Source organism: Lonchura striata, chromosome 7, assembly GCF_046129695.1.
Source record: "Lonchura striata isolate bLonStr1 chromosome 7, bLonStr1.mat, whole genome shotgun sequence".
In the NCBI taxonomy this organism is placed as follows: domain Eukaryota; kingdom Metazoa; phylum Chordata; class Aves; order Passeriformes; family Estrildidae; genus Lonchura; species Lonchura striata.
In genome coordinates this window covers 6,482,918-6,544,688 of record NC_134609.1, presented here as the reverse complement: position 1 = coordinate 6,544,688, position 61,771 = coordinate 6,482,918, and the positions used below count along the sequence as shown (strand labels likewise).

At 39.9% G+C, this 61,771-nt stretch overlaps 1 protein-coding gene across 3 annotated transcripts; it reads right to left on the bottom strand.

The window, feature by feature from the left end:
* Window positions 1-12,583: 12,583 nt before the first annotated feature.
* Window positions 12,584-59,770, bottom strand: OGDHL (oxoglutarate dehydrogenase L). Of its 3 annotated transcripts, XM_077784555.1 has the most exons (24): window positions 59,659-59,737; window positions 56,041-56,217; window positions 55,257-55,491; window positions 48,564-48,737; window positions 45,348-45,450; window positions 42,004-42,119; window positions 40,094-40,248; window positions 38,408-38,554; window positions 37,737-37,827; window positions 37,061-37,240; window positions 36,550-36,678; window positions 35,999-36,178; window positions 35,578-35,730; window positions 34,154-34,256; window positions 33,419-33,547; window positions 31,272-31,422; window positions 29,139-29,266; window positions 22,610-22,788; window positions 18,997-19,068; window positions 18,050-18,175; window positions 17,359-17,431; window positions 15,152-15,315; window positions 14,478-14,632; window positions 12,584-13,781 (listed from the first exon to the last, which is right to left on the bottom strand). In XM_077784555.1, the coding sequence occupies exons 3-24, from the start codon at window positions 55,461-55,463 to the stop codon at window positions 13,658-13,660; spliced, it is 3,039 nt and encodes a 1,012-aa protein (XP_077640681.1). In that variant the 5' UTR covers window positions 55,464-55,491; window positions 56,041-56,217; window positions 59,659-59,737; the 3' UTR covers window positions 12,584-13,657. The 3 variants fall into 3 exon arrangements, with proteins under 3 accessions (XP_077640681.1, XP_021391825.1, XP_021391827.1); XM_021536150.2 differs by lacking the exon at window positions 56,041-56,217 and having other exon boundaries at window positions 59,659-59,770; XM_021536152.3 differs by lacking the exons at window positions 56,041-56,217; window positions 59,659-59,737 and adding an exon at window positions 59,314-59,430.
* Between the last annotated feature and the right edge of the window lie 2,001 nt (window positions 59,771-61,771).

The window sequence follows — 61,771 nt, the reverse complement described above, 5'->3', positions numbered from 1 at the left end:
CCGGGGCACACAACCCCCTGCAAGAGAACTGTCAGAAGGTAATTGTTTCGCTCTCCCCGTGGGTCTACTCCAATGTACACGCTGTGCTGGGGTGCAGAAATTAAAAAGCAAATTTTTAAATGAAACTCCGTGTTCACAGTGATCAAAAGTAAAACACGTTCGATTTCCAAACAAGGGTGTTTCAAAGGTGTAAGAGCCCGACCTCGCTCCTTTGACAGAAGCGCCGCCAGAGCCCCTGTGCCACGGGTAATTTGGCAGGACACGGCTGTGAAAACACAGCTGTGAATTCCAGAAGACAGAGAAATATTTTAGTGATACTTTTATTTTTATAAAAAGGTATATATTTATGACAAATGTAAATGTGTATTTATAGCAATGTTGTTCCTGTTATGTTTTGTCTCTACTGAAATACATGTATCTGTCTATATCGATATGTACGCCCTGAAGTGTAGGCTAATAACGCGCATTCAGCTCATTCGCGGACGGAGCTCCGCTCCGCAAATAAAAGCTATCAGAGGAAAGATCTTGTCGCCTTTTTGTGCCTTCAGCCCCGGCGCCCGGAGCCCCCGTGTCCCCGCCGCTCGGAGCCGCAGGGGCTGCCCCGCGGGGAGGCAGCGGAGCCGGGGCCGCCCGCGGCCGCGGCCCGGGGGTGTGCGGGGGACTCCGCCCGGCCCTGCCGGGGAGGAGGCGCGGGCGGGGCTCGGCCCGGGCTCCGGACGTGCGATCCTGCAGAACCGCGAGTGGGACGGGACTCACACGGACCAGCGGCTCCTGGCCCTGCGCAGCACATGCCCGGCCGTCCCAGCGTGTGCCCAGAGCGTTGTCCAAACGCTGCTTCAGCTCTGTCGGGCTGCTGCTATCTCCGCTGCTCTGGGGGGACTGTTCAGTGCCCAGCCACCCTCTGGGTGAAGAACCTTTGCCTGACGCTCGGTCTCGATCTCCCCCGGGGCAGCTTCAGGCCATTCCCCCGGGTCCCTGCTCAGATCCCTGTGGCCGCACCGAACCGAAGGCTCTCGGTTGCAAGGCTGGCAGGCTACGAGGGGGGCTCCAGCAGCTGAGGCAGGGGAAAGGGCTGCTCCTCAAGCACGCCTCAGAAAGCACAAACACCTCCATCTTTTGCGTTTGCTAGAATGAGCTTGCAGTACAGTGTGCATACATTTTCCAGGTACACAAACCTCATTAAAAACACGGACTGAAATAAACACATAAACCAATGATGAAAACATTTAAACCCAAATGTAGTAGTAAAGTGAAGTAAGTACTTGGGAGTAGTTCCATTTGCTGCTCACAGCTCGCTATTATTTCCAGCAAGAAGGCAGGCAGCGGGTTCCCCCAGGCTCGGCGGCTCCGAGCTCCCACATCCGCGGGTGAGGGACCGACCAGCTGCGCCGCTCGGGGCACTGCTGCGGGGCTTGGAATGGCTCCTCGGCACCTCCGACACAACAGCAGCGCCGCGGGCCTTTACTGAGTTTGCAGGTGCTGCAGAACTTCACTACCCATACCTAAAGCTGCAGTGATGTACACCCACAGAGAAGGGCTGTAGTTATTTTTTTTCTCATCTCATTAAGGAGTAATCTATTTCCTATTTATGAGGGAATGAGCAACACTTTTCCTCTGCTCCAATGCTCTCCAGCTGTAATAATAACCATTTCTGCCTAGCAAAATTCATCTAAGGTTGCAAGACAAATCAAATTGCATGCATGTGATCTCAAGTATACAAATAAGTAGAGTTTTGTGAATTTAAAGGCTTTAGAAAACATAGAGGCACCCCCCCCCCCCCCAATAAAAAAATATAAACTAAGTATCAGACAAATCCCTATTTGCTTTACACTGAAAATTTACAAAAAGCATGAATCAATGCAATAAGTGGGCTACTGGCAACACATTCCAATTTTTCTCACTGGAGTTGGTAGATCATTGCAATGTACCTGTCATGGCCCTGAGAAAACTAGTTGGGTGGGCTTTTAATTTAGAGCCCACAGTATAGAGATGTCATCTCTCTCACCCATTTTATAAGTGTGAATTAATTGTCTGAGATCACCAGCAAAGCTTCCTAGAAAGCAGTGAGAGCTGTCTGATGAAAATGGCAAAACAGCAGCAGAAGGTGAAAGCATGCTACTTTATTAAACAGACTCTTTCCTCAGCCTCTTCTACTTTTTCAGTAAGCTGAATTAAAACACTGCAAACAGCCCTCACAGGTGGACACAGGTTAAGTCTTTGAGAAATGCTGACCCTTGCAAGTCATACAGCTGCAGTGGAACTGGGACAGACAAAGTACCTCCACCTGCCAGAATAACTGAGGTGTCAGTACAGCCTTAACACAGCTGGTAGAAACCTGGGAAGGTGAGACCCTGAATGTTTGACTGTACAGGAATTTGCTTCTGCTTTTTAAAACAACTCAACAGAAAGCAATGAATTAAAACAAATTTAAATCTGGGGTGTGTCCAGACAAGTACTTGGCATTTCTGTGTTGCTGGAACTGCATTATCAGTCAGTTTTATTTCCCCAGTTCTGAGTAATTTAACATGTACATATACAATGTACCATAATAAACCTGAAAAGCACCTAATTCTTCTAAAAAATATGTGGATCAAGAGATTATTTTGTCCTTTCTGATTTGATTCTCAGCTTCACAAAAATCTCAAGTGTTTAATGTCCTGAGAAATTACTCTTTCAGTAGAAGAAAGATCAATTATGCGTCAATGAACAATTGGGTTATCAAGGTTGTTCACTTAATGTTCCAGCTGTTCTGTAACACCATCTTAATGCTTACTGGAGAATTCTTTTGAATTTAGTCTTATTCTGTGGTACTTATAAATAAATGCATTTTGTTTCTTACAGCTACTCTGCCAGTTAGCAGAGCAACTGTAGCAAATAAAAGTACAAAATTAATTTCTTGCCTTTTACCCCTAGACCTAGAAATGACAAAGGGTGGAGGCTTCATCCAAAGGAGATCCATTAATGTAATAATAGTGAAGATGGAGATGAAAGCTGATAGGCTTTGTGGGGAGTTCTGTACAGCACTTAACTACATTAACACTGGGTTTTTCTCATCCTCATCAGTGCTGGAACTTAGATATACTCAAAATTCACTGGGAAACAAGCAAATACAGTACTGACCACTGCTTCTTTACCCTTTTCCAGCTGGCCTGAATGGGGATGGACATCACCTTATTTTGGAGGTGGTAACAAACTGAAATGCTGTAGACCTGGTGGTAAACAGGGAGATGGTATTTCATTGCAATGTCTACAACCTGGATTTTGACAACTCCTGGATTTTATTATTTGCAGTTTCTCCAAAAGCACTTGCATTTTGAAATCAGCACTTCCTAAGGTATAAACAGTCCAGGTTCTATCAACGTTTACACTTTTAAGCTCTGTACTGCTTTATATTCAAGGCAGTTTGAAAGGCACAGTCAGGAACAGAGAATGGCTTGGGAGTTAAGGCCATGCTTGGGAGAGCACTGTCTGGGGCCATCCCACATGCACCAGCACACAGCCACAGGAAAACCTGCTAGGGTTTGGTCCACAGAGGTATTTGGGCTTCCCTCTGCTTTCAAAATAGCAATTTTTATTTTTTGCTTGAGCTGACTCCATCTTAGATTACAGAATTAACCACAGCAGAGACAAACTGACTCCAGGTACTGTGAGGGAGAGCACAAAGGACTATATGTGTTGGGGTAAAAAGCAGAAATGTAAAAAGTAAATACATTTACTTGCATATATATTGTAAGTTGTAGTTTTCTCCTTTAGGAGGTGATGGCAAGTTAGATCCACTTTGTGAAGAAGCCAGAAAAGCAGTGTCAAATTCTTAACAATTTACAGGTATCTTGATCTTGAGTTTCTGTCAGGCAGCTTACTTGCATCACAAACATATTACCAATTGGTTCTTTACAGTTTTAGGTCTCTTAATGAAGAGAATAATCTTCTTACACCCCCATGTCAACCAAATAAGAATAGAACACCTTTTACAGAAACAGTTGTATGTTACTACCCTGAATATTGCAAACTTGGGTAGAACTGACTTGTACAGCATTTTGATAATTTGAATTAAATTGAGACTGAAACTCTGGATATCTTTCATTCTTTCCACTTTATAAAGTTTCTTATGTCAAAGATACTTTTGAAGTCATTCATAGCTGATAATACTTCTTTTTACAGTTATACAGGTTTACAGTTCAGCTCTTCTCTTGGCCACAAATATCTCAGAACATTTGTGCATCACTAGGGAGCCCAAAAGTAGAGAGAAAGAAGTTGCCATAGCCATAAGGACAGGATTAAAACTGACTGGGTGTTATCACCCCTGACAGTTCATGTACCTCAAAAGTAACTAGAGTATGAAGCTTCTTTTTTGGCTCCTTATTTGTCAACATACTTTCAACATCAATATTATTTTAAAAACCATTTAAACTGAGGTAAATTCAGCAGTGTGAGAATAATCATATGCCAGAATGCTGGTGCCCTGAGCAAAATTCAGTTTGGCCCATAATTAGTTATGCAAGAAGGAAGTGGTTAATCTTTGCATACTAACAAAGGGGGGGTTGAGCCAAGAAACACAGGATTTACTGAAGCCCAGGCACAGCAGGCAGCAAAGCTGCAGTTTCCAGCACAAAACTAAAACCCAAAGAAAACCTGTCACTCAGTATCTTCTTCCAGATGAAATCCACAGGGAGATAGCAAACCACATCTACAGTAACACTGATCCAACACAAAAGTGTGTCAAAATAACACCATCACTACATCCAGATTCAGTCCAGAGGCATTAAACCAATATTCTTTAATAACAAAAACAATACTCATAGTTAAAGCTGAGCAAAGCAGGAATTGTGTCGTCCCTTTAGAAGACTGAAACATTTTTGCTTTCTACCACTCTTAATATAACATGAAAGTGGGTACACCCAGATTGAGCTGGACTGAGAAAATCAATACAATTAATTTTGGCACAGCTGGCATGGGGCACTTTTTGCAGGAAGCTTTCACACAGACAGCAAATGGGGTTTGTAGCACCTGCCCTGGATAGAGGGAGTTTGTTCACACCTTGCTGTCACCCTGGCCCTCCCTGCCACCACTGAGCAGATTGTCCTGCCCATAAAGCAGCTCCAGTGCAGCTCTCAGCAGAGGCAGGGCTTTCCCAAACACACCTACTGCATTCATCACTGAGACACCAATAAATGACTTTCTGTTCTGGCAGTAAATTGTTTATTGGCCTCTGAGGTAAATGCATATTAATTAGACTAAAATAGTTTAAATAATGATAGTTCTGGGCAGGATTTACTCCCAAAAATAGCAGAATAAACTCCCCAGATCTCTTGAGCATGGAAAGCTGCAAACATCACTGGAAATACAGCAAGCAGATGAGCTCACTACTGTGACTAGTCTTGGGGGAGAATTTTTTGTCTGTTATTTTGTTTGTTGGGTGGGTTAATTTTGCTATATTTGGCACCTTCTTTAACATCACTCTGAGGACATCTCTGACATACCTCCGAGTCAGAATAACAGCAGTTTCGTAGGGAGATATTAGGTCTTAATAAATCAACATGTTTAACTGGAGGAAATACAAACAAGCTTTGAGGAACACAAAGCTGCAGGTTTGAAACAGCAAGCTTTCAAGACAGGCATGGGCTGAGGGCAACTGCTCTGATCTTGCTTTAGAGTAATATTATGACCGAAATGTGAGAGTGAGGCAAAAAGTCAGCTTCACCTAAAAGAGATCTCATAGCTCCACACAGAGAACTCAGGCCTGGTTTTTGTTTTTGTTACAGAAGGAAGAAATAAACACAAATTTGCAGTATCCCTTTCAGTCTGGTACCCCCAAACCAGTCTAGTGTCCCCAATCACTACCTGCAGTTAGTTGCCACAGCATTAGCTGGATATTGAAAGGCACTACAGTAGCCAAATGGACAAGGGCATGTAATTTTTTTATAATGAAATATCCACTTTTTTCTCCTCACTTTTCCCCTCATTAATATGGGGATTATCTGCCCTGTGGATAATCATGGCCATTCAAAACCAAATTTAGCCTCCAGGTCTCTACAGCAACTTTCAGCCAGACTATTGTGATAAAGTCAAATCAGGAAGAAGAAAGCAGCCGCAGCAAATTATTCCAGTAGTAACACCAACTAATTGCTGTACAGCTTTTATGGTTTGACTAATTGTCTCATTAAGGCACATTTCTGATCACTGAAATGGATCTCAAGTATTATTAATCACTGAAAAAACAGTACCACTAAGAGCCTCTCTCCCTCCTATCCCTGGCACTCTTTGCAATGGAAAAGGCTCACAGACTCCTGTTGATTGGAGCCCCACTGCTGCACAGCTGGCAGTCAAACGGTACTAATGGCACAATACCCCATATAACTAAAAGAGTTATGCCTTTCACAGTAACAATCTCTTATAACATGATTAAGCTCCATCATGTGCATTTCCTTGTGTTTTGCAAATGGCTCAAAAAATCTGACAATTTTTCCAGTAACTTCTTCAAAAGGAGAGGGAAAAAAAATATAAAATTAATTAGCTATAAAGAAATAAATTTAAAACCTTGATAAATTTTAGAATAATATGAAAACAACTGCAGCAAGCATGGGCTGCATGACAGCATGGACAGCGTGTGGCACCTAGTCCACTTCCCCTTGCAGAACATACCTCCAAAGACTGGCTTTGACTCAGTTATTTGCAGGCACTTCAGCAAACCTTAGTTTAAGAGCTGGCTTGCTCTGGGCTAGCTCTGTAACTGATGAAGAGAGACACCTCCACAAAGCAGCTCAGATCCCTGTGTACAGACTGTAGCATTTCCAGGCTCCTAATCTAGGTACCTCACTGGTGTTTGGTTTGAAACAATATTAGAAAATTTCAAGCTGCTTCCTCATATAAGGAGCAAACTGGCATTATCCAAGACACCACTGATGGGCTCCCTTCATTCTCAGCAAACAGGAGGACTGCTCTTGGCCATCACTCCCAGTGGCTGCACAGGCCATACATTGCAACAAGACAGTTCCCTTACCAGGGGAGGCCTTTAGGTGTTTATCCCATGCATTATCATATTAAAGACAGCAGGCACTTAATTTCCAAGCAGCTGATTTTCAGAAGCTTAATGCAAACATGGTACAGCTATTGCTGCAAGACATACAGACTTTCATGGTTACCAGTTTGATCAAGAAGAAAAAAAGACCTGCCAAGGTCTGGGGGCTCTTCTGTGGAGATGGAAGTGGTGCACGGGAAGGAAATTACAGAGGTAATCCTCAGTATAGACTCCTTCAAGTAAGAGAGAAGATGCATCACTAACTTTAAATTTATTTGAAATGCAGCCATTGCTTGCTGCAGCTTTCAGTTTTGATCAGTTTTGCAAGGCAGTTTTAAGAAAAGACATGGTTGCTCTGCACCCACACACAGGCAATTTTCAGGCACATAAATATTTGCTCACATGTAGGTGTTTATGCAAATGTGCCCAGGAATGACCTACTGAGGCTTAAGAAGTATAGCCAGAAACATCACAAACAAGTGGTCTTTGTTGTAGGCTTTGGAATTAATTCTGGGGAACAGAACGTGGCTACAGAGATCCCCTTCCCTTTGGGCTTTGTTACAGAGACAGGTACCACAGAGTTGAAATCTGCATAAATCTATTGAGCTCCTGAGCTGTGCAATATTATGCTCATTATGACAAATATTATTTTACTGATGAGTCTAATGAGGGACCTCAGGCTTGTGGTAAATGAAAATGAAATAAAAATTGAAGCAACAAAACTAATCACACTTCATGTAGCATGTCCCTAATTTTTTAATGCACATAAATATCAGAACAATAATGCTGAAAAGAAGGAAAAAATATTCAGTTTTCCTGGCAGTCCCTTCAGAAGCTATTTATGAGCAGTCATAAACTGACGTGTATACTCAGATATATTTTCCTGAAGCCTGTAGAGTTTTGTCTAAGCAAAAGCTTCAGAATATGTGGCTGTAAATAAATTAAAGACTGTCTGGTTTATAATGAGAAGGGTATATTGTGGTATAAATATTGCAGAGCACATTAAATAAACATGGTCACATATGACCAGGTATCTATTAAATGAGCACATCACAGGAGAAGTTAATTATCTGAGAGTGTAACCAGGAACAGTTTAGAATCACTGGAGATTAAGTTGCTTTATTTCTGTTTATCTTTCCTTCTGAATAGGCAGTAGGTCGTTACAATGAAGAGTCCCTAAGCAACACAGAGCTTCAGCTCTTCATCAACTCTAAGATGACAGTTTTGTCAACACCAGTTTGAAGTCGGGATAAGCCAAAATTTTCATTCAATGTAATTTTGTGCAAAATGGGTTGGCACAAACCACTATTTTAAGATGTAAAAGTGCTAAATATTTACAGATACCTTATGATATGTTCAGGGAAAAGAGGAAAATTTTAATGCTAAGTATTTTTTTGTCTCACACACTGCTGCCTGAAAAAAGCAGATAAGGACTTCTCCAAAACAGATTTGTAGTGTCAGAGAATAATATTCTGAGTATAACATAAAACTTTACCATAGTAGTAAGATTTTTCTAGACTTCTGTGTTTCTGTCTACATACAAAAACATCAGTGTTGATGAAATTTCATTTTGCTTGGGCTGTGAAACTCACAAAGAAAACTGCCCACTGTTCATCTTATACAAAATAACCAACATTGCAAACATGGACTAAGTAAGGATATCTTTGGGCAAACTGCTGTAGCACAAAAAACAACTGATGAAGGAGGATTCAATCACATACAATTATCGAATGCAAGATGAAGCCAATCCCCTTAAATTACTTAAGTACTGCTTAAACTGTGTAATTAACATATAGTAATAAATATTTCATCTTTAACAAGCCTACTGGGAGCAGTTTGTTAAACATTTATTTCTAGTCATGGGAAATTATTTACAGTCGTTTTGTCATGTTCTATATTAGACAATTTTATTTTATCCTCTTTATTTTACCCCCAGCAGTGGGTGTGCTAATTTGGGGAAATAAAATTGTTCATCTAATATATCTGAAACATACTATTCCTTCATATGTCTTTTGGCTTTTACTAATTAACTTTACCCTTGCAAAGTCTGGGCCAGCACACAGTTTCTGCTCACATCTACTTCCCAGCCTCTCCTGTGGAACTGACTCACCCCAGATAGAGGAGCTTTAGTGGGAACCCCAGCAAAACTAGCCAAAACTGACCTCCCAGCCTGGGATGTCACTTTGGGCCAGCAGAGAGAAGAGCCAGGTCTCCTCTTTGGCACAGCCCCAGGGTGCAGGGGTGGGATTTCAGGCAGCTTCCAGCACTGACCTGCACTTTTTCCTTCAGCCCAGGTGGCGTCACAGGTGCATGGGGAATTCTGTGAGAGCACCAAATCACTGTCCTTCAACCAAGTCTATGTGCATACAGCTGTTATTCCACTGCAGGTGGAATCCCAATGAAATGCAGTCACTTAAACCAGTACAAAAACCATTATAGGGATAATCTACTGTCCACCCAAGGAAAATAACCGAGAGCCAAGCTGAGCTCTAACACAGACCCCCTCCTCTTGCGGCAGGCTGAATACACCCTGTCCTGAAGTGCAGGAGAATCTCACACTGGTTGTGCATTACAGGAGCAGAAAGTGTCTATGTGCTCTTTTTGTAGGAGTATCTGTGAATTTATGGGCTATTGAGCAGGAAGTAAAGATTTCTGAAATTTTAATTCAGGGTTTCACACAGCATATTTAGTGATGACTACAACTGTTTTCCCCTCTAAACAAATTAGATTTCCATTTGCCATTAATGACTGAATCACTTAAGTATCACAAAGGAACTGCCTGGTGCGCTTATTAATAATTGAAAACTTTGAGGAAATCTGTGAAACATTTTCAATCAAAGCTAATAATTTTCTAAAATATTATTTTTCCTGAATAATTACTCCTTTTGTTCTTTTATTCCTTTTGGATAATAGGTGACATTTTAAATAACGGCATTAAAAAAACCTGAAGTAACTGTTAAGAGGTATCTAAATCCAGAAGTGGTTTCAATGTTAAAAAACACAAATTAGAAAAGAAAAAACTATTAGTCTGTTTCCTTCCAGCAAGTATGCTGAATTTCTATTTTAGACTGCATGCTGCTCCTGATATCTTACACCAATGATTAAGAAAATGTACTCAATCTCTGTCCTCATTATGTATAAACATGAAGAAAACTTTCAATTATCTTTTTAATCAGTAGAGTCCATGGAACCAAGACTTCTATTTCTATACATTTGGACTTTGCAGAACTACTACTCAACAGTCAAAAGAAGCAAAGACCAAAAAAAAAAAAAAAAAAAAGAAAAAAAAAAAACAAAAAGAAAAAAAACCCCAATTTTTTTAAAAATCAGACCTAATAGGAATCTTGAATGCCACACTGTAGTTACTCTAATCAGTAACCTTTACTATTCAGGAACCAGGGCAGAAAGATATATGCAAAATTGCCTGCATCTGAAAGGGTTTTTTGGTGTCTAAAATGATCACCAGCACAGAAAGATTGTGTGACAGGTACTGACAAAAATCTCCAAGACCTGCAATTTTGTCCACAGGACATGAAAGAGGGAGAAGCAGAGGTGCAGTGTCTGTCCATCTCAGCAGGTCTCACCTGGGGATGACGGCTGCAGCCTGGAAAAATCCAGGTTATTCTATACCTCTCCCCAGGAAAGGAGAGTTATTTTTTTTAAGTGCTTGGGTTTTTTTGCCAAAAGAACAAAAGGCATTTCTGTAGCCCTGGGAGTCCCCTCCCGTTTCCCAGCCAGGCTCGGCGCACTCTCCCTGCGAGGGGCAGCAGTTTACAGCCCCAGAGATCCCCAGCCGTGCTGTGCGCTTGACTGCAGGCCCGACAGTGCCCGGCAGCTCTGACAGCAGCTCAGCGCTCCCTCCGCCCCAGGCAAGGACAGCACGTCCCACACCGTTCCCAGCCTCTTACCTGCCCACACAAAGTCCAGTACCTGGCAGCCTGAGGCACTCCCGAGCCCTCCCAGCAGCCATCCTCGGCCTCGTTCCCCACACCTTCCTACTGCGGCAATGGCGGCGCGGCCGCGCGGGGCCCTCACAGGGCACAGCCGCAGCCCTGCACTCGGGGAAAACACGGTAACGCGCTCGAGGTGTTTAGGGAGCAAATCGGAGAGAGATGGGCCGGCTGTGACCACAACCTGGGCTTTCAGCCTCACAGCACACAGGCCAGTCCCATTAGCAGGAATTAATTATCCCCACCTGCCCTGGGCTGCTCGTTAGCCTGGCCCGGACACCCGCATCACATCCCAGGGCCCAGCACCAGCCCGAGGAGCTGCCTGGAAAATCAAAACATTCTGAATTCACTGAGCCAGTATAAGAGACAACAGTGGACTCTTTTCTTCCGTCTTTGACCAGACCTGTTAACTTTACAAATCTATTCTATCTGCTTCTACAGCCATTCTGGTTTTATGTGAGCATTGAGTGTGCCTCTTTCATGTGTTAAACAATGGTCGACATCATCTATGCCCACAGCAATTAAGAGATATATACACACACACTCATATATATACATACACATACATACATAGATATACACGCATGTATGAAAACAGAGTAGAGGTTCCCAAGCTTTCATTTAGTTGTCATTCTTAGCAGCAGTGGGTATTCCCAGCTCTGTATCAGAGGCAGCACATCTGCTGGTTGTGCACCCAGGTAAGAGCTACCCAGAGCTCTTGGAACAGCAGCCAGAGAGTCTAGCAAGGGATACTTAAAATAAATAAAAGAAACAGACAATACCCCCCAAGGTACACACTTTCATCTACTCAGTTCAAACAATGCACACATATTCCTGATTTTTGTCTAGTCTCCTATATTAATTTTTACCTCCTGGAACAAACAGAATGGTTTCTCTTCTGGAAAACAGGTTCCCCCTCTGCTCTAGCACAGACTGTCTGTACCATGGGCAGAGCAAAGGTTTCCATCAAGCACACTCCTGCTGTCGGTCAGGAATGAAGAATAGTGACAGAAGCTGATTATCTTAGCAAGTCTTGCTGCTGCAGGCATGCACAGCATGCTGTGTCCCCAAATAGATGAAGTCAACTCACTCTCACATTTGCTGTTTCTCCTAAATTGCAAAGCTGTCATTTGCATTTCAGTGCCAACTTTTTTCACAAGAGGTCTGTATAATATTTTAGCCCTTGTCAAACATTATACAAATATTAATCTTTTAATCATATACCATCTCAAAGCTGAAGACACAGCACATTTAGAGAAATTATTAACAATGCTTAGAAATTAGAGATGTTAATTCCAGTCAAATTCCAGTATTTTAAAAACTCTCATTGAAATAAAAATGCATTAATGTGTTATTTCAGAAAAATCAGCAAATAATAAAACAAAATAGTCTAATATAATGTCAATGTTATTGTCATTTTTGACTCAATGGTTTTGAATAGTTATCTTTTGCTACTCCAAATGTTGTCTACCTCACTGCTTCTATGTTTAAATAAACCAACACTGAGGAAACAAATGGAAAACAGAAAAATGAGCTGTCCTAACATTTTTACAGTTAGGATGTTAATGTCCCCACTCAAAGGAGAAATTTTCAAAAGAACAGCCATAACAGAGAATTTTCTTCTTACGTACTTCTATTTTATTGGCTTTTTGCATCTTTGATGGAATTTTTATGAAACTATTATGCCACAATCTATGGTACACAATGAGAGTGAAAATCTGTCATTTACTGTTTATATTTCTATGTTAATTTTGTTTTCTACCTCTGCCTATACTGTGGCAAAAGTGCATTTAGCATATTTCATGCAGCACTGACTCCCTTATGCAAGCTGAGAATACAATAAACAGAGCCAGGAATATTTAGCTGCATTCAATTCTTGCTACAGAAACAAGCATTCATAAAAACATTCAAATACTTTGGGTGATGGTTACTGTCTATCAGCTTAATGTTTTGAGCTATAGAAAGGGATAGCAAACAACATTTGTGGCTGTCAACTGCAGTACTTTCCAAGTTTATTAGGTTTTCAAAGACTGAATTAGCTGAAATACTTCAGTGAGAGAAAAAGCCCAGGGCAGCCAGCCTGATTTAAAAGGAATCTACAGAGTTTCACAAACATTAGACTAAGTTCAGTTCTGGACTCCATTGTAAGTACCTCACCACATTACTTCTTTGCTCTGACAGAAGGATTGTTTGTTTATCATCACAGTTATCCAAGCCAAATAAAAGGTCAATACAAGGCACACAGGCCTTTCTGGAAACCTGCCTGGGTATGTAGTATCTGATCATAGCTAAAGTTTTTAATTACAGCTTTTTATTTTGATGAGACAAGAAGCCCAGGGAATGGGAGCACCTCTTACTTTTGAAATCATTTGATACTTATTTACAGTAATTAGAAGACCCACAGACTAAGATATGAGCCTCCCCAAGCACACATTGCAACCTGGGATAAGAGAAGCTTCTTGTGTCAAAGAGGTCCCAATTTAAATAGACAAGTGACAAAAAATGGTGGAAGATAAGCTGGAATTTTTTCCTTATAAACTGGGAAGCAAGGTACAGAGTAATGAAGTCAGCTGCTGGATCCTTTTATTTGGTAAAGCAAAAATACATATTTTCCAGTATTTTCCCCACTTTCCTTTTAAATGCAGTGTTTTGAGAGACTACTAGTCAGAGACAGGTCGAGGCCCTGCAGTTAGAATGTCTTTCCCTCAAAGGCCTCCAGGTTGAAAGCTGTATCCAGGAACCTTCTGAGTGACACCAGATGCATGTTCTTGTTGCCTGTGGCAGGTGCAGCAGCAGGCTCTCGGCCAACATACCTTCATGACAAAAAGAATTGGGCAGAAATGAGATGAGACACTATTTTGACAGTAACAAGCATGAGGACATGCTGCTTGATGCAGTTAAGTTAGCTTGGCTGTTTTGAATATTTAGTTATCAATCTTTTTTAACTAAAAATCAATGTAACTTGTACCAAGTTATACCTTCTGGTCAGCTTTCCACTCTTTCCCCCCATCATTGTTAAGCTGTGTCTTCTCCCCATCCCTCCCAGGGCAGCCAGCTACACTGTCTCATAATTTTGGCAATGAAGACTCTCATTCTTTTGACAGCTGCATGGGCAGATCTGAGAGTCGGTCATCTAAAATAAATGCAAAGGTGCCTGGACAGAGCTCTTAAAACAGCTGTTTCCTGCAGAAACCTAACATCTGGAATAAAATCCTTAAAATGACAAAATCTTAGACAAAAGAGAGTTAAGTGCTGTGCTAAGTAGCAATAAATACAGACCTAGTTGCCTATAAATCTTCTTTTAGATCTGCAAGAAGGTGCAATATGTGCATGTTGTATTTGAGAAATAGTAGTCTAGATTTTTCCCTCCTTCACCTAAGAACCCAGACTCAGACGTTTTGATTTGTGAAGAACCTGACATACCCATAAACACCCAAAAACCACCCCAACCAAATTTAAAAGCAAACAAACAGGCCCAGGAGACAGAGCAGTTGTTTAAAGTCTCATACCAGATGGGTCGAGTGCGGTTCACAATAGTGCGGAAACGAGGTCTGACATAATCATAATATCCACTGTTTTTGTGCTCCTCCTGACACCAGACTAGATCAGCAGTTGGATACTTATCAAGCTCTTCTTTCAGCAAGTCAAAGGGGAATGGTGAGATCTGGAAAAGGAGGGTAATAATTATCAAGGCCTTCTCTTATATGGTATTAGCCCATGGTGAGTCATTACTTTTCCATGGAGAGTGACTCATGTTTCTCTAATTGATTTAATGCTCAGAAATGAATACACAAGTATTTTATAGTTGTATTAGTATGAACAGAAGTAGGTTGTAGTCCAGACCACCTGCAGCTTTTTTAGTAAGTAGCGTAGTGTGTCCTTAATGAATGAATGACAAAATAGCTTCAAGTGCAGTATTCACAGCATTTAAACCTGACTGCATATACAAATTTAAGGTGCTATCATATTGTAATCTTCACTTTGTTATGTTGTTCTGGAAAAATCATCAAGTTTTCTGGATCTCATTGATGTGTTCCTTCTCCACAGGGCCATGAAGGATTAGAATATGTCTTGTAAGATGCTAAGTGCTAGAAAAATGCTATCATTATCTACTCCAGGAGAGGTGTCTATTTAAAAGCACAGGAACCCCCATCACCCTGTTTTCTGAGATCAGGGAGCTCACCTGTTCAAGTCTGGTTATAGCTACTTGTTTCTCCAGGTCTTGGTTCTTTCTCTCTTTTACAAGGTCATAGTAGACTTTTCCTGTGCACAAAATCACTCGCTTGACCTCATGTGGTGCCTGAGCTGCTGGCCCATTCTCAGGAATCACACGTTGGAAAGTGGTACCTAGTTGGAGCACAAATTAGAAAAAGTGTCCTCAGTGGACCTGACATTTCAATAAAGCAGCCCAAGAAACAGTCTTTTAGTCCTTTACTGAGCAAGCAGCAGGTTGCAGCAATCAAAGAGTTCTCCTGCCTGTCTGGTCCTACTTTTCAGACTGGTAACTTGGCTAAAGTGACTTTCAGCAGTTCTGTTTCAAGAAGTTAGAAGATTGTTAATAATCTAGTCTTTCACCATACTTAATAGGCAGGATCATATCAACAGTAGGCTCTTTTTCAGCTTTGTGCTGTGTATTACATCTTTACTTTTAAATTGATTAGACAGTTCAACTTTGCTTCCAGTTTGGGGTTTTTTTCAGAGAATCACCTGAATACTCTCTTCTTTCCAAGATTATCTCAACCATGTAACATTCATACAGCTTTACAAATTTCAGAATATTCTATAAAAACAAAACACATATCCATAATGCAATTAAATCTGGCAACTGCAGAAATATTTACCCAAGCACATTACTGCTGCATATTTGATTTAAACCTCTGTTTGAGAGCTAAAACAGCAATAGTCAAAGCAAGAATTAGCACAGAGCTGAGCCATATGTATAAATGCTAATGTACAAGTACAATTTCAGATGCGTATCTTCACTGCTACCATCTCCCAGGAGTACAGTTTGCTTGGGATGCTGGAAGAAGGAGTTGATGGTCTAAAAGATCCTTTTCTTTGCTCTCATATATGATTGAGTAGAATTATTTCCACATTAAAAAACTGCAGGGTAGCAGACAGCAGCTCAATCCCTATTCTGAATCAGCACACTCACTTATCAGGAGAATAAGCTCCTGTTTTAATCATTTATCTTGGGGAAGGAAAGCAACAGCACAAACATATCAAAGAAGAACTGATTTATGTCAGAATTATCTTGTCCCACTGAACAGCAGAATTCATCATTAAAAAAGACTGAATCTGTGCTTCATTGGGTCAGCTGGAGTCAATCTTCCTCTCTCTCAGCTTTCTATTAAAAGCAGAGCAAAAAGGGCTAGCTGAGAGTCAGAAACACTTTATTACCTGTTGTCCTCTTCAGCAGAAACATGAAAATATGCCAAAACTCAAAGTTAATTTGGAGTCTGGCCACTACTGAGGTTAGCTTGAAGTAGAGGGGACTCCCTAGACAAAGTGACAAATTTTACAGAATTTCTAATCTGACCCATTCTACAGAGCTTTTAAACAGTAATAAAAACAGCAAATGCCTTTGCTTGAGAAGCAAATTTTACACACTTAGAAAAATAATATAATACAATATTTAAGCACACTTATATAGTGTAAGTTGCTTTTAAAAAACTGAGCTGTTGCTTTCTTCTGACAGCAGTCAAGACCCTCACTGGAACTGGAGATAGACCAACACACTTATGTCCACATTATCACTCTGAACAGTCACTTTAATCCCTCACTCATTACATGCCACTGCATTTCCTGATGCCACTCCAACACAGTCTAACCAGTGCAAGGTAGGACAAAACCACTGCAGTGTTTGGTATTCCCCCTGCAGTCACTGTGTATCTCTTGGTGCTGATGGCATGCCAACAACAGCTCTGAACTCACTGATCTCACTTTAGATCACTGGTGTGACACAGCAGCCCCAAACCAAGCATTGTAACAAGAACTGGGCACATTATTCTTCCAAATGGGCCCAGTGTAATTACAACCCATCCCTCAGTCATGGGGTCAGGAGGCATGGGCAGTACAAAGAACAACTACATTTTTATATGAAGAGAAAAAGAGCAGAGGGACCTCTTGAGGGGAAACTCCCTGCAGAGATAGGAATGCACTTACCATTAAGTTTAAGGGTTAAGGTTTCAAGATAAACCTGTTAAAATTATGAATCTATATGTGAAAGCAAATTTTTCAGCAAAAGTCCCTGTTAGCTCTCACCATGGCAGCTCCACAGGAATTATGCCGAAAGAAAAGACAAAGTGCAGAGCAGATTCTGTTCTTCACAGTTTGACATGCAACTTGGTATAGCTAATTATTTCCCCACAATACTTTGAGATGACCTACCAGACACCATTTCATCAAAACTGGATTTAGCTTCTGGATGCCTCAGCAGTGACTTGGGTGTCAAAACAATCAGCTGTAAGACAGAAATTTTTCCAAGAGTCAGGAGGTGCTTTATCTTCATTACACTGCAACATTTGTAACACTGTGCACGCAAAAACCACAAACTGAATATGATATAGAATAAAATAGTATGAATAGCAAACACAGTAAATTATTTTTTTCCTGTTTTGAAAGCCATAAAAATTTCTAAATTATTCAGAAGATTTAGGTAGCCTACTCCTCTTACAGGTTCTCAAAACTCACTGCTTATACTTTTTTTCTGACAACAAAATCAAATCACAGGCTATGAACCAGTAAAACATTAAGCAGTTGTATCTTGGGTCTTTGAAGTTCCAGCAATTAGACATGCAGATGACAGTTCTGCAACCTCTAAGCTACATCACTAATATCTTGACAAGCTAATCTGAAGATCTGCATAGCCAGATGGAAGCAAAGCTGAAAATCAAGCTTTAGATTCATAGTAAATCAGAGCTGAGATCCTTTCCATCATACTGGCAACTTCAACCTGTGTTCAGTTAAGGTTTTTCACCAGTAATCCTCATTCTTTTCAGCAGTGTGTCATACGCAAAGGCCACTCCTTGTCTGAGGGCTAATTTACCTGGAATAATCAAGTCCATTAAGGTAACCTTACCGGCTTTCTGAATGGCAGCAAGATCTGCCTCCGGAGGACATGAAAGTAATTGGCTGGAGTTGAACAATTCACCACAATCCAGTTGCATTCATACAGCTGGGAAACTTCAAACTGCTCCGTGAACTCCTGTGAGAAACATTAAAGGCATTAGAAAAATGTCTCAAAGATCAGATAAAAGGTATGAAAACCATCCTTCTATTTCTGACTCTCAGCAACTCCCTTCCTCAAAAAAAATTATTTAGCGGCTCTCAGCTGAGGTTGTTTTATTGGCTAGGGAAGCATCCCTACAAATCTTTCCTTTCTGTTTCTACTCTTCCTAAAAATTTATGCAAATAAGCAAGAAAAGTTTCCATTAATTCAAAAAAGATGGGAAGTCCAGGAAGGAAGACTGAGGAGGACTAGGACATTAGCAGATAGAAGAAACAAAACAGAACTGCTTTGAAAGAATGTTAAACTATAATTCAATTTTTCAGTGTACACTTGGCTTTCACTCTCTTTCCCATCCTGTAGAGCTGTGTACTTTATCTGTAGAAGTGAATGACCAATCTATGAAAGCCTTAGTCCAATCAAAATTAGAAGTTGCTTATTTTCATGCTCCTAGCAGTACAATTTAGCTCCACTGCAAAGAGCCAGGGTAGTCTCACTTGACCTCCTTTAGAAATTGGCTAGAGACACCTATTTGCAGTGCACACAGCAGTAGAAACAAGTGGGATCATTGGCCCTGAGAACAGCCATAAAAAGATCATGCTGCCAGAGATTAACTGTATTTGACCTCAGCTTTGTAATGAGCAGCAATGCTGCTTACTTCCATTACTTTTACTGGGATCAAGTTAAAGTTACACCAAGACTTGAAGCTAAATCCTAACCCGCTATACCTAGCTAAAAGGATGCTAGTAACAAAAAAATCTCTGGGACGTGAAAAGCAAGAAAAGGACAAAACTACTTACTGGATAGGCATCAGAATCATCATTACTCATCTGCAGAAACCTCTCAGGTCTGGCTGATGAATGCTCTGGACCCTGGTAAAGGTATCATTTAAAACAATGTTAAAGAGCCAAATGAACAGTAAGACATCAGTCTAGAGTACTCACTGTCCCCTCTGCACCAGCTGTACACCTGACCCCCAGCCAAAGGCATCAACAGCAGCAGTGGGAGAGAGGACACAATTCCTCATCTTCTGTTTTCATAGAGGTTTGGGTTTCACATGTATTTCCAACATTTCTACCAGCTGCAAGTGATTTCTACCCTCAGACTAGCTGCACAGTGAAGACCAGTGGAAAGGCAGTGGTCCATGTTGGCATAACAATCACCTTGCTAATACAGAGCAAACAGCAGCACAAGGAATGTCAGGAAGAGAAGCACTGGGTGCCTCAGAATACTGCAGTGAGTCACTCTTTGTGCATGCTGAACAGGACAAAGTTACCTGCTGATTACTTTTAGCAACAAAAGCAAGCACAGGATCTGCCCTACTACTGTTCACTGTTCAGTACAGGACCAAATACTGAGATGAATGCCTTAGCTAAAATAGATCAAAATACACACACACATTATCTGCCAGACTAACCTATGATTAATTTCTGCCTCCTCAGGAGATATTTTATGTTCTGTCATTACTGAACACTCCCATCCACTGTCTCACTAGCAGTACCCATGGCAATTACTTGAATTGCACAAATGCTATTAGCTCCATTTTACATTAGCAAAACATGCATGCTGGCCACAGAAATTATTAGGAATAATGAATGTCACAGAATCTGTTGTTTTTACTTTTCATGTGCCTGTTTATAAAGGATAAGAGAAAGCTGTGAGGAACGTGAGAATGCAATATGTTTTTTTATGTATTGCTATTGCTGACAGCATTGGCTTGTTCAAGTGACAGGTGCCCTAAGAAAGGGCTTTAATTTTACACTCAGCTGTTAAGTATTTTAATCCACAGACAAACTATTACACCTCTCAACTCTCTCCATGTCTCCTAAGCTAATAATGATCATAAAGAGATTTCTTCTTTATATGGCTCACATAATATCTTCCTGTGTTGAAATCTTAATACATTAACTCCAAAATCAGTCATTATTCTGACAACTGGTAATCCCCCTTGATTGAACATAACATCCTTCCTAATTCCAAGTGCAGGATTCCAGATCCATAGGAGGGACACAAAGATGATCTGAGGACTGGAGCACTTTCCCTATGAAGACAGGCTGAGAGAGTCAGGATGGTTCAGCCTGGGCAAGAGATTGTTCCAGGGAAATATTTTACAGCACCTTACAGTACTTAAAGGGGACCTGCAAGAAAGCTGGAGAGCTACTTTTTACAAGGTTGGCCAGCAATAGGACAAGGGGGAATGGCTTTATGCTGCAAGGGGACCAAGTATAGATTTGATACAAGGAAGAAAACTTTGCTGTGAGGGTGGTGAGCAGGTTGCTCTGAGCAGCTGTAGATGCCCTGTCACTGGAAGTGTTCAAGGCCAGCCTGGATGAGGCTTTGAGCAGCCCCTGGTCTAGTGAAAGGCTCCCTGCCATGGTGATCAGTAGATGGTATTTACAGTCTTTTCCAACAAAAACCATTCTATGACTCTGTGATTCAGTCTGCTTCATGGACTAAGGGAATTCAAAGGAAAAAAAACATTCTGTTGGCAACAAAGGTATAATACAAACAGCCTAGGACAGTATCACCACTCCTTTGAATTCTGCCTCCACTTTTGAGGTGCCAAATAATCTGGTCATAGACAGGAAAGGACCTGAGAGCAAGCAGCAAAGCTGCACAAAACTGTGGTGCACAGTAGCACTGGGCATCATTGTAGCACCTCTTCTGTTCACATCTGTTTGCCGTAAATCAAATCCATGCAGCAAGCATGGCACACACAGCACAAAACCCAGAGCTCCACAAGCACACTGCAGGCAGTACACTGAGAACAGAGATGTTACCAGCAAACAATTACAGGAGAGGCAGGTGAGGCTTTCCCATCACTCACACACTGCCCCAGCAACAACCTCAGTCCAGAGCCTCAGTGTTCACATCCATCTTCGGTTTCTGTGCTGACACCACCAATCAGACTGCCAGCAACCACTGCGTGGGATGGGGTAGGGTTTATCTCTACTGTGACCACCTATCCAGTGAGACCTATACTGAATCCATTTGCTACTTTCAGATGAGTCCCCAAGGAGCCATTAGGCTGCAGAGTCTTTCAATCACAGCCAACTTGCCTGTGAATGCATGACCTAGAGGTGAAGGGATCCATATCCCATTAAGAATCCTTCCCCAAATCATCTTGTCCCCAACACTGTAGTTATAGAAAGACTAGTCCTCCTCTAATGAAAAGGTCCTCTGGGAAGATAAAACTACTTCAGCAGCCTGGTGGGATTCTTAAATATTCCAAAAACAGCTGACACTAGTAGCAAAATAAGCATATTTCAGAAGACCTGTACAAATATTCTCTGCCAAGTGGCTATGGAAAAAGAAAAATTAAATGTATTCTAAGTAGCAGAGAACCACCCCTTAAGCTGAGTGCTTCCCTGCAGAGGACCACACCTCCTGCTGAGGGCTCATTCAGGTTGTCCCCTCAGGATACAGTTAAAAAAATTAATTTATCAAAACCCTTGTGAACAGCATCAGACCCGTTATTCTTTAAGCACAATTGATATGGAAAGCCATTCATAAGATATGAATGCACCCCAATGTATCAGGACAGAATGGAAATAACTAAATTGTTCATGAGAATAGAAATGACACAGTTTGAAGTGAAAAGGTCTAAAGCATTTATATAGATGGAGATTGCCACTGTGGCACAAACTATGCTTTTTAAACAGAAAACTAGAAACACACATGCAATAATTCATGAAGGTTAATGTATTTGAAAAGGAGAAAATTAACCTTGCCTGACATGATGCTCATGTAATCTTAAAAATAATTTTAAATATTTGAAGAATAATTCCACTAATGATATGAACTTCATGTAACTTTACACATAGTGTGTACCCACACCCTTTCCCTCTAAGACATTGTCCAGTTCCTCCTACTAGCCATCAAAGACAGTCAACAGCTAGTAGAAACATTTTCCTTTCCAGAAAGAGGGAGATTTCTTATTATATCAAAATTAAGGTCAATGATTTTTAAAGACATTTTAAACTTGCTTTATATCATTTCATAGCATGAGAATTTAGTGCAGATTTTACAGAGATATACTTCATGCAAAATAAAACCAAGCAAGCACTCTCAGATATGTTTTTTTTTTTCTTATTGTACACTGAGAATGCAGCTTTCTGGGGAAAGAAGGCAGTGTCTTAGGGAAAGATACCAAAAAAGAGAGGAAAAAAAAGGAAAAAAATGGGGGAAAGTGATACATGCCACTAAGAAGGACATAAAGCTAAGAGCTCAGAAATATTTCTCAGGGTTTTCTGGCTTTCAGCAGTCAATCTATCTGCATTCTTCTCATAACACTGAGGCAGCCCCACATGCTTAACAGTGCCTTCTTCCCCTGGGTCCCTATCACCCCTGGATCCCCAGGCCACCTTTGGCTTTTCCAGCTGCAGAGAGGGCACCGCAGCCAGCAGCGCTCACCATTCCTTCCATCCCGTGTGGCAGGAGCAGGACGATCCCGTTGTGCCGAACCCACTTGGCCTGGCCGGAGCTGATGAACTGGTCTATTATACACTGAGCCGTGTTGTGAAAGTCCCCAAACTGGGCCTCCCAGCACACCAGGGCATTGGGACTCGCCATAGCAAAGCCAAGCTCAAAACCTGACAAGCAAACAAGTAGGAGAAATAGAAAATCAACAGATTTCCCAAAAATTCTGTTCATTCCTTGCTAAAAATTAAAAATAAACCCAAAATTACAGCATGAACTGGATTTTTAGAGCCCCATTATAAATCATGCAGTTTTCAATAGTACCATTTCCAAGCCTGACTTCAATCCTTCAAACTTTTCCTCAAACACTTCAATATCATAGTAGTTTTTAAACAAATTACACTCCCTCCATCTGCTCCAACTTTAGTATGTTTCCCTAAGAGCTCACTGCTATCTTCTCCTGTAAAAATGCACTTACGGCCCAGTTAAATGACTTATTTATTAATTTTAATATTTCCAGAGCCCTATATAACATTGTCTTTCTTTCCTCCTCTCATACGTAGATGATAAAGAAAATTACTGGTGACATCAATTTTCAGCCTACAGACATGATCCCAGTCTTCAGATCTTCCAACAAATTTGAATATAACAGCCGCATGGCAAACACATCTGGGACTTGGATAAAAAAAATCCTTTCTGAGGCAGGGCTGAGGACATTTAGGTGTCTGCTTCAGTGTTACAGTATTAGACCTCTGTTCATATTTTCCTTTGACTCTTTGATATAGAAGAGGCTGAAGTGCTGAATGAATACCTGTACTCAGGCTCTTCACCTAGAGTTTGGAGTGATTACAACCAAAAAGGTTAAAGCTCTCAGTAAAAAGCACAGCTATATAGCAGTGGTCTGGGAGTAGAGGTTCTGACTGAGGTAAAACTGATTCAGTATACACAGAGAATAAATATTTAATTGATAGATACATTTCATGTTGAAGCTCTACACAGAATATAATGATCTGGTCTCAAATAGGGAACTCCAACAAGGAGTATTCCCATTGAAGCTTACCCCAGCAGATCAACTAACTTTTGGGTCTTCACAGTCTACTCCTTGGCAATTCCAACTCAATTTTTCATTTACCATCCCCATGGCAAGAAATCTTTGAGTCACTTAGCTTTTGGACTACTCATCTCTGAACACTCCGTCCATGACTCCAGCAGATGCTCATGGTCCCACCAAAAAGGCAACTGATACATTAGAGGCCAAAAAAGACTGCAAAGTCAGCCAGCCAGCCTTTTGTCTGTGAGTCCCCATGACAGGTCATCACCAAAGAGAGTGACTTCTTCCAGCCTTGCCTTTGGCCTGACTGCCTGAACAGCCTTTCCTCCGTCTCTGGCCTCCTCACTTATATAATTCCATGGTTCTTAACACAATGAAAACAGGGGAAAAATTTACACAACTCCTTCAATCATATTCCCAAAGGTATCTGAAAAATAAATTTCCCTAGATAGGCTTGAATCCCATTCTAATTTTACACAAGCTTTAAGAGACCATTTCTACTGATTGGGTGACATGGTTGAGAAAATATGCAATATGTTCAAGACTTATTTGTACATACGCTGCTCTCTGTAAGGGTGGGGTAATCTAGCTTTTAGAGAAGCACAAACTGAGGTCTTGACCACTCAGATTTATCAATAATCAAACAGTGCTTTTCAAAGAGTACGAACCTTAGTGCATACTTAAAATTTGGTCACAGCACGCACATAATTCTACTTCGTATATGAAAGATCACCTCTAAAATTCACAGGGAAAAACAAGTATAATTTCTCATTTCCTATCTTTTTGACAACTTCACACTAATCTCTACAGGGTAAAAATGTTCTAGGTGAAGCTGCATCAAAAAATGTGATCTTAACACAGATACCATTTGCAAGCTTTCTGATAGCTATAAAAATGTCTAGGAGAATAGATCCAAATGTAAGCTATACATTCTGATTAGTATTTTGAGAATAATATTGTTGAGACTACTATTTCATGGCACATATGTCTGTGGTATACACATCTTTGGTATACCAGAACTCAATTTTCCACCAGGGAAATGGCAATGAGAGTTACTAAATTAAAACTATTCCAATCATGATTTTAGCAGTGGAATGGCTTTAACTCTTGACAGACTAAGGAGTCTGTGAAGAATTACTACTACTACCTTCATGAGGAGAAAATTGCTTAAAGAACAAGGTCTAAACTGCTAAATAAATTTTTTAAAAGTGCTGGTGAAGAGAGCTCTAGACAGATTCAAGGCAAACAGCCCAGGAGAGTGTGAGGGGATTGTTGGGACACCAGAGTCAAGATCCAGGAACGTGACCTGAAGTAGAAAGTCTCCACCATTCTAGCAATGGGACATGAACTGCAGGGGAGCAGGTTCCTACTCAGGTCCCTCACAAGGGCTCAACCTCAGAACAGAAAAAAAAAAAAAGAACAAAAAAGAAAAAGAAAAGAAACCAACCAAAAAAAAAAAAAAACCAAAAAAACCCCAAAGAAAAACTACAGCAGAAACCTTGCAAATTTTATTGTTTGCATCTGCAGAAACAAGAACTGAACATTTCATTTCTTTTAAATCCTGTGCAAATATTGTGGGTTTAAAATATTAACTCTTACACAGCTAAAACCAGAGAGAATAGGTTGAAGCTGTGAGGAAATCTAAGGCAACCAGGCAGCAAAACCACTTTCAGAGAATGTTAGGTAAGGAATCTGCACACCCGAAGGGTGTTGGAGAGCAACCAGCCAACTCCAAACAGCAGGCAGCTGCTCAGTGCTCAGAGCACACCAGGGCACAGGGAACCAGGAACCAGCACAGCAATTTGGTAAACTTCTACACTGAGGAGACAGAGGGAAGAAAAATACACCGCACTTGATTAAGGCTGCAAAGCTAATGTTTCAATTGCTGGAGTTCATTATGGTCCCTAGATGACAGACCTAGCAGAAATGCTTGTTTCTTTTAGTCCAGTGCCTGCTGTGCGCCCTCACTGTTCTTCTGTCACTCTGGCAAAGAAAGAAGTGTTGTTGAGCAAAGTGGCAGCTTACACAGCATACTGTGCTGTGTTTTTCCCCACAGCATTTTCATCACTGTCATAAGAATAGCCATTTTTCAATTAATCCAAGCAAGGCTACAGCCATAACTTAATTTAATATGATTTTAAAGTGACTTAGGGCATGAATGTTAACAAATGGTTAAAAGGGCTTACCAGTACAAGGATTTTATGTCAGAATAAAGAAAGGTTCAAAGACAGATTTTTGCTATCTTTAATAAAAATTCTAAGCATAGTGACTACAGAGGGGGTAGTGCATGAATCCTTTCATAAACCCAAACACAGCTCAGGACAAAGTGAAGTTAGTACCCATCTGACTCTATTAAACAGGGAGACTGATGCCTTCCCAGAACTCCATGCAGATGCCATTGATTACTACAGTCTGTCCTAGTTCCTAACACAATTTCTGACAGGTATTTGTATTTGCTACCCCCAACATTAAAAATACATTGTTCTGACTGAGCAGTAGTACTACATATTTCATCCGCAGTGTTTATTGCAAAAAAAAAAAAAAAAACAACTTACATTAATACCAGTCTTCTTCCTTTCATCTCTTACTTAAAACTTGACTTTCCCTTGAAAAAAAGAATATACTCCAAGTCCCATGGTTCAGGAATTTCCTGAACCACACACTAGTTCCAAGTTTATCTTGCCTGATATTCCTTGAAAGCTCCCTGTATGGAATGCCCCAGCCCAAAATCTCTCAAAGGCTGTATTGAATCTGACAAAGAACCTCACCTCTTGGCTAGATTCAACACTACACAGTGATTCTGAGGGCCATAAAGAAAGACAGGAAATCCTTTCAAGTATTTAAAAAATGCTGAAGAGTTATAATGGAGCATCTGTAAGTTAATTTCTTTTTCCTCCTCTATCCTAGTCAGCAAATAAGTTCAGACAAACATCTTTTGCTTAAAGGACTTCTCATGCCCATCACTTACACTTCCAGATATTCAGTTTCAGTACAAGGGAAAAATTATAGTAAGGCAAGTGGATGCACAACTAAATTTATTATAATCTGGATATAACTAAAAATAGTAGACATAGGATGTCAAACAAAATTATCAAAGGGTAATTAAATACTCTACATTATCAGAGATTATTAAGTACTCTGATTTAATATTGAGGTTACACCCACTCCAGAGCTTCCTGTGGACAAAACATAAGCAGTTTTCAGAAATACAGTTGATCAAGACTGCCTTTATTTTCTTTCTAGGTGAAATCAGTCTTGAGTATTGTTTTAATGGAGCAATGGCTCCCCAGGTGTTCCTAAATATCTTGACTATAACTTGGTGCAAAGCTCACAGCTCTGAACAGATACCAGCTCTTGTCTTATATACCTGCCAAGGAAATAATCTGTAGTTATATCATGCTGGGCTGTTTAACCCATTTTTACTTAGCTCTACCTCACAGAAACTAAGGAAATTCCTAATATGCTTCTGAGATGCTGCATGTTAACACAGTCATAAATAAATTCCTAACACTTTTTCACCATTTTCCCCCTTTATATTATCTCACAGCTCTCCCTACAACCACCAAACACTTAAGTGTGCTAATTCTAAACTGCTTCTTTTAACAGAATTAGATAGTAGAAACAGCAGTTAGAGAAAATAAAGTGTTCAGGGGTTTTGGGTCTCCTGAAGAATCAATTCCATAACTACAAGCCTTCACTTATTCTTCCATGTATTAAAAAGGAGATCCAATGATGTTACCAGCCAAATAAATATAAATTCTGATAGCTCTTCTTTGACTCACAGCCTTAACTAGAAGAGACATGTTCACACACTGCTGCTTATCCTAAAACTGTCTCTCTATGGAGACAATACACAAGAGTAAACATGTTGGAAAAGGTCACTAAATAAATACCAGCAAGAGAGAGAAAACTTCATTATAAAATCACTTAAACACAGAACCTGGCATTTTTAGCTTTAAAAAAAAAAAACCAACCCAAAAAACACACAAAAAGCCACATCACTTATCAACTATTTGTACCAATTTAATCTCCTTTACTGTTAGAAACCATCTTGGACATAAGGCATTTAAAGTTCTTGAAAATTGAAAGCATTAATATTATTCATTTTGAAGAACCTGTCATCCCATCTGCTGAAGCAGAAGTGCACAGAAATTGTATTCTTGTTTTCAGCAGACAAACAAAACCCTATTTTACCATATTGCTTGTATTCAACAAATGTTGTCAAATCAACTTTCACCTATCTTTTGCTGGAAAATGTGGAAGGGCAATAGTGAGCAGGATGAGATAAAGAGAAAGAAAGAGAGCCCACTTGGTGAGTTTTTAAAGAATGGAATTGTGACAGAATTGCCTTCACACTGTATCAACAACACTAGGCTTCCTACTGAGGTGTTATTTTTGAAACAAAATCAGATTTCAGTCATATCCAGACATTTGTCACTTCTTTTAGGATGTAATAAAACCAAATCCAGAAACCTATGAGCCACTTACCTACAGGTTTTGCAGCAATACTGTAAAAAGGCTCAAATTAAGAAAAACCAGAACACACTGTGAGAAACAACAGGAAATTAGAAACAATCATTCTCTGAAATTAAATTCTTCGTTTTTATCTATGCCAATTATTTTTCTCCCATTTATACACATCCTTGCTTGCACTTCCCTATTTAGAGTTTACCTTTACATGTTGGTGACACAAAAAATTTGATTCTGTTCACACTAATTCTGCCAAAGAGCTAACAAAAATACCTAAAAAATCTGCTCTTCAGTCCATGCTCCAACTGTACAATTTTCTACCACATTAATTTTAATATTATTAGCAATATGTAATATGTAGCATTGCAGCAATGACTAAGTAACCAAATATTTCTAGAACTTTAAAACAAGCAGCTATCAACTACCACCTTTATCTACTATGATGTTTCAAGTTTTTCCTTCACATGATATTTTATTATCCATAGAATCAGTAATGCTTTTGATAAATTATTAGATGTATTTGTTTCATGCTCCACATTCCTCTTGCCACCCTCATCATGTCAGAGTAAGGTTATCCATTCACTGTAGCTGAGGGTAAAATAATTCACTATGATTAATGCTATCACTAAAAAGAATTTGTTTTCTTGAAATAGCACATTCAGAATAATAGTTCAGATAAGGCCAGGGCGGATTTTTTTATATCTCTATGACAAAGTGTCTCTGGTTTTCTTGTCAGTTCCTCTTAAGAAATCATCAGGTACACATTCCAGCACTGCCAAGATCAACAATAGCAGATAGATGCTTTTAACCAAATCCCAGAACTGTAAAATGCTTGTTTATGGGAGGCTTGTTTAAGGGCTGCCAGAACCTGAGAGGAAGAGCTTTGATGCCTGTTTCATATATGACCATTTCACAGCTTTTTTTTCCCCCACATTCTTTTCCTTGTTGAGCTCTGCTTCCTGTCTGGCAGCCCTGGCAACCCCATGGCAGATGGAGACGTACCTAAGACCCCGTACTCGGAGAGGGAGCTGTTGCACACGGTGTAGGGGGCCTGCTGCTCCCACAGGTGATTCATGGGAACACAAATTCTCTTGTCAACTTCTTGATCATGAAGTACATGGTGACGATGGCTGCAAAGAGTTGTTGAAAGAGATTTATTAGCCAAGAATCATTTTGGGCTTTAACAGAGCTATTTTTAAAGCTAAAGCATCAAAATTGTGTTCTGGAAAGCAAGCAAGCACCATGGTTATCTCTGCTACACACAACACCCTGGTCTGATTGAAACCATGGGAAATACAATCACATGTCTAAATACAATTGCTGCACTGTAAGAACTTTTACTGACTATCCAGGCTTCTCAAGCACTCAAAGAAACTGAAAATACCTCGTCGGTAGTAGAAATGGGGAACAAGAGAAAAGGATGGGGAAGTTGTTGCTATCAAATAGAATTATTAAAGAAACTCAGAGGAACAAAATTGTTATTAAAAACATGTCCTTTGCCTTCCTCACAAATTCTAATATTTTCCTTGAAGTAATTGTTGTTTGTCTTTAATGGAAAAAAATGTCATCTTCAGCACTGAAACTTGAAGGAGTTGTATCCTTTTTCCTGCTCTTTCCACTCACATGCACCATTTACGGTTCTCTAGAACACCATTAATCAGCATTAGAATAGGGCACCAAGGAATACTACCAAAGCAGAGATGACTGAAGTAATTACTGCAATCCATTAACTCTCTGAGCAGACTGAGTGAATCACAGCAATATGCCCAGCTTTACAATCACTAACATAAGGCCAGTTATTGTACTGGTAACAATACTGTGTGTTGTACAGCTGCCAACACTGAAGTCTGACTCTTTTTGCACTTCCCTTGCTATAATGAATGCTAGCAAAAGAGCTATGAAATTTATCTAGAACTCAACAATGTAAAACCAGAAAAAGATTGAACCTTTGAAGAGCAGCACAGGAATGGAAGTAGAGAGAAAGGGGGAAATTCACACAACAGGCAGCTGTTTCGCAGAAATCATTTTTGCCACTGTAATTTTGATTTTGTCATTAAGTCAACGACAGAAAACCTAGCTGTTAAGCTTCTTGAGTACAAAGTTTTGTGTTTCCTTAGCAAAAGGTGATTAAGATGAGCAGAGATGCCTAGTCAGAAATATACAGACATGAAATCTGCACATCTGCAAACCAGTACAGAATCAAGGCTGTCCCCCCCGCTTCCCTCTGTCCTAAAGAGTTTGTCTCCAAGAGGAGAAGGGGTCTGGTGCAGCTTTGTCTAGCTTCTATGTATTGATAGTGTTGAGGACCGAAACAGGAAGAAAAGAAGCCATCACATGGAATATTGAAAGAAAGAACTATTTTCTAGACATCACTTTAGAAGCTCCAAAACAGTGAAAGCACCCCATCATGTTGTTTTACTATGGAAACACAGTATATTCACTTCTTTCCAAATTCTAGCCAATGCCATACCAGAGAAGACAGGCACCAAGATTTATTTCTCTCTTCTGCAAGCATTCACAATGAAGCACAGTGCAGCATTCACCCCAGGTATTGGCATTATATCAAAGGTTTCAATTAAATACATCATTAACATTTTACTCTACAGAAAATCAGGTAAGGCAGCAAACTGTACATATTTTACCAAATGATAAGATCCTGCCTTCATACATGCCCCACAGACATTAAAAGTCTTAGTACAAAGGACCTTATTTCACTTTAAAAACCAACTGGCAACACATTTGTTCACAGGGTACACAAGCTCCAAGCAGTCACCACTGGAATCTAAGAGACTCGGGATCTGCTGCAGCAAGTATCCTCTGGAATACAACTGTATTTTTTGTTAGAAAGCAGGGGAAATATACCATTCCTGCTTTTCAGCAAGAGAAGGTAGAAAGTGTCAAAAAATGTTTGTTCTGGCTTAAATACTATACTTTAAAATGCTGCTTACAGATACACAGGAAATTTGATTATTATTGACTGCAAGAATCTATAATATTCAGATTAATGCTGAAGAAAGAGCCCAAACTTCCTCCTCCCTGCAGAAGACCATATTCTTTAAACAAATGCCAAGTTATTTCTTTAAGTGTGGGACTTCAACAGTTTTAACAACATCTAACAGTTATCTCAGTACTGACCTGAAAGTACCTCTCTCCACATCCTGCCCACTCAGTCGGACATGGATCCCTTCTTTGAGCACAGAGCCAAAAGCCATGTACTCTGCTAAGGCCCAGTCAACAAGCCTGTTCTTGGTCATTTCCGAGCGGGCTTTCAAAATCCGAGAGAGTCCTACATCAGAACAAAGATCAGAAAGGAATGGATCTACTTCAGAGAAATTCTCTGTTTACACAGCATTCACCATTCTCCTTCCTCATTGCCTAAACTAACCAGAGATACCAAATCAGGTCTACAAACTGTTTTTCTAGAACTGAACTGCTGGCAAAATAAAACAACTTGCTTCCCAGCAAGCAGTTGTATAATGTTCATACCTTGCTTTTGAAGAAGAAAGTAAGGTTGACTGTGTCATAAACTACTGAGGACAATTAAAAAGACCCGTGGTGAATTTATTCTTCCACAAGATTTATTTTTACATCTCTAACACCAAGTGCTGTTTTATAAGAGACCAAAAACAACGATTTGGTTTCTGAATTTTTGTCTTCTTCCTTTCCTCATTTTCTCTTGGCATTTGTCTTATTGCACTTCTGAAGATGTTACACAGTGAAACAGGATGGATGGATCAATACTATGAATATCATATAAACAGAAAAACTGTAGCAGCTGCCAATGGATTTTTCAGTTGGCAACCAATAGCTGACTTTACAGTGAAGATTTTATAACCTTGTGAGCCAAAGCACAAGCTACAACACTGTCATTTTCAAAGGGAACAAAACTCCACAGCTGCACACAGGTGCTTCAAGTTTTGAGGCCACAAGTCTCTCATATTCACTGTCAATTGATAGCACCTTATTTTGCTGCACTGATACTTTTGGTAAGCTTTCCCAGATGCTATTTTCCCATTTTCCCTTTCCTTACTTTCCACAATTTTACAGAAAAACACCTCATTTTCTTTCTACATAAAACTCTCATTGAAATTGCCTCATTTTAAGTAAAAAAAAAAATCTTGAAAATTTTCCCATTAGAACATACTAAACATTTGATTAAAAACATAATATTCCAATTGTTTGTTGCAAGACTATATGATATTAAGCTTTTTTATTCTAGTGAAAGGACAAAGTACTTCAAATTTCTGTTTCTCTCCCCTTGTTTCTCCACAGATTCCCTCTCACAGCCTTTTAAACTGCATAAAAGAATCTAGCATACCATAATTGTTTTGAACCATAAATCTACCTTATATACTGGCAAGTGTTCCCTAGTGTCAATGGTTAATCAACTCACTAACAAGAGACCAATTTACCTTTTTAATTAGAATGTCTAGAATTCCATTTTATTGGGTAACTACAATTTTTAATTTATCAGTGTCACAACGAAGTGCACAAATGTGTAGAAGAGTTAAATTTATCCATTAATTGTATCTGCTCAACAAGCCTTTAATTAATAACTGGAATGCCCCACCATCATTACTTGTGTTTTACTTCCCAAAGGAACAGAAACACATAGAATATTTACAGAAGACAAACTTTATTCTTTGATGGATGACTCCAGAAAGGATTAGCTTTCTCTGTTTAGAGATTTTAAAGAGAAAAACTTCTCTTTATACCCTATTCTTAGTATGTATCCTACAAGTCAACAAAAGAAAAAAGATTCCTAAACAAAAGGTCTCCATGTTTCTCCATGGAATGAGCAGGTAATTGATCCTAGTAGTTGCTAGATTTCAACCTGCCCAGGAAATAAAACTATCTCACAACTCTTACACAGTGTTGGGGCTCCCCAGTGAGACAGATACTTACTGTAATAGATGCCAAAGTGAGGAGTGAATCTTTTCAGAACAAAAGATAAGACTTTTTCGGAAAAAAAGCAAGGACTTGAAGAATTAAAGGAGTTATTAACTTAAGGTTGCAAAGAAACTTCTACCTCACACAAAAGAAAATCTATTTTAACGAGGTATGAAACAGAAGTGGTGTGATTCTGAAAGAATATTATGCTGACAACAAGCAGCAGGAACTTAAATGTCACATTCTCCTCACCCATAGAGTGGAAGAGTCAAAGTAAAAAAAGTCACAGGCATTTTCCTCTTGGAGAAACAGTCCAAGAATAACTTCTGTGCAGAAATACAGAAATGGAGCAAGACACAAAGCCAGGAGGAGACACAAAGCCTTCAGCTGACCTGAGTGTATTTTGAAGTCTTTGACTGGCACTGAACTAGCGACGTTGCCAATGTGAGTGAGCAGCTCCTCTGAAATGCCCGTCGGGGGACACGACATGCTCTTGGGCTCTCCATCCGCAGTAAAGAAGCCTGCCAGGACAAGAGATGGAGACATGGTCAAGGACTGTTTAGGAGATATGTATATCACCTACAATTTGTTCAACAACTCAAGTGACATGCTAAGCAGCAGACTAAGCCCAGTTCTTCTCCTTTTGCTGGGAAACAATAATTTTGATTACATGACAAGAGAAGTTGATCTTGCAGGCACACAATGATCTATATTGTTCCAGCTTTCACTCCCTGTGAAGTCCTACTATGTGGGCAGAGGCTGCCAATAAAAGGCATATGGCACCTCAATCCCTCAAACAAAAATAAACAGATGAATAAAGAACATGAGACATACTCCTTCTTCCTGACAGCCCAGACAGTTAACAGTATAGGAAAAACACTTCCCTGCTAAACTGGAAAATGGCTTTTTCAAAGTCACAGCTTACTTCGCACATTTTTTAACAAAAGCATTTATTTCAAGTTGATCTGGCAGAATGCAATATTTACTATTAACAGGGGCAAAACAAAGGTCACATATTCCATTTTAAAGGAATGTTGTCTGATAAAATCTATTTAAATCCTAGATTTTGGACTCAAAATAAAAGCACATTTGGGTAACACTAGGATAAGTGAAAGTACACTCCTTACCAGGCCAAGGTGAATCCAGCCAGTGCTTGATATGAAGGATCTTATTATCCTTAGATCTAGTATATGCTTCTTCACATATTCTGTCATATTTTGCAATTTCTTCCTGTAGAACAAAAAGGTTTTAAAATGGATAAACATAACACCCTCAAATCTTACAGATGATACTTCTCATTCAGCATGACAATAGCAGCTATTTAACTCCATGAGAAAATTTTCATTACAATAATACAAATAAATAAAATTCATTTTATCTGGGATCAAACTGCCTTCTAGAAACATGCTTACACACATTACTCTAAACAAATCATTTCATTGGATAGGTGTTACAGTGGAGTGTACCAAGAGCTGAAGCTGCAAGCATTGCTGTTGAATGAGACACAAGTGAAATACCAAATATAATTTACAGTCATACTTCTAAGATCAATATCATCCAGCTCTTATACTCCTGGCTACAAAAGCCACTAAAGTTTGGAAAAGAAGGTTCCAAAAAATTAGTCTAGCAAAGAACCTACTGGCCACACCTCTCAATGGCAACAGATTGAATACCATATTCCATAGAGACAGAACACTACTGCAATGCCTGTGTTTCAACCCAGAATCACACTGAAGTTATTGAGCTAGCTAATCTTTAAAGGAATTAGCAGTGTTGAGGTCAGTCTGTGCAGCCAAACATCCATCCAGGATCCTAGATCCAGTCACCAAATCCCACGGTTCCTCTGCTGGCACACTCTTTCAATAAATGATTCAGGAAAGCTGCTTCTGCATGAGCTGTGATGCTTCTTATGGATCACAGAATGCACCTACCAAACTGCTTATTTCTTGATCTGCAATATCACATCACTACACCTTCTCAGAAGGTCCAGAAGGTTTCATCTGCCCTCTAAACACTCATTCTCAAAAAAATTCATGTAAAGGCCTAACCAGTTTAATACAGACACCAGACTCAACACTTCACCATTCTGGAATACTTCAAATGATCTCTGAACTTGGTTGAATTCTTGCAAGAAAACTAAAAGGCTAAATTGATTCTATTTCATCATTGCTGGACACAAGCCTGCCAAGGTTATCAATATGAAGCTATCAACAGGAGTGTTCAAATACTGTCTTGCTGCTGAATCAGGGTTCTAGAGATGAAGAACAGCTGACAAATGCTTCTATTTTCCAACGTTCTCATTTAATCACCTTCTCCCTCAGAACTGAAGCAATTTTTAATGAGCAATATATTTTAATTACTTCAGAGCACTTCCAGTCCTTTTGCTACAAGAATAGTATTTTACATGAAAATCCAAGCCAAATTGAATTACAAATTGTCAAAGGTAAAGACTTATCACAATAAGGAAGTTCTCAAGCAGGCAGCATACAGTGACAGTTGGGTCTTTCTCCTTACAACTCCTTAGATTCCCTCTAACTCTCCTGGCATGTACCTCAAATTCCTGCAGTGTCACAGTCCCATCTGCAATCAGTTTGTCAGCATACTTCTTCAGCACTGGCACCTGCTTATGGATCTGCTTGTACATCAGAGGCTGGGTGAACATGGGCTCATCCATTTCATTGTGACCTCGCCTACGATAACAAACCTACAAAGGGAAAGATTGCTTCTGTTGATAAGGAAAAATGTAACATGGAATATTTCCATTTCATAATTTTACAGAGATTTTAAGAGATTTATTGTATAAGAAACATTCATGGCTCTTTGTGGGCTTGTTTATTGCTTGGTTTTTTAAAATGAGGAAACTGAAGGCCTTTAAAATGAAATACATTTCTTGACTGGACCTTCTAAGCCACAAAAAAATAAAGAGCAGTACATAATGCACAGAATGAAAAGTAAAGAAAACCAAGACTTACCAAGTCAACCACCACATCCTTATTGAAAGTGTTTCGCCACTCTGCAGCTACGCTGCACACGTACATCACTGCTTCAGGGTCATCAGCATTCACATGGAAAATGGGAGCATTGACCACACGAGCAACATCAGTGGGATACGGGGATGAACGGGCCATACGGGGGTCTGTGGTGAAGCCAATCTAAAAATTCCAGAAGCTTCCATTAAAATAAATTAGCATCTCCTGCTAACTCTGTTTTGAAGTTTGCATTTAATAGCCATTCACACAGCAACAGCACCAGCTTTTCATTTTGGCTAGCTAGCTTATTTTTGCTCCCTTAAATACCAAGGCAAGCCTAATCCAATTAAGTATTACAAATTGAATGGAATATACATGGGTGATAAAATATTATCTGCTCAAGAGCTGCTAGATAATAGAATAATTTTCAGAAATATTTCAACCATTCTAATAACCAGAGGGGGCAAGGAATACAGTTAATAACAAACAATAAAAAGAGATAGATGGGCAAATATTCAGCAGAGAAGTTGATTGCAAAAGGCTGTACTTGTTACCTGGTTGTTGACCACAACATGAATAGTGCCATTTGTGGTGTAGGATGGGAGGTCACTAAGATGAAAAGTTTCATAAACCACTCCTTGTCCTGCAAAGGCAGCATCCCCATGTAATAATATGGACATAACCTAAGAGGGAGAATTGTACACACATATCCACACATATATTAGAAAGGAAAACTGCAATTTGAGCTTTTCAGCAAGATTTCTTGGCTCCATATTTCTGTTGTGCTTATAAAATAAAACAGTAAATACATAATAAACCATAAATTTCTCAGCATTCTGCTGCTTTTTCTCAATTTGCAAAGGAAATAAAGCTTTAAGCCTACTTTCCAAAGTTACTCTTGAGGTCTCATGTCAGAAACCATACCTAGTTCAGAAGTTGATATATCCCTTTTGATACAGGAGGAAAAGTGGATGATTCTGTGATATGAAACTACTTGCAAACTCTTTTTATTTGAAACACCAGGAGAAACTACCATTAAAAGTTACTATATTAAACAATCTTTACCTTTTTCCCCGCTGTATCCCCTCGATAAAACTGTTCAGCTTTTGTTTTGCCTTGCACAACAGGATCAACTGCTTCCAAGTGAGAAGGGTTAGCCATCAGGGACAGAGTGATTTTCTTGTTTGTTTTTCGGTTGATCCTCTCATGGTACATTCCTAAGTGGTATTTTACATCCCCAGATCCCTAACAAGAAAATTCAGGAATGTCATTGAGACCTGCTCCATCTGGTTCACTAGGCCTAAAATTTTGCTTCAGCCTAAAAACTGCATCTGGTTACCTGAACATCAGTGTGCACTATGGGTTTGACACCATCATTTCAAACAGAAACACTGTTTCTATTCTATTATCTTACTGTTGTCATCAAATGTTAGATAACTATTTACAGCATATTAATACTCTGTTCATTCATATAAAACAACAAAAAGAGATGCTTAGAAGTTACAAGATCTGTCAAATGGAACTTACTTATCTACAGTCACTCCTGAGAAACCGTCTGCATGTTAGAAGTATAATATAATTCTTAAATTTGTTACAAAATTTCACCAAACCATGTTTCTTAAACTAGAAAAGAAGGCATTGCAGCTGATAATGCTGATTTCATAGTAACCATGACCAAAACAACTAAAAACTATTTTGAATATTGACCTCTCCATACAGATCTAATGGAAAAGCATCTTACCTCATCAGCTGCTTCAAGTTTGGGATCAAACTGACAGAAGATCTGCTCCAGCTCTTTTCGGATTACATTAGCCAATACATTCAGCCGACCTCTAAGAAAATTTCAAACACAGATATGCCTCAAAAATGGTACTAAGAGAGTCAACAGCATAAAACTTACAAAATCTGTAAACCACCCTGTAAGAAATTTGCAAATGTTCTCTTCAAACTTTTGAACCTAAAACCCTTAATTTAGCTCTTCTTCCCATTACAAAGTTCCTCCAACGCATTTCCATGGACATTTTAGATCACCCTGTTATCCAAGTGCATTTTGTAGCTAACTAGCAGTCTTCAAATAATCACATTATAGATTAGTTAAAACAGACTGCAAAACTAAGTTCAAAACTACCTCACCAAGCCTTCCCAGTTCTAGAGATTCTATGCAATGGGAGAGATACCATGGCTGCTGCCACATTTGCTTGCAGCTTCAGAGTACACAGAGTTTCTCTATCATTTACTTTTGTAGTCTGTAGCCTCTTATTGACAGGCATTTGCTACATTTCTCATTACTTGTTATGACTGACTCTTCCTACCTCAGCTTCTCTAATATCAACTTTTTAAATAAATTTCTAGAACCCAAATCTTGTCCTGACACAATAAGCCTGTTTGTTGGGGTGTTTCCATTGGCATTACCTATGAGGCATTCCCATTATAACATATTCAATTCCCATTTCACTGGATTTATCAATGATGGTCTTAAGTGCAGGAATCATTACTTCACATCCTTCCAAACCAAATCTCTTTTCGGAAGACCACTTGCGAGCAAGGAAATCTTCAAATCTTTGCCAAAAAGAAACCAAAAAAACAAGAGAAATTATTTGTACCAAGCAAATACCAATAGTTTACTATCTTACAGCAAATAAAGTTACATTAAATGGTTTTAAAATATCAGTGAATACAAGTTAGACACCTGTGGAATTCAGTCACACATGGGGAGACAGAAGAAAATTCAGTCTTCTTTCTTCCCCATCTGAAAACTATTGACTAGGACTTTGAAGCAATTAAGGGTCCCCACCTCAGACAAAATTAATTTCCCAAGTTAAACTCTGTTCTCATGTACACAAATCTGACCTCTGGGAAGGCAGAGTGACAGCAAATTAGTCTTTTCTATGAATTGAAGAAAATATAACAGAGAGCCTCTATTTTCTAATACCTGTAACAAAACCAGAGTAGAAAACACACCTATTCCATAGGTCTCATTCAATAGCAAGGCTTCTCAGACTGAGTGATGTAACACTTAAGAATGGGCCAAGAAGCAGGACACTGCCTCAGCTTCAGCAGCAGAATGATGTCAATCCCTGACAGCTCTAAGCTCTTTTGTCCTTTAATGCATTTGGGCCAGAGGCAATGTGAGTGGTTAAAAAGTACCTTTTAACAAACACTGAAAGGATTATATATTGTAAAGCTTAGAGATAGGAAAGGCAGAGAAAATACATCTCCATGAAAGTAACTGTATTGGTTACATCATCTGTGCAGTACCTCACCTCATAACAGTACCATAATCCATTAACACTCAGCTTATTCCTCCCTTAGAATCCTGACATTTAACTCTTTAGACTGAAGTACTAAAGGCAGTGATATGAATTGTTACCAAAATTTCACCTAGCTCAGCCATCAATACCTTACAATCAATCTCACTTCATTTTTAGATCTTTTGACATAGAATCTTAACCAAAAACTGTGCCTATACAAATATCTGACTCCTGTGTTTAACAAAGGACATATACACTGTTTCAGATTGTAGGGACTGAAATAAAACTTGTGTCTGAGAAGCCTTGTTCCAGGGGTAAGAAGATAATTCCATCTCTGGGATCACAGTATTTCCGCACAGATAGCCCCAATGGGAGCAGCCAATAAGCTATTGTCTAATGCGCTTTCTTTTACTGTAGATACTAAAACTGCTGCTGCCAGCTCATGCAACAGCACAACACATCTTGGCACTTCTCAAAATGAAAAGGGCAGAAAGGACTTAAAATAACACACCAACATTGTTCTGACACGTTCTGCAACAGTCTACAAATCTTTAGCACATATATATATATTACTAGTGTGTTGAAACAACTTTTTCCTAGTTTACCTCCTCAAGCCAATGAAAACATGGCCAGGCATGCCACTAAATGCCTTTTGAGAGAACAGAACACTAAGACCCTGACAGATTCCTCACAGCACACACTTTCCTTTGATAAGGCAGGCAGGTTACCTACACCCTCCTGTACTCCAGATTTCAGTGAGGCTGTCTCTCCCAACATCAGCAGCTTGCAGGTCCCCCAGCTCGCAGGCAGCAGGCCCAGAGCAGTGTCCCAGCCCAGCCCAGCATACCTCATGGAGCGCACCAGCCTTGCCAGCAAAGTCCTTTTATCCTCGTTCGTGAACTTCATCACGCCCGGCGTCTCAAACTTCTGACGGATCCACTGGCACTGCTCCACGTCGTTGATGAACATGAACTCCAGGCCAATGTGTTGGCAGTAGGTATGCTAGCAAGTGAAAACACCAACAGAGAAGCTCTAGGAGCTAGTGGGCCTAATATATTAGTTTCACAAAGAAATATCCTCTTAATTGTATCTTCTGTTATTCTCATGAAAGCTACCACATCTTCCTCTTCCACAATATCTCCCCCAAACTAATTCTACAAATTAATAAATTGTTTTACTGAATCTAGTTTTGTGTCACAAAGCTTTCTCTACAAAGTAACATTTCAAAAATTTTAAACTGGAAGATTCTCATCTCATGCTACAGTCCAAGTAGGCTAACAAACCTGCATTACACTGACTGGCACATTTCAACTAACTTAGTGCTTTTCTTACAGGCATGTACACTCTACTTTAGATGCACCAGCAAAGATTTCAAGTAATTTATCAAAATTTGTGTATTTTATCACAACTTTTGTAAATGTAACCTTAAACCAAGAAATAAAGACAGTGAGAAGACACCTATGAAGTCTAATGCAAATCATCTGATAACTGTCAAGTTTCAGAAACCTGGAAATGTGAAAAAAAATCCAAGCAGCTGAGAGCAGAGAAAGGACAGGGAGAAATGCAAAGACACAGCAGAAATTTTATCTTCTTGTTCATTTTCTAAATTTTATTTTTCTTACTTTAAAAAGAGTATTTCTTTAGAAAAAAATATTTCCAAAAGATTTAGACATCAACAGAAGTAAGACCTACTGTGAGTTTGAGACAAAATTACTCTCAACATAGTGTATATTCTCTACTGCCTTTAAGGAGTTGACTGTGTAAGGAGTTGTTTTTTTTTCTATTGAAAAAAATTCCAAAGCTCTAGAGACAAGAGGAAAGAAGAAGGTTATTTCTCCTTAACATAAATCAGTTATTTAAAGCTTTTCTATTTTGCAATTGATTTTGTCCTTTTGTTTGAACATTACAATTTTAAGGATTATTGCTACACAGATAAGCTAGAAGTGCAAAAACAAGCAAAAAAAACCCCAACCAAATATAGAGCTCAAATGCACAACAAAGATAATGTGGTTTAACAATTTACCATGCCTCAGCTAAGCCAACATAAAAGTCAAGCAACTGGGAATATCCAACAATGACTCACTCACTCAGCAGTCTACAAATACATTACCATCCCTATTTGCTGCCTTGCTATTTGGAGTTTGCTTCTAATTATATTTATTCCTTCAAATTGTTTTTTCTTTGAATTATTTTAGTTTTGATGACTTCCTGTGGCATAAACCACATCACCTGTCAGATAATGAAACTCTAGAAAAAAGACTGGGGATGGAAAACAAGGACCAACACAGTCTACAAGCTACAGCTGGGCTTTCATGAATTTGTTACCCAGCCTTCATATTTTTCCTCAAGTAAAGGTCTTACTAGAGCGGGGGATCTGAAAGCAGCCCCTGAATGCACAGGTGTTTTATCTGTGTTACAACACTTAAAAGACCATTTCTAAAGGCTCTTCTCCTTTTAAACAATATCAGGTCTTTCCAGAACGAGGGCTGACATTAATATTCTACCATATTCCCCTCTTATATTCATCCTTAATCTATGTATTTCCAATATCCAGCTAATTTCACAGTGGTGCTGCAACCTCTAGAAATAGTACAAAGGTTATTTTTAATGTTGTTGGAATCTTTTACATTCGTTATAATATTAATAACAACTCTATTAACAACTGCCAAATGATAAGGGGGTTTTGTGACTGACATCTGGAAGAAGTTCACTTTGGTTTGAATGAAAACAATCCCAAATGAATCATGTTCCACTGACCTCCAGGCGTTTGATGATCTCTCGCAAAGACAGACTGTTCTCGTTTCCTCCTATGAAGGTGGTTGTTGGCAGCTGAAAGACTTTGTCCAAATCTGACTCATGCAAACCATAAAACCCTACAACAGGAACGTTATTGATTTGCAAAGCAGAACAGATGACAAAAGGGAAGCCAGCATTGTTTTTCAAGCCATGGCAATCATATTTAATACAGCAGTATTAAAAAAGAAGATTAAAAATTGAAAGCATGAATATTCTGAAGGTATCCATTAGTAAAATGGACTTTAGTCTGGATTTTAAAAAGTGTTTTCAATTAAATAGTCATTACTTAATTCTTTCTTAAATGCTCAAATGAAACAACTGAAATTAGAATCATTCTAGCCTTTTTTTATATTTTACCATATTAAGACACATGTAATCAATTTTCCACACCACTTCCTACAGCTCACTGTTAATAAAATAACTGACTCTATCATATGCAGCAAACAAAAAGAATCCCTCCTCACCGACAGAACCAGTTGGTTGGAAGCATTTTATATTAATAGACAGATCAAGAGAATGCCCAACAGTTCAATAAAATGCTGTACAAGGACTCTGGAGAACTTTCAAGGTATTTCTATTCACTCTCCTCTTTTTAGGGAAATTAGTTTGAAATAGGTCTCTAATGACCTGTACAGCTCTAGTTCTCAGGCAGTGACCCCTTATAAAATGCACAGACTTCCACACCCCTACCATCTAAAACTTATTTAACCACACTGATCCATCTTGATTTGGACACATCTAAACTGAGAATATTATTTAAGAAAATATTTAACCTTACTACTATGCAGTTTCAAAAGCCAAAATACACAGTAGACAAGACTGAAAGACTGGTATCAATGCAAGTTAAAGGCCTGGTGTGATTCAAGTTTAACTTAGACCTGTTAAATGAAGGAAGGAAAAACAGTTTCTTATAATTTTAAGAAGCAAAGGTACAACACTTATAATACACCACAGTAATAGAAACTTATATAAAAATTAAAACTACATATGTTCCTACACATGTAGAAATATTAGAAAAATTAAAAATAACATCTCCATTTTTAATTTTGAACTCTTTTATCTTGGTTCCAGAGAAGCTGTGTAGACAACCACTTTAACACTGGTAAGACAGCATGCACATAACTCTTAAATCAATAAACTGCTTAAATATTAAGTTACTTTTCTGAAGATAAAAGCAAAGCAGCAAATTAAGGATGAAATAATAACACCACAAAAGATTTGAGAACAGGCCACAGGACTGCATTGCTACGACTTTTACTATACAGCACTGTCAGTAAATAACACTTTTTCACTTTAAAAATAATACAATTCAAAATTTAAATTTTGGTTTTAATAAAAATTTCAATAACATATTAAAAATTTCAGACCTGGCATGGCCAAAAAAAGCATAAGTACCATTACTTCTCCTTTTTGGTATTGTAACAGGCTTTTTCCCAGCAGGAGGGGAGAGTGACACAGGGGATGACAGGGCCTTTAGTGTCGTTTGAAACAAAGCAATGCATTTATTTTTTTCACTTTTGCTGACTTTCCCTTAGACTTCAAAGGCTCTTGATGTCCTCTCATGCATAAACCAGAACACATACAGAAGTGATTTGGGCACACACAGAACATCTGTGCTTTGTACCACAGCATCACATATTTACTGAAGCATCACCTCATGTTTAAAGAGATACACTCTTACTGAATGCTGAAAGCAATTCTATACTGTGCAGTAGGTACATCTCTAACTACCTGCATTTTTAGAAGCAACTCTCAGAAGAAATTTCCTACCACAGGTTTCTCAAAAAAGAAAGCAAAAGATGGGACAAAGAAAATGCACAGAAAAATCAAATATTAAAATAATTTTTGTCCTGCCAAAGACTTTTTGTAAGTTTCCTACTTAGAACATTCAAGGATAGGATTTGAGATCTTCCTCTATTTTAGCTCTGCCAAGACTGGGTTAGGAATTTTGTTTCCCCTCACAAACTGAAATCTCCTCAGTTACACTCTCAAACACATCCTCCCATCTCATTCAGAGGTCTGGCGTATTTTTCCTTTGGGCATGAGCGTTTCAGTGGATGCCTTCTGATCAGTCACACCACCCTGTACTAAATTATCCGTAGAGAGTAAAGAAATGTGTACTGACATGCTAGTAGTCACATAAGCTCTAAATTAATTATATTTGCTCAGTAAATGTCTCATTTGTTTTCTAGTTGGTACTTTTCTTTGATTAAAGCTGACAAACTTCAGAGAGAAGACCCAATTTATGTAAGCACCCCTCTAGTCTTAGGCATCCACTTCCTTTATATGATCAGAACTGCTTCTTTCCCTACACCAGAAATAGAAAACAGAGAAGCAAAGAGTAGGTATGCTTACAGTAAAATTAGGTAGAGGGTGTTTTATTTACTTCCTGCACTATATTTTCTGTCTGATCAAAAAAGCTTCCCTACACATCAAGGAAAAATTGATTCAGTGTCTTCATCAAGTAGAAAACCAGATTTTAAACTAACCAGGTAGAATGAAGAGCAGAGAAAAATCAATCAGGTGTTTTTTTATTCAAGTAGAGAGAGGCAAAGAAATTGATCAGTGCCAATTTCTCAGACACAAGCCCTCCTAACAATGAGAACAACCTTTGCAAAAGCAGGCCCTAGTGCACTACACTCTTTTAGCAGTAAATTGATGTTTATAATAGAAGATATAATCACCCTTGAATTATATTCACAGGTAAAGAATTCTATGCTTTCCACATTTTCTTCTGTTAACTTCAAAGAGACTTCTTCAAGACATACATAAGGAAGTATCAGACATTAGATTCCAAATTTGGTATGAAATTTACCCTAAGTTCTCTGTCCAGTATCTTGTTTATTGCTTGGTTTCCCTATAGACTACCCTTCAGATGTCCCCAGTTGAAACAAGTTTGAATTGTAATGCTATAAGAGTAATTAAGATTATCAGAATGCATTAATTAGTATTCATTTCTGGTGTGGTTCAAAAATAAAATATTTAGGGGGTTTATAACAATCATTCTTTAGAAGATGAATTCACAGGAACTTCACCTGTGATCTCAGAGTAGAACTCCTTCATCCTGAAATTTTAGCCTCCTTACAGATGCTCAAGGGCTCTATGTCATGGTAACAGCAAGCAGAAAAGGCAGACGCATCCCTAAAAGTGGCATCCCTGCCCCTAGAGGGGAGTTGTAACTAGGTGATCTTTAAGGTCTCTTCCAACCCAAGCCTTTCTATGAATCTGTGCAATGTCTTATTAAATCATTTCAGTCGAGCGATACAAATGAGCATTTCAAATAAGAAGGCACACAGCTTACACACCAAGTTTATCAATTGTGGTAATGAGGTCAGATGGAATAAATGAATCCAAATCTGCATCCAGAATTCCAAGGGGATCTAGCTGAGCCACATGATGGCCACGGATCTGAAAAAGGAGGAAAGTAGAGCAAAATGAAGTCACCCTAAAAGTCAGACAAAGGGAAAAAGTCAGTGATATCTCTCCACAAGAACAAGAAAACACCACTAATGTGATGACAGGGTTACATGTTCCCAAGTTTTCCCATAAGAACAAAAAATAAGCATTATATCACTGACTACATATACACCTCTCTCAAAAATTACACATTACAACACAATCTTCTTTATGTCTGACACACAATTTAACTGGGATTACACTGGAGTTTTAGTAAAGAAGGCCTCTAGAGAGTACAATCTCAGTCCTTGGGTAAAATTAAGTAACTATGATAAGCCTGATAAGCCTAATAGATCTTTCCACTTGCCAATTCAGTCATTTTGTATTTTTGCCTGAATTCTCCTTTCTGCACCTTCAGTATATTAAAATAGAGAATTGCTGACTTAAAACAGATTGGTGCTGAAGTAGCTTATATTGGAAGTGAAGGGGTCACTCTTCCAGAGCTCTGCTACAAACAGACAGCATCTGACAGCACCTATTTTCATTCATGAAATTTCAGAAATTTGATCTGATAGAATTGATATTCAAGGCACTAAAGAACAGAAACTGAATGAGGAAGTTAGCCAGCTTTCAATGATCAGTGTGACTGGTGTTAATGCATGCCACAAGTTGCTATAAACTAGTGAATTATCATATAACATTGCTACAGAAGAAATAACCATTTTTAATATGCCTCTTATGTGTGACTCTCATATACCAAATTAACTCATTAAAATCTTTGTATAGATTAAATATATTAATAATTTCTCCTTATAATTTTTCTTTTTAACAACAAATTTGCATCCCTTGGGTAGAATTTCATTCACACTACTAGTATCCTAATTGTCTCTGAGAAAAACCCAAAATTATAGAGTGCAACATTAGCAGTGAAGTGCATCACACAGTAACAGAAGATGATTACAGTGTGGTTCATCAAGAAGGGACCTGTAAAAACACTGTTCAATTATTGCATATTTGCAGGAAAGTTTATAACAAAATGGTTTCCAGTCATAAGAAACCAGAAATACTGCATCCTTTTTGGAACTATCAGCTCTGTAAACTCAGCCTGACTTCTGTGATTTTTTTTTTTGCATCTCATGAATCACCAGTAATGAAATTCTGACAGGCCAAATGATGCCCATAGCAACATCTGTGCCATCTGACTGTTTACAGCAGCACTAAGTTTATCTGACTGAAACAAAGCAAACAATTCTGTCTCAAACATCATCAACAGGAAAGAATTCACCTCCCTAAGTTACATCTGCACTTCAGCATTAATAGGAAGAGGAAGAAGATCAGCAGGAATGCCAAAACCCAGAAAGGCAGAGCAGTAAATGCTGTGCCATATTATTCCAGGAACAGTTTGGTCTTTAACTAAAAGACAGTATTATCCACAATATCAAGGCATTTTTTAGTAAGTCCTGCTGCTTTCACTGAACACAGAAAATAGGAACATCTGCAAAAATCAGAGATCAGCCTTGTGAAAATACATACAAAGAAAGTTTTCATTGACTACTATATGACAAAATGCAAGTACAGACCAGCAGAAACTAGACCTTGATTTCTCTGGCCTCACTTTTGTTAAGCACACACATCCCACTGAAAATCCTGCTTTCAGTGTCCCCAGTGCTCTTGCTTAGAAAAGCAATAGATTAACTGCCTTCTCAAAGTCCAACTCAACAGACTACAAAGCAGTCTACCACAAAACCATAAAACACTGACTGGTTTGAGAAATGAAAATTCTGTATCCTTCTCCATTTCATCTCATTATCAGGCAAAGGAAGGTCACAAATTATCATACCCTTTCAATACTGAATTTAGAGGGTACTAAATACCTTTTAAAAAGCAGGCAGTTGCCTTAGGCAATCCTCTGTGACTGTTTATTGCAGACACATGGGTGCCTGCCATTTCTACAGACATTTCTGTTCCATCACTTGACAAATACAGAGAGCAAAATGGCAATCCCTGAACTATTTTCAAGTAAATTGTGTCAAAGCAGCCTAACGTTCTCCAATTTTCTCTAATGCTTCACCAAATTTTTACAGTAAAATTGGTTATTTTCTGCATATCTATTTCTAAGCAAATTTCACATATTCTTTATATTCACAACCATTTCTACTCTTTTACAACAACCCTCCAACTCAATGGTGATAATGTGATGTGTACAAAAAAAGGTCTTTTAAGAAGCTCCTCTTCTCTCATGACACCAAACAGGATTTAAAATACTTAAGGCAGGGAGGAATAGATCTGCTCTAATCAAACTGTAGGAAACTTCTTGAGAAGTTACTAATTTAAAAAGTACTTGTGGAATATTTTGTCAAACACAGATCTAGTTTTATGGGTTGGTTATTTTTGGGGGGTTTCTTACATAATTTGTAAGCCTTTTATTGAAACTAAGATAATAAATGCAAGACTAAACAAAAATATTTAAACTTATTTGTCATTTGGAAAGCATCTAACAAAACCCACTGTCCTATTTCCAAATTCCTTCTTCTTCTAGAGAAAAATAAGTTATATTTAATTTCTTAATTTAATAAAAGGGCTAAAAATCAGAGTGTGAAACAAAATCAATGTTGATGAACAGACTCCATCAAAGTTAACCCAAACTCAGTACTGTCAGCCTCCCAAAATTCAGTTTCTGGTTAATTCAGTATTTCTCCTCTCTCTTTTTATCTAGAATCCTGCTCAAATCAGGAATCTCAATATTCACCTTAGATGTATGAGAGGGCAAGTGCATTCCATCATTTCCAAAAGAATGGCAGTAACATTTAGAACTGCAGTACAAACTTCCCAGAGGTGAAGACAGACTTTCACAAACCACTGTCTCCATAAAGTCCTTCCGGGCTAAATCCAACGATCAAAATCTGGTCTGTGGGTAATCTGAATTATGAGTTTGCAACCCAGAGGATCACCCAAGTCTGAATCCAGCACTTCCATGTTTAGACACTGTGCTGGAAAGAAAAGCTGTCTAGTTCAAGGCCTTTTGGATCAGAAGCAAGACAGTAGTTAACACGGGAATAGAAATGAGAAAATAAAAGGGAAGCAGGTTGTTTGCACAGAAGAGGCCTCCCCCAGCAGGCACTTACTTGGTATGCCCTTATCAAGGACTGCACAGCAAGGTGGTCTTCAACAGCCTTTTCAGCTGTCCCTGGTCTCGGGGCCAGGCCGTGGCTCTGCAGAAATGATCCCTTTCCCTCCTGCTGAGCTGGCAGATGGGCTGCTTGGCCAGCGTTAGCACTTCGGAAAAACACATCCCAGGACTGCACGCGTGTACAGAGAAAAGAAATATTTAAAACCTCAAACTAAAGTCTCATCCAAAGCAGCTCTTTCAAACTGCAAATGGAACCTCACTGCATTTCAGTGTTAAACACTACTCAGAGACAGCAAAAAGAGCAACACTGGTATGTCCCAGTCTCAGTACAACTGTGTGTTTTATTTACACAGAACACTTTTCTTCTCATTTCTTACACCCAGCTTGCTCAACAGAAAACTCTGCAGCACATAGGACTGTACAGCATCTCCATATATTATCTAATCACACAGCTCTTTTTAATTGTGATTTTTATTCAGGCAGCCAAGAGTGGGTACAATAAAACACTGCTGGTAAAGAGCTATCAAGCCTATAAAACAATGAACCTCAATAAACTAAATCCATTCCTTTAATGATACCTATAGAATTTATGGTACTTCGAGACATTCACTGATTGTGCTAAATCAGAATCAGTCCTTAAGAGCTTTTCTTGAAGAAGCTTTAAAAGCAATTAAAGTTTTTTTGAGTGAGACTTGTTCTAAAATCTTTTCCTCACCAGCTTAGGTTACTTTACCATGAAAGAAATTATGGGCTTGGTTTCAGGTGCAAATCATAATTTTAGAAAAGTACTTATCTCAGAAACTGAATCACAACAAACAAGAGAACCTTTTATTTCCTTCTGTGCTTTTACACAAGCTGCTTCATTCACATATTCCCAAATCTTGTTTTCCTGAACTGTTTTCATTCTGATGAGGTGGTCACTGTGCCAGGTTAGAATAGTATCAGATATATGAATGCTAACAGAGAGCAGCAGAATGGGACAAAACATGTGAGACACATACTCAGCAAAGAAGGAAGTCTCTGTAAAACACTTCCCTCAGCTGGCTAACTTCAGAAAACAAAAAGGAAGCTATTTAAAAACTTACATATCTTTGTGGCTGGCACAGAAAAATTGCAAGAGATAAATTTCTGCCAGGCTGCAAGCCTTGCAGATTTCCATTACATTTCAAATAACCAAGTGCCAGAAAAAAAGAAAAAGTCATCCAAAGCAATTATTTTTTTAAAAATAATTATTACTTAATATATGCATTACAGAACCCACAAAAGAGACAAAAGAATATAAGCACAGCATGACAGAGAAATATTTACAGAATCCTTTTTGCTTTCATTAACAAAAAGTCTTCATACTGAAATTTCTAAAAGCTCTAAGGTGTTCAGAAACACCATGAGAGGGGCAGCATAAAGGAGCTAAACATCACCCAGCCTCCCAAGATCAAGTTGTGGAAGTGAGGTGATTCATTGAACCTGTGGGTGGGAATCTCATCATTAGCATGAAGCCACTGCCCAGGAAACATTGTTTTAATGCATCCCTCTTCCTTCTTCATTCATACAAAGCTGCATCAATACAAATATAGTAAACTTAATCTACCACCCTGCTCTTACACAGGCTTATCTAAACTCTAAACATAGCCTGACTTTTATATGCCCCAACAAATTAAGGCAGACAGATCATGTGTGGTGCCCAGTTCCAGACACACTGATGAAGAATTCATTCCTCCTCCCTTCTCTTATTTATGCCTGTTTCCTATATTCTTCTTACCTTGACATCTTGGCAGCTACACTGAGATTAGAAGTCTGAATTTACATCCTATAAGTGGTCTACAAGAGCCTATAAGTGTGCCTGTATTTCACCTGGGATTCTCTCTATACACCTGCTTGGTCTGTGTTAAGAACAATACTGTTATTCCATGCCTACACAGCACCCAGGCCAAGAGTTTGGAGATCCCTGACAGTGAAAAACAATCATAATCCCTTCTTTAACTACTAAAGTTACCTAGATTGAAGAAATTATTTGGGCAATACACAGTAACAAATTATCATTAAACATTAAATTAGGAAATTCCTAACATACGTTTGGATCTATGACATCTCTCACCTTTGAAGTTTTAATAAATAATTTGCTTTGCTTCTGTTAAGGTTTCTTCCTTACTTTTTCTAACACCATGATACATGATGATAATAACATAATTATTCCTTTTTTGAGTAAAACCTTTCATTTAAATGTAAAAGTTACCACAGCACAGTCCCACAAACAACTGAATGTGGTTTTAGATAAGTGCTCTGCTAAGAGAGTTGTTAACAAACTCCAAATCAACTTGCCCAACAAGTGACATGTTTAAGGAGAATCAGTATAGGGCTCTTTCTTCATGCAAACTCACAAATATAAAGAAAATGTTTCCATCTGAAGATGTAGCCAGCTGAGACAGAATGGACCCAGACTATTTTTTCCTATCACATTTTTGAACTTATTGATTTGTTGGACAGGCTTGACATTTAATCAGAGGGGAGGGAAAATACATCATTTGGCTACAGAAAATTAGTTTTTACTAGATACACATCCATCAAAGCCTCTACAAATTTCTATAGTGTCTTTCAAGATTGATACCAGATTATAGTCTTCAAGTTCTGTGTATCAATGTCAGTCTTTGGCAACAGCATTTGCCATGTGACTGAACAGACAGAAGACCAGATTGCTCTCATTGAAAACCTGCAGCTTCTCAACTAAATTAGTAAAGTTCATCACAAAAATGGTAGAGGAAATTTATAATACAGAAATACATTCACAAAAAAAAAATACTATAGTGATAGATTATACTTTTTCTTTCCTTCTGCCAGCAAAGCTATATTGTAGTTAGCCATTATTTTCTCAAGTAATATAACACAATTCAAGTGATTCAGTAGCAACATTTTACTGTCATATACTAAACAGGGTTGCAATTAGAATAACTAGTAACATATGTTTTATCTTGATGGTTTGGGGTTTTTTCCTAGTGCCATCACAATACTCATCAACTACAGTGAGGACAGTAAAGCCTTAGAAGACACGCACTGAGGACCACTATATAATTTTAAAAAGAAAATGAGTAAAATGAAGTCAAAGCAAAACAATCCCCCACATCTTTTCCTAGTCCATAAACCAAGGAGGTGAGTACACACTCACAGCAGAACAGCTGCACACAGGATAACATGGCAGGCATTATGTACTCCATAGCAAACCATGCAGTTTTGCAATTAATCTTGTGATAGTAATAACTGAGCCTTGTCAAGCTTCTCTCTTATGATCTATGGCCCTGACACCAAGCTTCAAGGAGAAATAATGATGCCTTTTTCAGAGCACACGTCATTTTATTCTGATTGTTGTTTTGGCCACTCTGACGATAGGAAATTCAAAAGGCAAAAAAAAGGAGGAAATAATCTGAAGTGGATTTGTACAAAAGAATAGAAACTCTTTATATATATATATATATATACATTTTTCTTGATACACAACCATGATAAACACAGAAAGGAGAAATACTTTGGAATGTGTCTGCCGTATTTCAAACAGCTCTAAATAAGCATACGTGGGAAGACATGTCCAATCAAATCTTCTGAGGGGGAAATCAGTTCAGGAGCCCTAATTAATTGGAGTTTGTAAGTACAAGTGAATAGAGTATGAGTTTTAAAGCCCAAGAAAAATCAAGTTTTTTCATCTAATTAATGAGGAGGCACATCCCCTCTGAAAAAGGGTTATCTAACAAGATACATAAGGAGAAGTAAGGTATAAAAAGGAAAATGAGGAAAGAGAATGCAATGTCTAAATGCATAAGTTGGTTCACTAAATCATGCTGGACATACCAAATAAAACAACACAAATGAGTGCCCTACAGAGAGCTAAATAATCAACACCACGTGGTGCCTCTTGTCATTATTTTCCAACACTTTCTCTCCTTTCCATACACAAATGACAAATGCACAACTTTACAGTCAAAATCACAGCACAAATTTTTCTACATTTTTAAGAAAACAGGGTGATTTCAATACTTAGCATTTTAAACTTGTTTTATGAAAGCTCAAATTGAACAATTTCTGTCAACAAAAATCTGGGGAAGCTATTTGCAGCTTTCAGCCAATGAAATGAGATGGTTTTTAAGAAACGAAAATTAATTTTGTTGATGAAACAAAGTAAAATTAACTGGCATTCTTCTTCCCCTCCCCTTTTCTCATAGGCTGTGAAAAAACTAATAATTTAGGCAAGAATAGCCATAATCCATTATTTCCATCCACCATATTCTTTCAAGCCTCATAAATCAGGGACAGAGTGAATTTACTTCAGTTTGTTACTGTTGCAAGTTTATTAAACACAGTTAACCTAGAAAAGAATTCACAGTTTTATAATCATGCTGGTTTGGGCTGGGGTATTTAATTGCACAGTAACTGGTCTGGGCTTCAAAAGGGGGTTGGCAATATAGAAACATTTTTGTTATTGCTGAGCAGAGCTTACACAGTGTCAGGGCCTATCTACTCCTTATCCCACCAGTGAGGAGGCTGGGGGTGAACAAGGAGCTGGGAGGGACACAGTCAGGACAGCTGACCCCAGCTGACCTAAGGGATATTCCAAACAACATCATGCTCAGCATGGGGAAAGAAGAAGGAAGGGGAGATATTCAGAGTGATGGTGTTTGTCTTCCCAAGTCACCATTACATGTGCTGGAGCCCTGCTGTCCTGGGGATGGCTGAATATCTGCCTGCCCACAGGAACTGGTGAATGAATTGCTTGTTTTGTTCTGCTTTGCTTGTGCATGTAGCCTTTGCTTTCCCTATTAAACTGTTATCTCCATCCACAAGTTTTCTCACTTCCACCCTGCTAATTCTTTCCCTCATTCATGCATATGTGTGAGAGAGAAAGCACAAGTGGCTGCGTGGTTGCCAGATGGGGTTAAACCACGACAAAAATGCATCTTTAGTCACCTGGGATCCACTCCCTAGGCCACACCCTGCATTCCTCAGTCAATTCATTTATTGCTTGTTGTTCAACCCACAACCTGCATCACCTCAACAGGATCCATGATCAGACTGCGCTTGAGCTGCCAGACAGTTGGATGGCCTTTCGGCAGGATTTGAAGCCTTTCTGCCTCCCGAGCCCCAATCCGTGACGCGGAGGTGTGCATCCCCCGGCCGCCTCGGTTCAGCACCCGGGCAGCTCCGGGCGGAGCGCTCCAGCGCTGCCGCCCCGCTCCCGGCTGCGGCGGGCTCTGCGCTGCCCTGCCCGCACCGAGGGCAACTCCCCACCCACAGAGACCACTGCAGGGCTTCCCAGCAGCAAAACGCACTCCACTGCAAAGGGGCTGAACCAGGAACCTCATTCATCTAAAAGGAAAGAAGTTAGCCAGAAGCCAATATAATGTAAATACAATAAAAAACAAGATGTCACTCCTTACGCAGGAGTTCATCCCTTCGGTATCCCCAGTATAAAAGGGTTGATATCAATCTACAGCCTTGCCACATCATGAGGATTTTGCAGAAATTCAGTACACCCACACAATGTGCTACCCCACCCCACACTGGTGGAGCTCAGCTGGCAGCTACAGGACAAGGGCTCAAAGTCAGATGAGACAGAGCCATTCTTGGAGAAGGTTTCTCCATCCCAAGCTCAGGTGTAAGATAAAAGACCTAGGATCAATCTGCCATGTGAATAACAGTCAGTCTTCAGAGCTGGCACTGCATATGTCATCTTTCAGCAAGACTAAGTTCATGCACAACATCTAAACAAAAAAGAAACAGCTACAAAACCACCATTTTTCATTTCCTTTTTAGTTTCTGCCCTCAGCATGCGTCACTTCCTCACACGCTAGACAGATTATCAGATTAGAACAACAACTTTTAAGTGACATTTTGATATACATGCCTCAAGAATAAGGGAGCAGACAACCAATTTGGTAAACATTCTGAGCACAAGTCACATTACTTCTTGGAAAATGACTTGTCTGTCTTAGAATTGATCAGACTTCTCATCAACTTTTAAGTTACTATACATGTATCACCATAACAGAGCCCTCTTTGTCAGCAGAAAGCTTGTTAAAAAATAAGCCTATGTATTTTGTCCACAAGAAAGGATTTGGGTAATAGAGTTTTTAGAAAAGCAAACAAATGTCTATTGCCAAAAGAGAGAAGGAGAGATACAAATCAAAATACTTTTCAAGATACTTCAGAAGAATATTCTGACAATTTCAGATTCAGTTTTAAAGTTACAACTTCCATAGTTTAATCCAAAGACAACTGAACATTTGTCTTCTTCAGACAGTTTAGAAGTACCAACATCAACACATTATTTAAATATATTCTCTGATACAGCCTTAATATAAACCAAAAAATTAAATATATTTTATTTTTGGGTCTTCTTCTGGATGCAATGAATTACTTAACTGTCTGCTTGACCAGCATTTCCATGGAGGAATAAAGTTTCAGAGCAGCTGTCTATTTCTGGTCTGTACTTATCCTTCTTTCTGCTCTGCTCACCATGCCTGTGCCTCCTCTGTGCTTTAATACTTCCAATATCACATCTTACACCAATCAATAGGTGGGAAATTAATTTCATGTTTTTCATTTCACACAAGACCTTTTCCTGAACTTTTTATTAAAAAGTAAAAAAAGTAAAAGAAGCCTATTCCATTCTTAGCCCAGCATTACAGTCAAGTTTTAGACTTACCTTATGTACACTTTTAGGGTTTTCAAGCCATGCATAGTACATTTCCTCCACATAATTGGAATTACTCCCACTCAGGGATGGCTCTGAGGTTCCAGATGAAACATACCGTTGGCCATGTAAAAATGCCCTTCTGGCTATATCCTGATTTTCCAGAAGTTTAAAGCCATGCCTCTTCAGCGTAGCTGCAAACAACTTCAGATGACTCATGTTTGTTTATTAGCCAGACAATCCAAGTCTATTAATAAAATAAAACCAAATTTAATTAGCAAAAGAGTCAATGAATTGCAGACACATTTCATTGTCACAGCAAAAACAGAGGTTTCTGGCTATGGTGCCCTAGTTCAAGGCTGAGGCTTAGGCATGAAGCTCCCTTCAAAGCTACAGCCACAGCAGTGGAGTGGCTGCTGCTGGCCGTCCCCACATCAGCCAGCTCCTCTCTCAGCTCCTGTACCTGGCAATGCCACCCTGCTCCCTGTTGCAATCACCGTTTGTACCGCGGGGCCCCGCTCCTGGAACAAATGGGGTGTTAATCACTGACCTCTGCAGAGCTCCTGGCAACCCCAGCTGCTTTCCCTCTGTTTGGAAAGCTGTGGCCTTTTACCCACTCAGGCTGGGCTGGGGTCAGCAAACAGTGTCAACCACAGGTGCTGTGGAAAACAAAAAACTGCTACCTCGAATTTCTGCCACGAGTAATGGAGCTGACTAAATAATTAGAAGTGTTAGTTAAGTGTTCATATTGACATTAGCCTTCAACCAAACAGTGAAATGCTGAGAAAAGGCTCACTTTAATGTGTTTTCCTAACTGGTGACATTTATCCTGTGCTTCCAATGATCACTTATGGGCTTTGTAACAAGGACAGCAGATTCCATGCAATTTTTAATTGAGAAATTCAATTTTCCAATTCAGTTTCCCACAATAAGGGTTGAATCTTCTGAATGCTGAGTACCATCAGCTCCAGCGCTAGTAAAGGGAATCAAAATAAAAAAGAACAAATGCATCTTAAAATTAGTCCCAAAATAATACACTATTCATGCTGAAGTTGCTAAAACTGCAAAGAAAGAGCAATAATGTGAAGAGAAATAATTAATTTTGATTTAATTTTTAAAATATTTAGAAAGCTATAATATCACGAAGGATAAGGTATTAATTTACAACAAGTAAAATTCAGATTTAACTCCAAAGTGTCTCTCATTTGTTTGGCTGTTCATCTGTGGAAATAATATATTTGGTCCAAGGTAAAACCCAAGGTCTTTTGTTGCTTGGTGTGACTGAAAAATTGCTAAAAACAAAAGTACTGAGATGCCTAATGAACTTCTAAGTTTCTTTTTAAACAACAATGTTATTTTGAGTAATAGAAAAACTTTTATGCTACCTATTTCATTTTCTTCATCTCTAATTCAAAAATAGATACTATCAAAAAACTTCATAAACATTTTCTGTATATAAATCCCATTAAATAATTTCTCACAGTTTCTCTTCTTATAGCCTCTTTTCAAAAAACAAAATACATGGTTATAAAATGTCTAATTTTTTAAGGGATAGGAATAGCTATATTTTTCATCATCCAATTTAAAAATTAATACTGATCCTTAAAAAAAAAAAGAAAAAGGGCTCCTACTAAATAAAACAGCATTACTGCTTGCTCTTCTCTGGCATCACATTTTTAGCTCAACATCTATTTTAAAAACTGACGACTAGATCCTTTTCTTAGTCACTACATTAAGTATCATTCCAGCAGTGAACTGTCCTTGATCATACCAGGTTCCCTTGTCTACTCTTTCAAGACTTCTGCAGCCTTTTCACTCTCACCCACCAGCAGACCATCATCCTTTGTTTAGGATGCCCTAAACAAGCACTTGTCCACGTTCTCCATGTGCCCAGACATGGAAGTGTTCTTCCAAGGCAGCAGCACTGAAACTAGCACCTCATTTAAACCTATGAGCTCCTCAAATCACACACCCTTATCTCTCCACCTGGCATTTGCAGCACACTGGCAGCAGTTGGGCCACTGGCATGCTGAATCCCTACTCATCAGTGTTATTTCCTACCTGCTTATATTACCTTATCATTTCCCACTTCACACGTTCAAAGCTTATCACAACACCTGTGTCAACACCCATCTCTGACCAGGGCAACTGGTGGAACACAAACACCACCAGGACCATTTTGGAAGCATATTAAGTCCTGCAAAAGCACTGAAAGAACTCATATGCTGCCTGCACACATAATTCTCTGTAAGATTTAACAGCAAACATTCATTATGTCATTTTGCAAAACTGGGTGACACTTCAACATGCTATATGTAAGAACAGAGAAGTCACTATGGCACTTATAACTTTATGTCTGTGCTCACTGTCATAGAAATTATTGTTATTATTGCACCTACCTTACTGGATGCAAATCTCACCCTCTTCCACAAAACCTTTGCACATGTACACTCACTCCTAAGGGATTACCTACTCTCACTTAAAGTACTTTGTAAAGACTTGAAAGAGAATAGAGAGAGAGAAACATTTTTCCCAGTTTATCATACTGCAGTAGCAGGCTTCTTAAACATGAGTAATTTTACATTTTTTCTTCATCATATGTCTGCCTGAAGAATGTGTAATTCTTTCTTCTAGAAGTTAGTAAAGAACACATAACAGAATAAGAAAAAATTGTCAGGGAGAATGGAAAATAGATGCAAATTACATACTATATAACAGAAAAAAAGAGCTTTTAAGTGCTACCAGTCACTTCCTTCTGGTTCCATTTAAATTTCAAAATGGGGTCAGATCCATACTTCAAGCAGTAACTACTGCTTATGCAATTTATAAAAGCATACTGGAGCTATGTCATTCTAACCAGCTTTCAGTTACAGCTTAATATGACTCAAACCCCCGGACTTCTTCCTAGCTTTTAATTCTGCACACATCGCCCTTCAGCACAGATGTCGGCTGTCAGCAGCTAAACAAACCAGAGACCACCCCCGTGATCCCAGACCATCCCAGCCCGCTCGGCCTTGAGACCGTCAGTCAGGGATCAGCACCGAGGACAGCGCACAGGATTCAGAGCTGTTAGAACTGTTCCGCTCCACTGTTCCCCAAACCAGCCCTGAAATGAAAACAGCGATTGGAAAGGGATCAAACTGAGCTAAGAGCAGCCTAAAGAATGGTATTAACTAAATCTCTAGCAGAGGTCAAAGAGAAGAAAGAAGCAGTGAACCACAAGAACAACCTGATATTTAATGCACCACAGCACCCTCAAAATGGTGGAAGTAAATGAAAGCCCTAAGTAGCTGAAAATTCCTGCAGCTGTTCTGTCTCAAACGACGACCTAGCTTTCACCTTGGCACTTCCACCTCTAGAAGTGCCCTAATGTCACAGTCTTGGGAATTAGTCTACCCAAGTTTCTAGAGGATCATAGAAGCACATGGAAAACAGACAGCAGACACTTAGGATAATAAAGTTTTTATCCAGCTCTTTTCAAGATCACTTTCAGAATAAATACACTGCACATATGAATTAATGTCCTCCTGGTATTGTCAGCGCCCTTACTGAGTTTCTTAATCCATGCGAAACCCTGCTGCTAATGTTCTTTATGCTCTGCAGAAGTGGTGGTTAAAAAATATGGTCCATATATCATAAAAACAGTTCTTTATTCACTATCATGTTAATTTCTCACAATATGCCCCACACAGCTTACTCTTATTGCTCTTTTTAAGACTGACTAATTCAAATAAAACAAGGCTGACAGTGAAAAAAACGGATTATTAGAAAGTTTCTCCAAAAGATTATCATAGATAACTTCAATTACAGATAGAGGGAACATCCTTATTAAATAAGGCTACTTCAGGGATACCTCCATGCACTGAATATTTCTTTTCCCCCAGCACAGAAATGCCGTGCTATATAGAGAATCTTAACTCTCCACACAGAAAATTGCCCTGCAGGAGCTTTTCCAGCGGCGCATCGGCCCCGTGGCGCACCCCACGAGTCCTGGGCAATGGAAGGGTCTCGGTGCCATGAAACTTAACGCGTTTATTGCAGCGCCCCGAAAAACGCCTTCAGCGGGTACCAGAGGGATGACACCACCATGGATTCCAGGCCACCAATAGAGCAGAGGGAGGATCCGGGAGGGTCGGGTTTGTTCTGCGGCCCCTCCCCGTAACGCCGGGACGCGGTGTCCTGGTCACCCTGCCCCGGGGGCCGGAGCCTGCCGGGCTCTCAGGGCGCTCCCGGCTGAGGCCTCAGCAGAGCCGGGCCGGGCCGGGCCGGGCCGCCCCGCTCACCCCGCGCTCCGGCCCGGCCTGCGGCGCGACCCCTCAGCCGCACGGCGAGAGGCCCCGCCGCGCCGGGGGCCTGCGCGGGGGACGGGCCCTGCCCCGCGGCCGCCCCCCGCCCCTCACCGGCGCGGACAGACCTGCGGGGCCGCGGGGGCTCCAGCGCATCCGCGGGGGCGGCGGGGAGGGCGCGCAGGGAAGGGAGCGAGCGCCGGGAGCGGGAGCGCCGGGAGCGCCGGGAGCGGCGGGAGCGGCGGGCGGGGCCGCACCTGCGTCACGTGAGGCGCGTGACGTCACGGCGGGGCGGGGCCGCACCGGCACCGCCGCCCGGGACACGCCCGGGATACCGGGCAGACACGGGACACACCCGGGACACGCTCGGGATACCGGGCAGACACGGGACACGCCCGGGACACGCTCGGGATACCGGGCAGACACGGGACACACCCGGGATACCGGGCAGACACGGGACACACCCGGGATACCGGGCAGACACGGGACACACCCGGGACACGCTCGGGATACCGGGCAGACACGGGACACACCCGGGATATGCTCGGGATACCGGGCAGACACGGGACACGCCCGGGACACGCCCGGGATACCGGGCAGACACGGGACACACCCGGGACACGCCCCCAAGTCCCGCACAGCCCCGGGCCCCTCACGGATCCCGGTCCCGCACAGCCCCCGGCCCCTCACGGATCCCGGCCCACACACGGATCCCGGCCCACACACGGATCCCGGCCCACACACGGATCCCGGCCCACACACGGATCCCGTCCCACACACGGATCCCGTCCCACACACGGATCCCGACCCACACACGGATCCCGGCCCCGCACAGCCCCGGCCCCTCACGGATCCCGTCCCACACACGGATCCCGACCCACACATGGATCCCGGTCCCGCACAGCCCCGGCCCCTCACGGATCCCGGTCCCGGTGCTCCCACCCCTCAGCTCTCACCAAACGGGTACATAAACACAGACGAGCGCCGTGCCGGTGAGCACCCACGACAGGGAACGCCTAAGGAAACCCATCCGATGGACAAGCTGCTCGCACCGCTCCTGTGCAGGAGAAGCTTGACGGGAAGAAGATGGGATGTTTGACGTTTGCTCTCCAAGATTTGTACATAAAGTAGACTGAACGTAGTAGGCCTTGACAAAATGATAGTATCTGACCTACATGACCAAATATAAAATGCCAGACAATACAATTTCAAGTGTTCCTTTGCTAGTAGAATTCTCATTTACAACTTTGATGTTTTCTTTTCTCCTGGTTGCCTTCAAATTACATGTCTGCCCATTTTCTCTCATAAATCAAAAATTATGTATTTTTTATTTACCTGCTGTTAATTAAGTTACAGCCAAGATCAAATGCCTACATATATACATTGGGCATTGGTATTTCAGATAACTATTGACACCATCACATACATTCCAATGTTTGTTAACTTTCTGGGTAAGTAATAAGGAAATGGGGAAACTGGACACACCTTAAAAGGAAGAAAGAGCTATAATTTGTTTTGTGCTAAGAATATAGTACAAACATGAGCTTTTCAGGGTCACATGGGCAGAAGTGGAAAGGAAAAACCTTAGGGAGGAACACAACAGGCGTCATCTGGGGTTTTGTCAGCTAACAGTCACTCAGATTTTTTTGAGGCTTACTGGTTGATACAATTGTTGATTAGAGTAAAATTAATTTCTTCAAGATGAAAAAAAAAACCTTAATCCTCACACAAAGATATCAAAAACCTTATTATCATCTCAGCAGCTTTCCTAGCAGCTGTGCACCTTCGGGGGACTGCGGAGCGAGGGTGTGAATGATGCGTTCATGGGTTTGTGCCACACTGTGCAGTGCAGGGAACAGCTGGAGCAGGGCTGGGGCACAGGGAGCCCCCAGGACAGCCCATCCCTCGCTCACTGCTCCCGGGGAGGGCGGCCCAGCACCCCTGCAAAGGGAAATGAGAGCTGAACTGGTGCCGGCAGCTGGCCAGCTGCTGCTTCAGCCTTCTGGCAAGTGGTGAAACATTGTTAGGTGCTGTAACTACTAATTGAGTCTTAACCTTATTATGGGCAGACAGAAGCCATGTTTAGAGCAATCATGTTATGCTGACTGAACATAAATTCAATTTAAAATAATAGTGAGGACAAGCAGACCTCCTTTCCAATTTAGAGGGAAACCCACATGTCAAATCCGACTGTGAATACCATTGCAGTGAACAGGATAAATTAAATATGCTTGGATAGAC

Excerpts from the sequence above, each read along its gene's own strand:
- OGDHL (XM_021536150.2), bottom strand. The coding sequence starts at position 55,463 with ATGAGTCATCTGAAGTTGTTTGCAGCTACGCTGAAGAGGCATGGCTTT. Across the intron at positions 37,241-37,736 it reads AACTTGAAGCAGCTGATGAG|GGATCTGGGGATGTAAAATA; the intron begins GTAAGATGCTTT and ends TTTTCTTGTTAG. Across the intron at positions 14,633-15,151 it reads CTATAACCAGACTTGAACAG|ATCTCACCATTCCCCTTTGA; the intron begins GTGAGCTCCCTG and ends CTCCTTTTCCAG.